This window comes from Xiphophorus maculatus, chromosome 18 (assembly GCF_002775205.1).
Source record: "Xiphophorus maculatus strain JP 163 A chromosome 18, X_maculatus-5.0-male, whole genome shotgun sequence".
Classification (NCBI taxonomy): Eukaryota; Metazoa; Chordata; class Actinopteri; order Cyprinodontiformes; family Poeciliidae; genus Xiphophorus; species Xiphophorus maculatus.
Window position 1 is genome coordinate 23,958,048 of NC_036460.1, and position 72,089 is coordinate 24,030,136.

The 72,089-nt window shown below is 38.8% G+C and overlaps 3 protein-coding genes across 8 annotated transcripts in view; 1 reads left to right on the forward strand and 2 right to left on the reverse strand.

Moving 5' to 3' along the window:
• The first annotated feature begins 416 nt into the window (after nt 1-416).
• Nucleotides 417-60,302, forward strand: LOC102237888 (syntaxin-1A-like). 6 transcript variants are annotated; one of them, XR_002754332.1, is made up of 11 exons: nt 424-814; nt 19,180-19,257; nt 28,214-28,313; nt 41,539-41,613; nt 43,799-43,872; nt 43,992-44,100; nt 52,043-52,116; nt 52,197-52,331; nt 54,389-54,426; nt 54,899-54,974; nt 55,074-55,166. XR_002754332.1 is itself a non-coding variant. In XM_023351256.1 (10 exons), the coding sequence occupies exons 1-10, from the start codon at nt 785-787 to the stop codon at nt 56,934-56,936; spliced, it is 864 nt and encodes a 287-aa protein (XP_023207024.1). In that variant the 5' UTR covers nt 418-784; the 3' UTR covers nt 56,937-60,302. The 6 variants fall into 6 exon arrangements, 5 of the variants coding, with proteins under 5 accessions (XP_023207022.1, XP_023207024.1, XP_023207025.1 ...); XM_023351256.1 differs by lacking the exons at nt 54,389-54,426; nt 54,899-54,974 and adding an exon at nt 56,859-60,302 and having other exon boundaries at nt 418-814; nt 55,074-55,184; XM_005807999.2 differs by lacking the exons at nt 54,389-54,426; nt 54,899-54,974; nt 55,074-55,166 and adding exons at nt 55,340-55,450; nt 59,333-60,302.
• A 3,944-nt stretch (nt 60,303-64,246) lies between these two features.
• Nucleotides 64,247-67,119, reverse strand: LOC102220624 (caspase-1-like). The gene is made up of 8 exons (XM_023351253.1): nt 66,934-67,119; nt 66,543-66,821; nt 66,361-66,449; nt 66,031-66,207; nt 65,110-65,344; nt 64,884-65,033; nt 64,644-64,753; nt 64,247-64,541 (listed from the first exon to the last, which is right to left on the reverse strand). The coding sequence occupies exons 1-8, from the start codon at nt 66,938-66,940 to the stop codon at nt 64,437-64,439; spliced, it is 1,152 nt and encodes a 383-aa protein (XP_023207021.1). The 5' UTR covers nt 66,941-67,119; the 3' UTR covers nt 64,247-64,436.
• A 4,330-nt stretch (nt 67,120-71,449) lies between these two features.
• Nucleotides 71,450-72,089, reverse strand: part of LOC102220363 (caspase-1-like) — a 3,173-nt gene continuing 2,533 nt past the window's right edge. The window contains exons 7-8 of the mRNA XM_023351675.1: nt 71,944-72,053; nt 71,450-71,841 (exon numbers count right to left, since the gene is read on the reverse strand). Of these exons, the coding sequence (XP_023207443.1) occupies nt 71,737-71,841; nt 71,944-72,053 (215 nt within the window). The 3' untranslated portion in view covers nt 71,450-71,736. The remainder of the gene's footprint in view (nt 71,842-71,943; nt 72,054-72,089) is intronic.

A 72,089-nucleotide genomic window follows, 5' to 3' on the forward strand; every position in this document is an offset into this window, starting at 1 on the left:
CAGCTAGCCTAAAACAAGAACTTTAGTCACATTTGGAATCGGTGAGGAAAAAAAATAATTTTATTAGATATTTATAAACGCGTGGCTTACTGTGGTGATGCAAGAGCTAAAACTGTTACACGATGTGAAGCATGTAGACCAGTAGTGTCCAAACGTTTTCTCACTCACGCAACCATCGAGTTAGATACAAGTGAGTGTCAAGATAAAAACGAAAACCCAAAAACTAATTTTATTGTATTTTCCTATCTTGCGAGTTCAACAAGAAACACAACGCAATATTTTTTTTATAGATTCATACTTTGAATTGCCCTCTATGTAAATGTTTTTCTCGCCTGTGGCCAAAAGATGTCGCTGTTACTCACTGGAAACCACCTGGGCGTTATCCTTTAACCTGCTCAATCGATAACCTAAACAAACAAACATTCCCGTCTCAGTTCACCAAGCATGTCGTGTTTGTTGTTTTGTGAACTGATCCCAATTCCTGTTGGAGCCAAATTCACTCTAAAAAGACAAATAGTTTATTTCTGCGGATGGATTAAAAGGGGAGTTTTATGTATGTGTCTGATTGGGAATCGGCGGAAGGCCGAGCCTCACCTTAACACATAAAAGTAGTCCCTGTCTGTAAGGAGAACCGGGTTTCGGAACCTCTCCCCGCGCGTCCGGCTCGCATCATCCAGTCGGTCTCCGCCCCGTCGCTCCATCATCAGCTCACATCCAGGGGAGGGGGGGAATAGAAAAGAAACGACGGGAGCAGGAGGAACCACGTCGGTGGAAATAAGGAACCATGAAGGACCGCATGCAGGAACTTAGACATGTAAGTTTCTGCTTTATTTTTGTGCTTTTCTGCTTGTTTTTGTTCACTATCGGTGCCTGTCTGCACCTGTTCAGCCGGAGCAGAGGCGGGTTGAGTCGGAGCGCTGCTAGAGCAACAGTTGTGACTCTGAATGATGGAGGCTCACATTTGCTGTTTTATCAGAAAACCAGCGCACGTTGGGTCCAAGGGTTGTTGTGAGCGCAGATTTGGATGGAACTCAACTAGTTGTTGCTTTAGTGTTCGAGCGAATCGAGTCATGTTCTTAATTATCTTCGAAATGTGTCCTCCTCACTTTGAGTCGGTCGGTTATTGATGCGGTTTAAAGGTGAGCTTCATCAAGACTGTACAGGAGGTTCATAGAAAAGCTCATCTTTAATGCACAAAATCTCACAGTTGATTTATGTTTAGTATTTGGAGATGAAGGAAAGAGATTTAAAGTCTTTGTGCAATTATCTTGTAAAAACTGACATTAAGACAGAATGCTATATCGAATTTTGTGAATTAGTCTGTGTCCAGCTGATTAATTGTGGTTATGAACCAAATACTGGTCCCAGTTCGTCCATTTCACCTGTTACATGTCCACTGACGTACACACAGGGCCGGTCTTACGTAATGGCTTACTAGGGCTACTGTATTGGGGCCCAAGTTTTGTTATTTTTTTTTTAGTCCTAAGAGTTTAAATATACGCTATCTGTACCTAAACATACATCTAGATATATTTCATGATATTCTGAAGTCTTACGAAGAAGCACAATCTCAAAATAAATATTTTTTTAACATTTATTAGAATGACAATAACACAAATGAATAAAACCAGAGTATCAAAACACTAGTTTAATTAAATGCTAAGGAATAAAAATGAGTTTTAAGAGGCGATTTAAAATGATCCAGGCTGTGGGCAGATCTAATTTGGAAAGGAAGATTGTTCCATACAAGAGGACCAACAACAGAAAAAGCCCGATCTCCTTTCCTCTATAAATTGTCTATAAATTGTTTTATGCAATAAAGTGGATTCGCACAAGTAATAATCACTGAACACATGAAGCTGTCACAGAAAGCCATTTTAAAAATAATTAAAATCTGTCAGTATGTAAAAAAACCACCCTAACTTACAAGATTATGGTTAGCACCCTTAAACTCCATAAAAAAATGAGCATAAAACACTTTTTGAACTTCTCATTCACTTTTATCATACTAACAGAAATGTTTAAGAAGGCTTTAAAATATACAGTTGGTATCTTTTAAATTAAGTAATTTAATAAGGTGAAACTATCTAAATGAAAAATTGAAACTGTGAAATGGTAAAGCCAATCAACCAGACGTTCTGATCGTGGATAAGCAGCAGAGGACAGCTGTTGTGATCGACATGGTTATCTCAAATGATGGAAACATCAGGGAAAAGGAATGTGAGAAACTGGAGACATACCAAGAGCTCAGTCAATGATGTTATACAAATGTAATAATAGTAAATGGTTAAATTGATAACTGGGGCTTACAGAGGTTTTTTTTTTTCTACAACAAGGCCATATTTGTTGTCACATCTGACACTCTTACGTACCAAATCTAAAATATCTGCTATCAAATCGTCATGATTTACACAACAAGGTTCTTATGTCATTCGGTGAGGCCTTACTTATTAAGCAGTGGAATGAGACCTAATTTTGTTCTGACTCTAAACACTATTTGCTGACGAGTGTCTTCCACAGGGACATTTCTTATTGAGGCACTGAATGTGTATTTGTACAGAGGCCATTGTTAAATAAGTGTAATTTTTAGTAGAGCTGATTGAAACTGTTTCAATAAATTGGCTTCAAGGGAAGCAACCTAGCCTTGCCAAATGCGCATGTGAGAGTGTTTCAAGGCAGGCGTGTCTTCTTCTTCTTCTACTTCATCATGCCACGCTGCCTTCTCCTCGTTCTCCTCCTTGATGCATGCTGCTGTCTAACCAAGAAAGACAGAGAATTAGTCAAAAACCTGCTTAGCGACTGAGAAGCTCAGTCAGTATTCAGGCGTGCGTCGTGGGGAGTCGACAGCGATGATATGCCAACTGCTGATCCCATTTTCTTTCATCTTTTCTGATTGTATCGCTCATGTCTGAGACATTGCAGCCGAAGCGGCCTGCAGACAGACCTATTTTAGGCGACTCAGACCAAATGGGATTGAAGCAAATTGCAAATCACACACTGTTATTTTCCCAGCAGCTCTACATTAATATTGTTTTCCATATAGAGCTTCAGAGTTGGAGCTCGGGTTGAGTGTCTGTGGGGACAGCACAGCATAATATTGGTGAATTTATGTTTATGTAACCATCCAAACCAGCACTTAAAAACGTTTTTTTTTTTTCTTAGATTGTCTCTCTGATTAATCTTTCGCTGTCAGGCTTTTAAAGAGATGCTGAACAATGCTCATCTTTATGCTTTGTTTTTCACAAGTTTCCCCATCTTGTCGTTGTCTTTGCATGATGAAAGAAAAACAGGTTTGGCACATTTGAGGTTGGGTATAAAATAATTTAAATGAAAACCAGATTTTTAATGTGGCCGTTAGTGACAGAGGATGTAGCTTTTGCTCTCTGTCATCACTTCTTTTCTTCCTTGTGAATGTTCTCTGTGCTTGATGTTGTTTAAAATGGTGCTGAATGAGATTTGGGAGTCTGCGGAGTCCCTTGTAGAATTACACATGTCCCCATCTTAATAAAGTGAACATACAAGTGATGCTTTTTTTAATGCTCCTTAATAAAGCATCACCACAAAGCTGCAAGGAGAAAGTGATGACAGACTGAGTTTCAAATCCTAAAGGAATCCCAGCCCAGGCCGCGCCGTCACAGCATCTCCCAATAACATCACGCAACTGAGGTCATGCGAAGTGTAGGACATTTCCAACGATGCAATTCTTTTCACATTTTCTACAATCCCTGCAAATCCAATGTTAACATCTGTTTACATTTACAGACAGGCTGAATCATGTTTCTTTCTGTGCTCCTTGAACAAGGGGCAGTGGTGAAAAAGTGTAGCTCAAATATTTGAAAGTTGCAGTTATGACCGTATGACCAATCGGTGTGTAACTTGCTTATGAGGATGAAGGCATTTCAAGGGTCGGTGGTGTTTTTATGAAACTTTTTAGAAACGACACACACAACTTCAGTTTTGGAAAAAAGAGGTGCTTGCTTTTCCTAAGCTCTATAAATGGTTGTAAGGTTATCTTCACTTTTCTGGCAAATATTTTAATTATAAAATGGTGCACATGTAGTCTCTAAATGTACTTGAGGGATGAGTTTTCATCGTCGTTGGTTTTTGTGTTGCTGCTGTAATGGGCTTGTGATCTTTCCATCATCCAGGCTGGTCTTCAACCCCTGAGACCCTCAACATGACAGACTGGGACTGGAAGGATGGATTCCCTATTTACAGTGAATATAACCACGATCCATGCCAGCAAACATGGCTAATAATGTCTCCAATTATCTTCCATGCAGCTCTGTTGACAGTTGACTAACAAATCCCTGCGAGCAAACTAGAAATAATTGGCTGATTTGGACATTTCCTCAGAGTCTGAACAAAATTAGAGTTTGCCAATTAAATTTACTTGCCAGTCCCAAGTAAGCTTCATCAAGACGAATGTTTAGCTGTTGTTTTTATTTCGACATAATTGATTTTGTTGTCTCAGTTCAGGTCCTCCTGAGTCAGTACTCTGTTGCCAAATTGAAAATTTGTACACATCAATAACTTCCAGTTATTGATGTGTTGTAGTTATTGTTTCTAGAAGAGAATTGTCTCCATGCTATGTAACATAGTATCACTATACAGACAAACTGAAATAAATTATCATCTGACAAAAGTGTTCACATCCCTAAAGGTTTTAGATTTTGTCACTTTATAACATAACTTCTTCTTGTAATTTGACCGTATTGAGATATTGTTTGATAGACCAACACAAAGCAGTATGTAGTTCTGTAGAGTAGGGAACATGACAAAGGGCTCTAACATTTTCTTTACAGAATAAAAATCTTAATTTGTATTCAACCTCCTTGAGTCTTTGAAGAACGACCTTTTGCTCTTGCAGCTGTGAATCTTTTAGGATATGTCTCTACTAGCGCTGCCCATCTGGAGACTGAAATTTTTGCCCATTGTTCTCCACAAACTACGTCAAGTTCAGACAGATTGTTCTGTGCAGCATCCGAGAAAAGCAGTTTTCAAGTCTTGCTACAAATTCTACGATGGATTCAGGTCTGGACTTCTAACACATACATATGTCATAATTCACAGGTCTTTGTGTTTTTTTTTTTTTTGCCTTTGTGTTGTATTTAGAATATTTTTGAAGTTATTTGGTTTTTGTTTGGGCGTTTTGTTCTCTTCTGTGTTCTGTTCTTTGTATCTTTGTTTAGATTCCTGTTTTAGTGTTACCCTTTAGTTTTTAATTCAGTGGATCCTTTTGCATCTTGTTTAGATCGCTGCATATTCCTTTTTATGTTAAGTCATTTTACCTTTAGCTCCTCTGGTACTAACTTAGATCTACTGTATTCTAGTGATTCTGCTCACCTGGTTATGAAGCCATTAATCACCTCCCCAGAAGTTACAGACCAGTCAGATTCTTTCACCTCTCATCAGATCTTTTCATTTCCTGCCCTGTCAGTTTGCCTGTCTTCTGTGCCTGGTTGGTTTCTCTTCATCTTTTATGCAAGTTGCTTTAATTAATTTTCCTTTCCAGTGTGACACTCACCATCTTTCCTGCGTTTTGGTCCATATCCGCCACAACCCATAGCAAATATGCCATGAACAAAACGTTTGCTGTCCTGGTGAAAAGTGAACCTTGGTGAACTGTAACCAGCTTCCCTGCCGCTGCCGATTTACACATGAGGATTTGATGGTCAGGGTAATGTGTTGATCTGGCAGATAAAGGCCACAACAAGATAAAGTTTGTGGTAAGAAGTATCAAAATAAGAAAAAGTACATGAGGCGTGAGTAATGCATTCACTAAAGCAAAAAGAAGTCTGAGTTTTCCAGATTATGTTACTCATGTGTGTTCTGTGTTTGTTGTCGCGTCACACAGCGCGTTTACTCATCCGCATGTGTGTCATGTTGGCAGATATTGGGTTTGCTCATATTTATTAGGATCCAGGTTGTGCTTCAGCACTGCCCATATGCATGTAAAGCATCTTTATGAGCTCAACGCCTGCTCTTCATCGCCTCTCCCAACAGCTCCTCTTTAGCTCCGTGCCTGAAGCTGTCAGCTTCAGTAACTAACATGGTCATACAACCTCTCCTTATCAACGTGTTTCCATTGCTCCCAGTCGGCCCAGCAGTGACAGATGGCATAGATATGATGTGTTTGTTAGATCGCCTGGGAATTAAATTGATGCGGTTATTATAGATATCACACACACTACTGAAGCAGTTATAAATTCCATTGTTTATTGTTTCTTAGCGGTGAGTTATTTGCTTAGGCTGGCGTTATTAACGCTGCATGTGTAACATCTGATTCACTCTGAGTTATCTTCATTTTTATCCTAATAACTTATTCATTTTGTGGTTTTTTTATTCACTTTTATAAAAAAGTAAATAAAACATTTTCATCTCCTTAAAGTTACAGTAGATAACTTTTATAAGAATTTATTTTTTGCAAATTTGTTAAAATTGTCTACATGTTGTGTGAACACATGAAGCTCCTCTGGATCCTCCCTGTCGTCATACTGCCATCTGTAGAAATATACGCTGCTTCCAGTCAGAAACAACCAATCAGAGCCAAGGAGGAGGATCTTAGCGCGGTCAATTGTGTTTGCATACGCGCTTCTCACAGTCTCCATCTTGAGGCTGTGAGAAGCACCCGGGGTTCACCATGAGCTCACCGCTGACATTGAGAAAGTAATAGTGAACTTCAAAACAGGAAACGCTCGGATCTGTGCTAGACACTAAAGCCAAACTGATAAGCACTCATGCCATATTTAACCCTTTACAAGCAGTGGCGATAACTTCATTTGTCTTGTGAAAGTCTCTGTAATGCCTTGGATGTGTTACGGAAAACACTGATCTCTCTCAGGTTGGAAACCTATCGATGTAATCAGGCGTTGCAGTGAAATGCCTCGTCATGGTTCAGCATTATCAGGACGGCACGCTCACCAGCATATTATTCATTAACACGTAGAGGCTGCATTAATGAGCCATGAAATGGTGTGACCAAGCTGGCATCTCACCAGGGACTTGTCTGTCTTTGCAAATGAGTTGACAGCTGCAATGATATCCAGTGTCTGTTGGCTGCGAATGATTATTTCTGAAATTTGGCCCGTTGAACTGTTGTTTACAGACGATTGATTCGGGCCAGCGAGGATCCCTGTAGATGTACGAGTTATGAAATTACAGTGATTGATTTTTTTAAGGATTTGGCTGTGTTGAAGCTTCTTCCAATAAATGAGCTAATTAAGCTCCTAATATTATAAATCCGACGACAATCCTGTAATCAAACATAACCCATCTGCTGTGGGAGATTGGCTTTGGGTAATCTTGGTTCTGGCTGTTAAGATTGAATTTTTAATGTGTTGACCTCCCGCTCTCACATCATCACATAATTGATAGCAGCTGAACGGTTCGCTAGCAGAGCAGATAGAAGCTTTTTATCATGCACACTTGTTGAAGATTAAGGCTTTAAATGGTAATTATCCTCATTAGGCTCTAAGTAGGTGTTCCTGTCAGAGTCTGCAGGTGAATTTGATGAATTAAAGTCTTGAATGTTGCCAGTTGGTTTTTTGGCAGAGGCTCCTTAGTGGGATAAACATCTGCAGTCAATGAACATGAACACATTGTCTCGTGGAAAAAGCTTCAGCTGGCAGGGAATCATGGTCCGAAACGATTTTCAGTGCGATATCCGTCACCAAAATTTAGATTCAATGTGTGTCAGAAATTGGGAGTGTGCTGAATTCAAGCACTTGTTCATCCATGCATGACAATAAAACAGATAATTATCCCTTTGATAAAACAAATTATACAAAATATATAACATGATCTCTGTTATTTAAGACAAAGAGCAACAATTGTTGGCATTGCAGCTAAATTAATTCATTCTATCCTTCCACAATTGGGATTTAGATCAGAATAGTCAAATGTGTTGCTCTTAGCTATTCCTGGGTGTTTTTATCTGGGTGTTTGTGGATGACCCATGACCTTTGACCGAGGCAGAGCATACTGAAACTAGGCAGCACATTTCTCTCCAGAATACCTCGATAGTCTTGATATTCCAACTTACCTTGCACAGATTTAGTTGAACGTGTCCCTGTAGTCAAATAATTTTCAATTATTTCAAGAGGTAGTATCATTTTTGTTCACGCCCGTTTCATTAGTCTGTTTTTTTTTTTGGGGGGGGTGTTTTTTTTGTTTTTTTAATGATTCTGTTGTATCACATTTCAAAAATTTCATTGGTTAATTTTCAGTAATTTTTTAAAAAATATATACTTTTATCAGTTTCAAAGTATTTCAGTGACCGTTGTGGACTTTGGAGTGTTACCAACTATTTTGTCCACATCCACAAATGGTAAAAAAACCTACAAATTATTGTCTGTGTTGGTCTATCACTAAGTAATCCACCAAAAATACATTGAGGTTTGTTCCAAAAGTTAAAAAGACCACAGAATGTGTAAATAAATGTGTAATTAACTTTCTATTAGATTGTTAAACAACTGCTTTGTTTGGAAATGACAAATTGTTGAAAACATTTAAATCTAGAAAACAAAGCCAAGCATGCTACCTAAATAGCTGATGTTTCTGCTTAATTTAAGCCATTCATAACAAAGTGAAAATTAAGTATGTAGTACATTGTTTAATGACTAAAAAAGTTGGCAAAGTTACTGTTAATGTTAATTTCTTTAAAATGTTCCTCAGCTTCACTTCCTCCAGCCCTGTTTCTTGCATTTTATTTTCTAAGCACTCCCTTTCATTACCTCTTGCTTTTTCCTCCCACACCTTTCTACACGTTCTCCTCCATTACCACAGCATTATTGTGTTAGTAGAACATGGATCGTGTCATAATCCTTTATGGTCAGGGACTTGTAGCACGCTCCAGCTTTCCCATACTTCAGAGGGAAGTTGGAGCAGCAGATATGGGTGGAGGGAGAAAGCGGTGACAGCACATCTCTTCTTCCCAGCCTGTGATCTGCCAATAAAGTTCAATTGAGACTTTATGACATTTTCTCTCCCACTCCTGCCAAACTGAACACTGGCCAGCCTTTGTCTACTGCCTGCAGACACACAAGTCATGTTTTCGTGACTTGTGGGGACTTTACATTGACTTCCATTCATTTTCTTCAGCCTAACGCTTACCCTACCCCTAACGCCAACTGTAACCCTTACCCTAACCATAACAATCACATACCTAAACCCTAACCCCAAAACAACATTTCCCTACTTGGGGACAAAGGAAATGTCCCCACAAGGAGCAGTGGTCCCCACAACTCCACATTGTAGATAGGTCCCCACGAGGATATAAAAACCTGGTTCACTCTCACACACACGCACACACACACATGATGGAAGAGTTGGTGTATCAAAATCTTCTATCATGTGTAATTCATATAGTCACACCCCGACCCGTCGGCTAATTATGAGCTATGAAGCTGAAACGTGGGTGGGGGAGGGATCAGGACTTGGGCTGAAAGGTCACTTCTCTCATGTGAGTCTCTGTGGCACAAATAGACGTCTCTCTGACAGATTTACACCTGAAACCGACTGATATCGATTCGTGCAAAGTCAAGGTACTATCGCATTATAAGTCATTATTTAACCTTTTGCTGTGCGTCCCTTTGTAAATTTGTGTTTATGGGCTTTTAAATGGCATCACTCTGATGATTGCATTGTTAAAGGTCAGAAAGATGTGAGGAAGGTGGTGGTCAGGGGGATGAGGATTAATAAAATATTTAATTTAGCGGAAACACAGCGAAATGTTGTGACAGATGCAATATAAAATTTAAAGTCTGGACAAGCAGAAGCGTGTGCAAAGGAAGGAAAGTGATGAAGTGTGGAGGGGAGAGAAAGGTAACCTAGTCCACGGTGTGTGGCTCTACCGCGATAATGATTCTGTAGTCAAGCTCCACTCTGTAGGAAGGAGGTGTCAAAACGACAGGTGAGGTGGATAAGAAAGAGAAGATAATTAAAGGAGAAGGACACAGAGAGAGCAACAGGAAATTGTTAGGCATTCTGTAACTATGCAGGAGTCTTAAAATGAGAAGTAATTCACAGTAACTGTCACAAAAACGGCAGGATGTTCAGTTCAGTTTTTTGACAGAGTGCCAGTTCACAGCAGATGTAAGGGACTTTAAGAAACAAACAGATCCTGTTCACACCTACAACTACAAAATCAGACTGATCTAGTCCAAGGCAGATTCTAATTTAATTGCATACATCCCACATGCAACCAAAACTCACACTGTCAATTAGTAGGAAGTTACGTGAGGAAGCCCAGACAGATAAATTTAGTCATTGACTTTGCAGCCATCCTGACTTCTGTAAAAGTTAAAGTTGAACAGATGATTTGCACCAATCCCTCCTGAGTAAGATAATTGCATCAAATCGTTGACTCTGCAGGAATCCCTCTTCCTCTTTCTGAGCAAGCAGTTGGCTACAGTGGCAATCCTTCCACCTGGCTAAGCATGTGGTAAAAATGGACAGTTAATTTCCTGGAGTCTCTGACTTTGCAGAAACTGTAAATCCTGGGAGAACATGTGACAACAGCGGACAGATGGAGGCGTTGAGTCATTGACTCTGCAGTAATCCCTGTTTCTGAGTAAGCATGTGGACACAGTGGACAGATGAAAGCATGAAATCTTCGATTTTTCAGCAGTTCTTCCACCTGATTAATCATGTGGTAGCATATAGGTGATTGCATTGGGTCATTGACTAATGAGCTTTGTGACCATTTTTTTTTTCTTGTAGCTCAGAACTGCTTTGCATTGTGTCTTTGAGAACTGTAATTAATTGCATTCAAATGATTTGTTTCCTATTTGTAATACTCTTACGGGTCTTTAGTTACTTACAGTAGAAGAGGCTTAAAAATGCAAGACAGCCTCTTCTGTTGTCGTCATTGCAACCAGCGCACTTCACTGGAAATAAATCTCAATTATCCCTTCAGTATCTCTGTGATCTCCGTTTACTTGAACGAAAACATCTCTGTTTAAAAACTTGGACATGTGCATGGCTAAAACAAGTTCGAGTTTAAAATTAGATGGAAAAAGTCAGAGGAAATTACAGTATGTCATAAATCAATTTTTAGAAAAAGAGGGAATTCAGTTAGTATTTTTCCAGACGAATGATTCATAGCTTCTTCTTCAACATGGCTGCTGTTTGTATTTAAAGAAAAGGATTAAATTGTTTTATTTTTTTTCATGTTTCTGTTTTGTTTTAAATAATAAACAATAAAAACTTAAGATGATATGGATGGATAAGAGAATCTGTTTAATAGGCAGTGAGCAATCAGTACAGCTGCTGTACATTCAGTTTGACTCAATCTAGTCATAACATTTTTAAATTTAACAATCATTTTTGCTTTTAATTAATATTTCTCAGACATCTTCTGTTTTATTTAGCACTAAGTATATTTAACTTTTTGCCTTTCATTATTTTACTTTATTGCTGTTCTTTATTCATAAATGTTTGGTTTAAAGTCAAAGTCTTCTGCTCCAAGATTTTACAATAATTTGACACACAGAGAAACAAAAACCTTCTTACTTTTAGATTCTACAGAAGATATTTCTCTGCATAGTTCTCAGTGATTCTGCATAAAGCAAAAATAGATAAATAAAAATAAATAAACCGCTTTAGCTCCTTTTCTCCTCTCAGATACAGAAACTAATCATTAGTGTACTCTCTGAACGACAGACACTTGTGGCTTTCCTCTGCTGACGATGTCGTAACAGGGAGAACAGTAATGAGACAGGAACTGAGCGAGTTTTACACTCGGCTGGTCTTCTCCTGGCTCACTCCATCACTGCCCGTGTCCGCTCATCAGCCGCGCTGCCTCTCCAGTTGTATAATTTCCAGGTTTCAATCAACCTACACTCTGTCCTCCTCCTCCGCCAGCCAGTCATTCACTCTGACAGGTCCTCTGTCAGTCGGCTGATGATTCGTGGTTTCTAAGTGTTAGCATCGTCTCTGGGCTGCCAGTGTGCCTTTTTGTCAGAATACTGAACGGAGAATTAAATCTTAGGTTACACTGAGTCACTTCTACAGTTAGTAATCGATTATTCTGCCGATTTATCGAGTCCTTGGGTAAGAATATTGACATTCTGCAGATTTTTCATCTAACTACTTAAACCTGTTTGGCGCAATATTAGAAATACACAAAAAAAGGCAAGTAGCATTTCTTTTTTAAATATGAAAATAAGCGTTTTATTGCCCAAAATGCAGTAGGAAAGTGAAACAGCAGTGAAAGGAATCAGGTATGTGAGCTGCTGCTGCTGTGCATGTCGTTCTGTGAAAAGATGTGCTTGATTATTAGCCAGTGATATTGGTGAAATATGGACTGTTAATGACTCATAACAATCTGTTCATGTTAGCTGCAGCTTTATAATAATGAGCACATGAATGTCTCTCCAGCTGAATGCTGCATTAAAGAGGCTGCATTATATTAAAGCAACCTTTTTGAGATTTTCATCATGTTATATTATTTCCTCATCAAAAAACATCTCGTGTTGTCTTGACTCATTTAAGCACATTTGTGAAATCCTTTAATCTCCCGTAGCAACCATTCAGCTGTTCAAAACGTGAACGTGAACCCAGCTCTGCCTTTGAGGCGCAGCTCATCCTCAGAGCTGCAGTTTCCAGGTCAAGTTTTCGCCTCACAGAGCAGCCCTACCCAGCAGCGCCCAGCTCCTTCAGACTAGCCAGCAGCAATCAGCAAACACCTGGTAGAATCTGCTGAGCTCATTATGCGAGCTACCTCTCAACTTTAAAGGGTTAATAGAGGAGTAATGTGACAATGTCCTGAAAACAGAGTTTCAGAAAGAACAGGTTTCTTAAAGCTACAGAGATCCCATTTCAAGGTGTGCAATTCATTTCATTTTTTTATTTTTCATATATAGAAAATTTTCTTAAACAACTTAAGCTAACATAGTTACTTGATTTGCTGTAAAATGGCACAATATGGCTGAAAAACACATAATACCTCCCCTTTACTTTAGCTTGTTTACGAATCAAAATAAACAAAACTGACCGTCAGGTTCTCTCGCTGTTAATGGTCAAATACCCAATTCCAGCAGCGTATATCAAAATAAAAACATTTTGTATTTAAGGCATTGTTCAACACTTTAAATTATTTACTACTCTTTGTCTCATTGGTTTAGATGCTGAGGATGTGATGACAAAATATTCAGTCGTTAGAGAAATTAGGCTTGATTGTGAATTGAGGTGAAACTCTTGAGACTTGAAACCACCGTGAAACTGCTATAGCATTTTTAAAAAATAAAAATAAATAATAATAATAATAATACCAACAGTTTAACATTGTGGTGGTATAGGAATAGAACCATGATCTCATGAGGTCATGCAGCCATCGGTCCCCGGCCTTAAGCTCATGCAGGGACAGTGATCTGAAGCGGTTTTAAGGAGCTGAAAAAACCCAAAACAAGATGATGTTTTCATTGTCCCAGTCAAAGTCCAGGCTTTACACGTTATGTTTCTTGATTGTCACGAAAGACGGCACAACCAGTTATTAACACCATCATGAGCAGTCAGAGCGTTTTCATATAAGGTCGAGTGTATTTGGATCACTGTTTCCTTTGCAAAAATTAACTCATAATTTTTTTTGAATATTCATAAACATTCATGACAAAACAAAAAACAGAAGAGATCTGTAAAGGGGCAAATGAGATTAGTTTTCTTAGCACCTGAGGCAGTTATGTGATGGTGATCATCTGCGGATACAAATGGTTCAGTTTAAACTGCATGTCACTGTTATCAAGAAGATTGAAATACTTGGACCTTAACGAGCGCCGCACAAAGACAACATAAAATTTCTGTATTTCCTGTCTTTCTAATAGCGACATGCGCATCTATAACCTGAGGATTCCTGTGTAAGCACAGAAGAAATCTCTCTCCCTGCCTTGTGATTTTAAACTTGGTTATTTTCACATCGCTTGCCTGTGCAGCTGACGGTTTATTTATGAGTCCGACTGCAGGATGCTGCTTCAACCGGCTCTCATACAGAGATGCCAGAAACAGGTCGGCTTTTAAAACTGGAAATACAAAAAGGACAGCGAAGAACTGCAGTTGTGTGTCTTTTCCCCTCTGCAGGAGCTGTGTCTCGTCTGTTATCACATGCAACTCTGAGATTACTGTTGGTAAGCACAGAGCTGCTTTATTCAGCAGCTCCCTGCGTCTCTCTGGGTTCTTGTTGCACCTTGTGTGACACTTTCACAGCTTTCAGTAATTGTTGTGTTGCAGTATTTTTCCCTCATTTGTGCCTTCTGATAGAAATTCGTACTTCTTATATATCTTGCTAAGCCTGGTCTGCTTTATCTTCCACTCTCCCAGTCTTGTTGTCCTTCCACTGGCTCCCAGTAGCTCAGACTTTAAAATATTTCTGTTAGTTTATAAATCACTGAACGACTCTGCACCAAAATACAGTAAAAATCTGCTGTTGTATCAACCGTCCAGACATCTCAGGTCTTCTGGTTCTGGGGATTCAGAACCAGAACCTAACATGGAGAAGCAGCATTCAGCTTTTATGCACCACATATCTGGAACAAAACCTCCAGAAAACTGCAAAACAGCTGAAACACTGAGTTCTTTTAAATCAAGACTAAAACCTCACCTGTGTAGAGTTGCTTGTGAACCTTAATAAATGGAGCATTGACCAACATATTGGATTTGTGTTGATGATTTTGATTACGGCACTCGACAAAATTGTTACTGGTTTCTCAGTTGGTGACTCTTATGTTGGTTTTATGACTTTTTGTCTTTGTGTTTTTATGACATAAAAACACTTTGAACCGGCTTTGTTGCTGCCCAACACAAATCAACTTGGTTGATTGAATGGAATAAACTTATTTTCAATCTTTCTGCATGCTCTGGATGTGTGGGCACCTCTGTCTTCATGGAAAGACTTCCCTGCTGCTGCAAAACTCTCCAATCTAACGAACGGCGCAATCGAGCGACAGCATCACCTGCCGCTGGGACGTCGCGCCCGAGCATGAGCCCAGAGGGGGAGTGCATTTTATGGGACCGGCTCGTTTATAAACCTTGTTTTCTTTTTGTGTGTGTGTGCGTGCCATCTGCTGCGTATTATAAGTGTGTCATCTGTGATGTGTAGATGTATGTTTTTGTGTCTGGCTCAGAGCATCTGTTGTGTGTGGACAGTAAAGTCTGTGGGCTGAGTGGAGAGTGTGGCGCGGAGGGCCTCCGCAGACTCTTTTTGGCTCAGCGGGAGCTCCAGATCTGGGTGGGAGGTGGAGACTCCGGGGGTGGCGACTTTGCTGCCGTTGGTTGACCGAAAATAAAAAAGAAAAAGAAAATGAAAACAGACCAGAACCCTTATCTCTCTGCAGGGGATACAGCATCCCTCTGTGGAGGCTGAACAGCACTCTCTCAGCCTATTCTGAGTGCCTGCTTGTTTTCCTCCTCTGCATCCTGCTGCTGCAGCCTTTACAGCGTTCGCCCCGCTTTGTGCAGAACCACCATTGGGACAGAACCGCAGCTGAAGTGAAAAAGCAGCAGGTCCTACTCCTCGATGTATGTCAGCGTTGAATATTAACTCCCTCGGATATTTGTATCCCGAGGTTATTTAAGGAGGGTTTCTGCCGTGAATATAAACTGTTTTCACAAGTTTTTAAAAAAAAAAAGTTTGTGTTGGGTTAAATATATCTTGAGTGGGCCCAAACAATAGAGTGATAACAGTGGCTCTGTGTTCATCTCACTAAGATTTGTGCCAACTATCTCAGCATCTCCCGCTAAACCTGGTTCACAACATTTTTTTTCTCCTCTTGTCTGTGTTTTTAACTCGTCTCCTCATTGTGCCTCATTTCTTTTTCCCTTCTGGTCATCTCCGTCAGCTATTCTCTTGTTAAAGCCCAACACAGAGGAAGATGCTAATTAAAAGCACAAAATGATTTTCATTCACTGTTTTTTCGCACAGCAAAGAACCTGACAAAGATACGTTTCCAGCATATTTTCTTGTACGTTACAACTGATTAACTTTTTTTTTATAAGGCACATTTTTCAATTTTGTCATGAATGTTGAGAAAATATTGATGGCAGTTTTAGACAGAAGAATTAAATAACCCCCAAGCTTTTATTTGAACAGAAGTTAAAGGTGAAGTATTATGTAAAGTTGACTTTTTTGAGCTTTACATTGAGTTATTCCTTCATTAAAAACACACCCAGAGTGTTGCATAGATTTTTTTTTTTTTTACATGTTTGATGAATCCTTTAATCTCCCATGGCAACCATTCGGGAATGCCTAAAAGCTTGGTCTCACCGAGTGCCGCCGATTCCCACCAAGTTTGGACCTGCAGCCTCACAGAGCGCCCCTCCCTCATCACTCAGCTCCTCCAGACTAGTGGCAGCATCATTTAGCAAACACCTGGTGGAGCAACACATCTGCTGAGCTTATAAGAATGGTCATAAATGGCATCATGGAGAAGCATTGGTGTGATGACATACTGAAGGAAGATCTGGAGCTTCTTAAAGAGACAAAGGCCAATTTCAAGGCTTTAATTGCATAGTGAGATTTCTTTTAAGGTCAAATTTTATATATATATATATATATATATATATATATGACACATGTGAAATTAATGTAGAAAGTTACAAGTTGTTGGGCAAAAAAATATTCTTCTGCTGCCTCATTATGTTATTTTATGTTTTTTATTTCTGTAATACCCCTAATGTTCCGTTATAATCTAAAGCGCTCAATGCTTGTTTTTTCACCATTATCAACATTAAAAGCACATTTAGTTTAATTCATTAAAATGAATTTGACAGAAGTGTTTAAAATGCTCCAATATTTAGAAAACAACCAAAATGTCATACAGTACATTCAGCAGGAAGACATTTACATCCGTATGCTTACAAACGAGTCTGCGTGTATTAAACAGCTGTAGATTAACGTTGCATAGACTGGATAACTCTTCCCATCAGATATTTGTTTATCTGCCTCATTTGATTGTAAGCTTTATGTCTCCCAGTGAATGTAATGCATTCACTTTCCTGCCTTTGTCTGGGTGAATGGAGCAGCCAGCATACGATCTAGAAGCTCATAATAATAATAATTTGATAATGACGTCTCTACATCTGTGTGTTTAAAATATTGATTGAACTTAATGCTTGAAAGAGACGAGAGAGTACTCTCAGGAAAAGGCCTCTGGATACATCCACAGCTACATCTGAAGCTCTTACTGAGTCGCTCCTCTAACTGGGGCTCACGTGAAAATCCTCTCACTTTAGCGGATCAGATTTCACTGATTCCCCTTTTTACTGAAGTGAAGATTTGGAAAGAAATCGCAGACGTAGGTGGGTTAGAGTTGGCTTCTGTTAAATTCCCGAATAAAATGAAGGAACACGAGGCAGAAAAAAAAAGATGAAAAGTGCAGCCTGACGTTACAATGTTGATAAACAAATGGATCTCATAATGGGCATGTGAATTAGTTTGACAGTGGCTAAATGAATGAGATGAAGCCACATGAGATCCCTGCTAATGCAGCATAATGGCTGATGTGTGATTAGGAATAAGCATTTATTTCATGATGAATCACTGGCTACATGATGGGAAATTAGAATGTTCTCCCTTATTTTCATGTTTTCTGTCTGAATTTACATGATCCATGAAAAAGACCTGTCTGATGTCGACCATGTGCTACTGTTGAGGAGGTCACATTGTGGCTGTCAGACAGGAGATTTCAGGCTTTACAGGTTTGGTAAATGACATCTAGGATATTCTGCAATAATTTGGACTCAATTTTCACTTATTTTAATTTTTGGGGGTCATAGTTTAGATGTGTTTCATCTTCAGCATGTCATTACATCCTAATGATCCTTTCCTTTATCCAGGTACTGGAGTTAGACTTGGTTGAGAGAAGGATTGTGAGACTTTTTTGTTATATGTCCCTTTTAGCTAATTCAACCAACCAGACACCACTCCTTTCTCCCACTTGCAGCTCCACAATATTTATCCTGTTGTGGCAGGTTAAGGTTGCAATATTTTAAAATCATCACGAAGGATCCTGAATGCCTCTTGGTTCCCTGAAACCAAGATTTAAAACCGCCCTAGTCAGCGCACAACGAGGCCGTAACTCAGGTTTTATGAAACATTAGAATATATCTGAGACATTTCTAGTTTTCCTCCAAATTTAGCTAAAGTCTCATTAGCATCTCCTTTACATGAGACCAGTATTGTTCAGCATATTTTTTTTTGATGTACTGACACCACACATTCTTACTACCAAACATTTATCATATTACTGAACTTTTAGACTTTTACACTAGAAGGTAGTTGCTTTAATCTCAGTCGACTGCAAGTTTCAGCAGAAATTAGCTGTGATTTTGACATACAGGCTGAACAATAAAATGTACTCAAAGCCTAACATCAAATCGTTAAATCAGTTTCTGCAGTTAGGAGAGAAAGTGCTTAGGTTGGTATGGGCTCAGTATCTGCAGTGAAGCAGGTCAACATGGGCTGAAAGGCCACTCAGAGAAGAAGAAGACAATACTCCAAAAAGCTTGGATTGCAGTTTGGAAATTAGAAACAAAAATCTTAATTTCTGCAGAAATACTCTTACAAACTATTGTGAGCCGCTTGAGGAAGGAAACAGAACTCAAGCACTGAGGAAATGTATGTTGATTTTTGAGTCTAATAAAAATATTTAAAAATCTCTATAAAAAAAACCTCTCATTATCCTGATGTGTGGAAAAAACTTTGGGCAATAATACTGACCTAAAACACTTTAGTCTAATTTAATGTCACAAAGAAGAGAAAAATTTTTGCATTTCTTCTTTTTTTAATTGTGTGTAAATATCAACTTTCTACAGTTATGTGTTAAGGGAGATGTAAAAAAAAAAGAACACCTTCCTCCCCCCACCAACATTCAGTTTGCCTCCAGGTCGTAATTAAATAATAAGTTGTTAATCACTCTATCTGTGGTTCTAATTGCTAAAGTGCTCCTTGACTCTAATCAGCTGATGGGTGGAGAAGGAGCGAGACGCTTGATGCCGTTTTATTTAACCTCAAATTATGCAAAAGAAGTGGTCTGATCTCAACTTTTCTGCTGTTATCAACATTAATGCAGTTTAGAAATGTGGTTGCAATCTTTTCCAATCAGAACATCATATTCAGTTTTAGTTAGTCTCTCTTTGATAATAGTATCTTTGTGTGTGTGTGTGTGTGTGTGTGTGTGTGTGCAGGGCAAGGAGACAACAGAAGAAGAGGATGAAGTCGCTGTGGGGATGGACAAAGGCTTCATGGAGGAATTCTTTGAACAGGTTTGTTTTCTGATCTTTCCCATCGTTTTCCCTCTGTCCTGCTGTCATAACTTCCCATCATGAATTAATGATCAGGTTATTTGTAACACCACATCTGCCAGGGCGCCATCCCTCTTCTGATATCGGTTCCACTCGTTTTGGTCTGTTATCCATGTAACGCAGGCTGTTTTCTCTCCTGCTGCTGAGGAATGACTTATGACTACGGCTAATGTTTTGGGTGTGGCACGGATCATTATTTACTTCAGTTTGCTTGTGTTCATCTAGGTCATCACTTTGTTTTGTTTTACCAGACATACTTTTGCGATGTCTGCTTCTACATGTAGGTTCTGTTTGCACAAATGCTTATCTCACAATAGAGTTTAGAATTATGGCCCAAGCCAGACCCAGAATTCACAAAACAACTCAGGATTTTGTGGCACATTTAAGAAGCCTGCAATACAAACAGCACAGAGGAAACCAAACAATAATGCACAATAAAACGTTATGTTAATCTGCTTGTCATGGGTTAAATACAGGAGTAGATAGTTTAACCTGTTGGGGAAATAAAGAAAGTAGGAAGGATGCAGAAGTTATCCAGACTGTAACAAGCGCAGGCGGCTCCGCTCCTATCAATCACACATCCCAATTGATTTTCATTTGACTCACCCTGCGGTTAAAACAAGCGACAAGATGGAGCTTAAGACAGGAGAGGTTACACTGCTCACTTACTTACATCGTGGTCTAAAAACGAAAGCAGTAAAATCTTAAATAATATGTTAGAATTACTACAGACTCTGGCCTATAATGTAATTAGTCGGATCAGGACTGGGTCAGGTTGGATTTTTTAATCTCTGTCTCAAAGTCTGAATGCCATCCTGGTTTTCTGAAGGATGGACCCATTTCTGGTACCTCTGGAGAGACGGTGCCCCTCTGTGAGTCATCAGTCACACAGAGCCGTGCCGACTTCACTTTGTGACATCTTTCAGTCTGAGTAGAGTGGGCTCTGTAATGCCTCCTTAATGGGCCTGATCTCCCGCAGAGACACAAATGTAAAAAGTGGGATTGTTGCGACTTACTAAGACCAGGGGCGCCGCCAGGAATCTTGGGCCCCCTGACAAAAAATTAAATTGGCCCCCCCACGCAGCTGCAGTTACAATTCTTTGAGTCTATCTGACCCACCAAAAGCGTCACAATTTTAAAAGCTTGCAACTGCTTTGCTTTCTTTGGTCCAATACTGATACTAGCACAATATTTACTGCTCATGATATTTACGTCTAACAGTCCACATGCAGTTTGCAAGCAGGTTGCTTGCATTTTTTCTATTAGTTTTAACTTACTGAAATATCTCTCCCCACAAGCAACAGTCATAGGCAGCATGCAAAATATACATGAAGAAATCCAGACTTCTCAAAAAAATGCAATGTTGTTGCATTTTGTTCACGCTGAAGTGTATAACTTTAATAAAAAATGTTTTCTCCATATTTGTTAAAGCTGTCACCATGTCGTGAGAGTTTGTTATGAGACAGATCATCTGTGAATACTATCAATCTCCTCCACCTCCTCCCTGAATTACTATTACTGGCTAAAATGATGCAACATTCTGACCAAAACAACCAATCAGAACCAGGAGGAGGATCTTAGCGCTGTCAATCAACCTCATTCACTCACTACTAAATTATGGAGAAACAACTCGTCATTACAGGAAAATTGTTTATCTGCTGTCACTGGTAGCTATGCTAACTAGACTGAGCATTTACAACAGGCTATGCTAGCTGCAGCATAGCACAGAGCGAGGGGGAGGGAGGATGAGTAGCACCACATGAGGTTGTGATTGACAGCGATAAAACTCTCCTGCCACTGATTAGTTGTTTCTAGATATCACTGGATGAAAGCAGAGGAAATAGATTTTTCACAGATTATCTCTCATACCATACTGTCACAGCATAATGACAATTTTAACAAATATGTAAAAAAAGATTTTTATAAAAGTGACATACTGCTGCTTTAATTTCACTCAGGAGAGGACGGGTCAGGAGGGTTAGAGCTGCTGCTGATTGACTCACCTGTTGTTAAGTGGTAAAAGGTACAGGGACAAGTTAAATATATGAATATCTTGGTAATTTATTTCCTTAATTCATTAAATGCTAGTGAAATGGAGGCAAACAGTAGTCAGTAGCTAAGCTAACTTTGCTGAATGGTTGATAATCTCTTAGTCTACCCACCTCTCTTGGAGAAAAACTGGGTTATAAATTGACACACTTGCATTTTTCTCTCTCTCCCTCCCTCTCCATTTTTTTATTTATTTATTTTTTTGAAAACCTGACTTTATAATTTTTCTTAGCAGCATAGTAACAGCCACAGTCGTTTTCCACTGACTGCTGCTGAACACGTCACCGTCAAGCTCTCCAAGCAGGAACAAACCATTTCATGCAGATTCAGGGGGGTGCATGGCAAATATGGGCTTTTTGGTCTGGGAGGGATAACAATTAATTTTCACTGCTAAAAACAATCTTTGAAAATACAATATGATTAATTTTGTAATTGACAGGGCCCCAATTTTTATTTTATTTTATTTCTATGAGCAAAAAATAAATGAATAAATTGTGGAGGGCCCCCAGTTGGTCAGGGGCCCCTAGAATTGTCATAACTTTCCCCCCCACACAGCGCCCCTGACTAAGACATTCGGCTTGTTGTTCTTTCATGGCCAGTTTTTGTTTTTCCGATATTTCGTCCGTCAGGTCCTTTCAGTTTCAAAACAGCCGGTGTATATCAATTTGTGGACGTGGCTGCTTTCTCTTTGATGTGCCAAAATCGTCATTGCAAACGCTGCGGCAGAAGAGGGTCAGCGGAGGTTGAACGCCGTTTCGCCGCATTTGTGATTTATGAAAGAGACCCAACCAGCAGGGCTTTGATGTTTGAGTTTTCAAAGGAAAACGGGACAACAAACAGATTACAAAAGGAATTCGAGGTGCATCAATTAAAACCTCTGCAGATATGTAAAGGAGATATATTAGTAGAAAACATCACTTTGATTGAGGTTTTTTGGGTAGATCTTCTGGTATCGTCTCTAAAAATGAGCTTCCAGATTTTCATTATAGATATTAAAAGATGCTTTGATCAGTTTGAGAAGCAACCCACTTACATTAGCTCTAACAAATGAGATTTTTTACATTTTCAGAATAAGCTAATTATTGAAAACACTCCTTGTCCAGTGATATGAAAGTGAAATGTTGCCCACGCCACCGCTGCGCATAAAAGTTCTTGTCTTCAATCTTTCTCTATATGGCAATTAATGTAAAAAAAACTATATATGTTTTCTTTTATTTTGTTACATTTCTTGCAACAAAAACACACTAAAACAAAACCCCAAAATGCAGGAACAGCCATAAGTTTACATACATGATTTTTGAAGAAATCTAAAAGCAAGTTTTTGCTGAATTTCTTTCATTTTATCTAAAACCAAGACGGGTTTCATCTAGCTGAACCGGATCATAGTCCAAAACCAGACAGGATTGTATTTAAATGTTCCAGATGTTTTATGATAAACTCAAATGAGACTGAGGGAAATATCTGAGCTGCGAAGGCCTGAGTCGTTTTTTGAAGAGCGTGCTTTGTTGCTGTGGCTCCGTCCAGACTGTTGATGCCGACATTAATTGCCTCATCTCCCATGTGAAGTCCCGAAAAACCAAAATGATGGGATGATCTGTAAATGAAAGATACACCACATGATAAATAACCGGCGACCATTTGGATGTCTGTGGTTGATGTGCTTCATTTCATGCAGAAGGGGGGAAAAAATAGGATTTAACTTTCTGATTATCCTCACTTAAACCATAAATATATTTCCATTTTGTTGTTTCTCTCCTTTTTGCCTGCAGCCTTAAACAACCTCACATCACGATATAGACATTCCAATGTTTTCATCTGGTCATAGTTTTACTGTGTTGCTTCTGAGGAGGAAGTATAAAATCATAACTTGACTGAAGGTGCAGGAAGAGAGCAGTTTGAGATGAGCTACAGGTTCGCTGAGAAAGCGTTATTCTTATTGAGTGAGCGCTCGTATGAACCAAAGATGAAGAATTGGTAATAAGAGCAGATGGGAGAAAAGTGAAATCAGTAGTAAGGAGTCCCTCACCCTGACAGGATGTATTAACTCAGGTTCAGATCAGGAGGGACAGCAGACAGTGGAGGAACAGCTGCAGCCCTTTGTCCTCCATTCACACAACAAACTGTCCCTCAGAGAGCCATTATTGATTTCTCCCCTGTGTTTGTGCCATTTGTGTAAAAGTAAAAGTGTGTGGGGTCTGGTTTTCAACAGCATGACGTCTGCATACACACATCTGCACACCCCCCCACACGCACACGCATCGATGCAATTTGCTTTTTATTATTGAAAATAACGCTGCATTCGATCCCTTTCGGAAGATTTTGTGGAAGATTCAATGAGGATTTTATCTTTTCAAGGAGACATGACTGTTATCAGCTTGATTTCTCAGCAGGCTAACAGAATAAAAAGTGGCAATGTTTCTCACACTCCCAAAATTATCCTATGAAGATGTTACTGGAACAGAAATCAATCCTGAATGAATGACTTGTGCAGCTTTGCTCTCTCTGACATTAGGAAGCAGAATGGACAGTTTGAGTTTGTTTTTTATTTTACATCCCACTGCTACTATTGGCGCCACTTGTCAAGCTTTATTTACAGTATATATATTATATAAAAAAAAGAATATCTGAATACCAATCTATCCTCACATCTACACAAATTTTATGATTAGAAATCGTTGGATTTTGTTTAGATAAAAGTTATCACTTGGTTGCTGTAAAACTTTTAGCATTAAATTATAAACAAAATGATATCTACAATCCCTTATTAAGTGTTTACTGGAGTAGGTTGCAGTCTATATTTAAAGGTGTTGAATTAAATTCAGCTTTTTAGGATTTTACAGGCTGTCAAGAATGAGTACTAGTTAACGTAGGTTGCATGATTGGAATAAATTCGTGTCAAACAGCAAAGCAAAGTTTCACAGCAGCACCTGAGACGAATAGCATCCCTTCGAGGCGCATGTTGCCACACGAAGGCGCATGTAAGCGTCATTAGTGTCAGTTCTTCTTTCTCTTTGTGTTTAAAGGCTCCTTTCATCTGATGATGCAACGATGAAGAGAGTAAAAGCAAGGAGCTGTGACCTCAGGCTCGCAAATCATTAATTTGTTTCATTGTGCAAGATTAAAAAAAAAGATTTTTATAAAGAAAGAAACTTAGATCAAATCAGAGATGTTATTATAGAAAGCTTTTGGAAAAGAGACAACTAATTTTCATTTTAAAATCAGCATTTCTACTCAGATAATATCCATTTCCTTTCATTGTTGTTCAAATACAACAAGGCGTCATGATTTACTGATTAGGTGATGAACCCAGCAACAATGTGAAAGATTAAAAAGCATGAAAGCGGTGATGGAAATTAAATTTTTTTTAAGATATTGACTTGTTTTCTTTAACTTATTTAAGTTTTAAAGAATAGTTTCTTTGATCGTTTGCTACCTTTTCTGTAAATTTATGTTTGAAAGATGTGGAGATAATTTTACTTGGTGATTTGAGATAAATGTTCAAAGAATAACTAAAACAAATTATGTTTTACTGAAACACATGTCTATAAACAGCAAACTCAATGGAAAAAAAATATTTCTTATTCCTCTATCTGGAGTTGTATATTCACTTGCAACCAGATATTTACTAACACAGTACATAAAAAGACACATTATATGTTCACGTCCTGGTTTTAGGCCAGGATGATCAAATGCACAGCTGAAACCACAAGTTTACATACATAAAATAAGAAGATATACAGTAAATAATGTTATACAAATGCACAGTGGGACAATAATCATAACACCAGATTAGCTGTTAAGTGATTCAAGGAAAACAATGTTAGTGTTTTGGAGTGGCCGTCACAAAATCCTGATGTTAGCTGTTAAGAAAATTTGTTTTAAGAGCTGAAAAGTTAAAAAGGAGTGTGTGAGCCGACACCACTGACTCGGTTACACCGGTTCTGTCTGGAGGAATGGAGCAAAATCCCAGCAAACCTTTGGAGGAAGATGCGTAACGATACTAAACAGGTCATGTCAATCTTTAAAAATATTAGTAAAATGTATCCAAACTGAAGAAATGTGTAAAAATTCTAAATAAAAACTTGAAATATTTTGATTACCGTCACTGACCTAAAACAGGAACGGCTTACATGATTAAATGTCAAACTGTGGGGAAAAACAACAACTGATAAGTTAGAATCACTGACTGAAAGGACACAACATGTTTCCCTCTCAGGTTGTACATGAGTTGGGTTTCCCTAAGTTCTTTCTATTTGCTAAAAATCAGAATGATTAATAAGAACCTTTGTGGAAAATTCTTTTTTAATGCATTGGGAAAGCAAAAAAAAAAAAAAACGCTTAATTGATAAAATAATAACTTGCACAGTTTTCAAAAATTAACAATGCAATTTAGAAGTAGAAATTACCATGTCAGTAATTTACCAACAGCGTTGCAGCAGCTTCTTTTGGGTTATTGTGATTGCATTAATGAATTTGAGGCACAAACTGAACAACAAATCAGAACAGATTTTGGGTTTTTTTTAACCCTGAAGGATTTGCAAATGTTCTCTGCCTTTAATAACTTAGATGTAGTATTAGCAGTGCTAGCTTGTGTGCATTATGTGTGTGTGTGTGTGTGTGTGGGTGTGTGTGTGTGTGTGTGTGCGCTCATGCGTTATTGCATTTAAATGAGATTCTCAGGAGTCTCGGAAATTGTTTTTTTTTCTTCTCCCACATAAATAAAATTTGTCTTTTTCATGCTGGAAGGCGCACCATGACTCACTAGCAAACCTTTTCTAAATGGTTCCACATTCTACTTCCTTCTTCTCTTTATTCGTTTCCATATTTTTTTGATTTCTGCCTAACGCACATTCAAGTTTTAGAAACCGTCAGTGTGTGGTCTCTCTCTTGTGGCATTTTAAAGCCAATAATGCCGTTATTAAAAAAAATAGATTCAACCAGCAGTTAATTACAGAGATGATTTGAGAAGAACGACCCCGGCTCAGGTTGTCGGGCTCAGGAATGCGGCAGAGCGAAAGTGAAGGAGACATGCGACGGTTTTCAGGGAGAAATGACAACTGCATCATGGAGACGAATAAATTTGGAGCCTGGCCTGTCGGCGGAGCAGGTGTAAAGGAGGAGGAAGCGATGAGGAGCTTGACAGTCTGAGATGAAAGTTCAGATTTACGAAGTCGCCGGCAGATGTGACCTGCTGCTCCTCCAGCTGCAAGCGGCGGCCCGGAGCAGCGCAGCTGGTGATGAGGCGGCAGGTGGTAGGCGACCGGGTGAAATGTCAGACCTGGATCTGGTGCAGATGACGCAGAATTCAAAGTAAAAATGATTTGAAGCAATTCATAGTAAGGATTATACATTTTTTAGCTTTTATGTAAGATTCATTGATATATGTAATGCAAAGAGTATTTCTAATGTTCCGTAAAATAGGGAAATATGTTCTATGTGAGTATTGGATTTAAAATTTTAAACGCCAGAATGCCACAACGAGTTGAGTTACTGGATAGAACCACACATGGCCTGGTGTCCTTCTGACTTACCTGCCATTTTAATATTGTTGAAGGTTTTCATCCATCCATTCATCCATCCATCCATTCATCCATCCATCCATTTTCTTCCACTTTATCCGGGGTCAGGTTGCGGGGTAGCAGCTTCAGAAGGGAGGCTCAGACTTCCCTCTCCCCAGCCACTTCTTCCAGCTCCTTGGGAATCCCGAGGCGTTCCCTGGCCAACAGAGAGACATAGTCCCTCCAGCGTGTCCTGGGTCTTCCCCGGGGCCTCCTCCCGGTGGGACGTGCCCAGAGCACCTCACCAAGGAGGCGTCCAGGAGGCATCCTGACCAGATGCCTCAACTGGCTCCTCTCGAAGTGAAGATTCCAGGTTTTATTTCCATATTTATGGACTAAATTATACATTTTTTTACATTCTGCAGTTTTTTATATGCATCTGTCTGAGATCTTTGCTGGATAGTAAGTTGTGTCCATCACTCATCTGACCCAAACTTTCAAACAGCCTGAAGAACAGTCTATGCCCAGCAGCCATAAGGGCATTAAAAGCCGCCGAGTGCCATTTATCACCCAATTTTATTATTGTAATTTCATTACATTAATATACAGTATACATTAATATACATTACATACAGTAAAGATTATTAATATTATTAACTTCCCCTCTCAAAGAAAATCTCTTACAATGTTGAGGAATAACCAGGAGTGATACAGACTTGAGCTTATAACCTGAAAAAGTCCTGGCAAATCAATAAAAAGCTACTTATCTAAAAGAAAGTTTTGCACCTGCTCTCCTGAGGTCCTTTGGGGAGAAAGTTTACGGTGTGAGAAGATGAGGACTGAGCTATACTTGCCACAATGACAAACTTAAGAACACGGTATCGGTCACGCATGGTGGTGGTGGCATCAAGCTGAGGGTCTGTTTTGCTGCCTTTGGTATTGATGCATTGCAAAAACAACAACTTGATAGTTTAGCTTTTTACACCACTGGGTGTTCCAGCAGGACAGAGATCCCGAATATTCATCCCAACTGGTTTTTAAGTTGATAAAAAAAAAGGTCAACATTGATCTTTTAGAAAGGTCATGACAAGTGCATGCAAACTTCTGACTGGAAATGATCTCTTTTTTTGTATGATTGTTGTCTTCTGTGTGAAAAGTTTTACCAGGATTGCTGAGAACATTTTCAATCCAGGGAAATCATGTTGTAAGGTTACACCTTTTTTCCTGTGTTTATAAACCAGAGTCACTCTGGTTTGGACTCTAACATGAGATTTATGTCCACAGTGTCTGTCAACATCCGTCAGACCAATCACTGCGGCTTCCTGTCTCAACGTAATGCCTGAACTGCTTCTCCATCTCTCTGTTGTCAGGTAGAGGAGATCCGGGGTTTTATCGAGACTCTGGCAGAGAAAGTGGAAGAGGTGAAGAGAAAGCACAGCGCCATCCTTGCCTCGCCAAACCCCGATGAGAGTAAGGCTGCTTGTTTTTTCTATTTCAGTTTGTCGTGATTTGCTCCGGGAGCGAAAGTTCCCGATGCCAGAACCGTCGCAGTTCTGATAAATGCTTCATTGGGATTTAAGTACCTTGGTAGTTAGAGCAACACGGTGCAGAAAGCAAGGCACCATTTATTCTCCACGTCCTCATGGTTCTTTATTACCAGACTGCTAGAACTCAGACCATATATACACCAATCAATAAACATGAACTCTTACACTTATTTATTGTCTGACTCTCAGGCTTTGTTGTTTTAGTCATTAACTTGGAGAACAGAAATTTAAAAAAAAATCCCACTCTTAGAGTTTTATTTAGATGTATTTGCTTCCAGGTGGCTGAGGGCCTCACCTGCTCGACTCAGGATTTAAATGAGTGGCTCGTTTCCAGACCTCTGCAGAACGACTGAGCGCTAATGAGGGAATTCAACCATTTGAATCTGATTTGTTGGAGCTGTACGTTCACAATGCGACCCAAAAACACTTTTTTTTCTTTTGCTCAAATGCAACATATATCCGACTCTTTTTGCCGCAGTCTTTCCACTCCCCCCAAAAATTCGATTTGCACCACTTAAATATGTGGCATTAAGTCAGATATTTATCTGATTGTTTTCAAAGCATCTGGAGTCTGAACGGTCACATTTTATCCAGCTGTTTACCATTGATGTGAGACTTTATGTTTCTGCACTAGAAGGAACGAGATGTAGTAAATCCAGATGAAAATTATGATTCTGAACTTATGAAGAAGTCTGTGTCAGTGAAATGCATCCCATCACAATCAGACCACTCCTGGTTCTGACTAGATTTCTCTGCAGAAGTTGCAGTCAATACTGTTCCACCAAAGACCATTTCTATGAGTTGTCCTTTCTTTTTACTAGCTTCCTTTGTCTTGTTATGATCTTGTGACGATACTGTCGGCTCCTGTTGCTGAACAAACTTTAAAATCGATCCATGCACGCCTCCATCCAACATTACTTCCACAAACTGAGCACTGCTGTGTGACGTCGACGTTCTTCTTCTGTGGGTCGCTTTGGGGACGCAAACCGTCATATGAACGACCATGGGAAAAAATTAATTAAGCTAAAACTTGGACCTGCTGATGTGAATTTTTCACATCATGTAATCTGGCGTCTGACAGACATGTGGACGTTTTTGAAAGTGGATCCAAGCTGCATCTCTGCTGTGAAATGAGCATGAAAAGTAGAGTTGTTTCAAAGTTTTCTTCTAACGGAAATCTTTTAGGCTCTTAATCAACGTAGCTCTTGTTTATCAAACTTGGCTGATATCATTGTTCTTTATCTTGTGTCTGAAAAATAAGCAAAAAGCTGAAGGCAGAAAAATGACTCCATCTTTTAGAATGTGAGAAAGTGATTTGTCTGAAAAAGCAGGAATCCGAGCTTAAACTGAAGTCTGTAATAGACGCCAGGAGACCTTGAAGATGTTTGGTCCGCCTGTCAGCTGCCTCTGTGCTGTCCAGAAATTGAAGCTCCTCCAGATGAGTCTGACACTCTTGTTAGTAGACTTTTTTTTTTGTTTGTTTCCGCTCTCCAATTGTTTTTATGGCCAGTGTTCCCACCCTCTGCTCCAGGCCTCATTTTCTGTCTGCACTTTGCTCATTTTAAGGCATTTTCCACTTTGCCTTTGTTCAATCGGTGCAGGATACTTCAGCCCATCTGTCCTCGTGTCTCGTCTTCACCGTTTTTCTTCCTCACCCATTTATGCCAGGGCATTGATCTGGACACCCCTGGTATCCTAGGGGGGGATTTTTACTCCTACTAGCAAGGCCGCCAATGCCCTTTTCTCCCACTGATTCCCCACCTTCTTTCTACCTGAAAAGGCATTGATCTGCTTTCTGGAGATTGGCCCTTTAACTAGCCCTAACGTGACTCTGACAGGCGGTGCAGAGAGCTGGGAAGGCAATCAGGCGACGGTGCTTCGTTTTTCTTCGACAAGTCGTCGTCTGTATGACTGAATTTGAAGCTCTGTGTTTGCGTTTGTCTGGCTGAAAGCAGCAGATACAAACCAGACAACAGATTGTGTCACTCGTTACTCAAATGGAAATCCTTCTTCTGTCTTTCTGTGTCTGACGGAGGCCCCTCGGATAACACCTCCTTTATCTGAGGCGAACCTTCATCTCTGGATCCCCCTTTGTTTCGAGAGCTCATACCTAAACACCTTGGACTGATTAATGGATTTTGTTTGGGCGACACAAACATAAAGAGCATAATTTAATCAATATATTTCACCAAGCACAGCAGTGACAGCACTGCCGCTGAAGGTCATTTTCGGTGCTTTTCATTTATTTGCCTGACAATATTCGCTTCTGGGAGCAAAGGTGTGATGAATGTGTTTATGACAGCACACAGTGGCTTTGCTTATGCTCTTAAAATAGGAAAAAGGGGGGAAAGGCGAAAACTAATATTAAACATCACCACTAGTTTATGATAGAAGTAGCAGTGCTTTACCCTGATAATGCATGATGGGAAATGCAATGTCCTTATCCAAATCCCATCTCATTGTGTTTTCTTTTCTCCAGCCTAAATAATGAACCACATGACTGAAATGCATGGATGTAGCAGAAGTGCTAAAGAGCAACAAGCTCTTTTTTTTCCTGCACAAGCTGTTAGTCTTTCCTCCTCTGACACGCCGTCTACAGTCTGCAGAGGAACGTGTCATCAGACCCATTTGCACGCTGACATTTTAATGTGAAAACATACCATCCTGTAGGTTTCGCTCCTCCGGCACACTGAAAATGTTTAACAGATTTAGCAGAAACACAAATCATGTTTCTAATCTGCTCGTCTTGGTTTTTTGTTGCTGTTTTCTCATCATAAACTTTAATATCCCCCTTTATGAAAGCCTGAAAGCAGAGTTTGCTATATATTTTTATACACATAACCACTTATCCTTGAAGGATCATGGGGAGGCCAGTGATTATCTCCAGCCATTTAGTGAGAGGCCATTTATAGCTGCAGTATGTAACTCTTATTAAAAATATTTGGTTTTTGTTTTACATATTTGTTAAAACTGTAGCTTTTAACAAATGTTGACAGATAATCTGTGAAAAAAAAAATCAACCTCCTCCACCTCCCTTCTATTGAAGAATTATACCACTTCAGACCACAAACAACCAATCAGAGCCAGGAGGAGGGTCTTGGTGCTGTCAATCTAGCTTGTGTACTCGCTGTTCAAGGAGGAAGTGAGTAGCACTGCTTCAGACAGGAACAGCCGTGCCAACAATTTGTCAGTATTTCAGATATTTAAAACCCAGAACTGATCAATAATTATCAATATCGACTGATATGGTACCCTTAAATCGTGATACGTTTTTCAGCCGTACTGTCCAGCACTAGGTCCATGTAAACTCAATCAGGTTCTGTCCCAGTTCCCCCAGTTCACCGCAGCATTGTGCTGTTAATCCTGGGCCCCTTTCAGGTGCCTCTTAATAAGCACAGAGCTGTTGTCTCATGCAGCCTCTGTGTAATATTATCTTCTCTTCTGCATTACACATTATTCCATATCAGTTTATCCGCCTCCCCTTTAAATGAAGCAAAGCAAATTCCCTCCAGGGATTTTCAATTTATTATGTGTGTGTGGGTTCCTTTTTTTTTCTGTCAGCATCTCTGAAATGCACTCAGCAGTTCTGTACAGCAGGAGTGGCTTCAGCAGCGATGATGGAGCAGGTAATCATCAGAAACTGTATTTCCTTGGGTGCTGAACAGAGACGATGCAAAAATAAGTTTGGATGATTGCGGTATTTGTGTTGTTTGTTGGCTTTGAACGACACTGCATCTCGTTATTTTGTTATATGGAGCTGTGGTTTATAGATTTAAATAACACGGGGTCAAAGGTTTAGGGATGATTGCTCTTCCTGCTGCAGCATCATTACACCCAGGGGAGAACAAGGCTGGAGGAGACTGAGAAGGGCATTTTTAAGAACTTAAAGCCTTTAATCTTTTTATTAAAATGGTCTGCTATGGATTTCTGATACTAATCATAATTTTACTCTCTAATATCAGGTTCAGTTTTCAGTGCAGCATCTGTTGATTTATTTGTCCTCTCTACATATTGCAGCTGAAAACAATGAATAAAGTTTTATCAAACTTTATTCAGCCTGATTTCAAATCCAACAACGACACTGTTATTTAATCAGATCTCTAGAAACAGTTTGATGTATTTAGCCGCTAAATTTCACAATAACACTCAAATATTATTAACTTACTTTATCACTGTCATCACGGACTCTTCCTTTCACCTCTAATACATCAGACATTTGGAAAATCACAGAGACGCCAAGTTCAATGGTGATTTAAAAACATTTCTTCCCCCTGTATGTCCTCATAAACCAGCTTCACTCTGATTTTGCCTCTCCCTCTAACACGATAATTGCATCCTCACTCGACTCTCTGTCAACATCCGTCATTCCAATTATGGATGCTTCCTGTCCAAGTATCCCATCTAAAGTATTTCCTTGTTTCTACATTGACAAAAGAAATCGATGTGCAGTTTATGAGGTCACTATGTACACGTTACCATGCTAGCATGCAATGTTTGCTTAAGGAACTTTCAGACTAAAATTAAACCACATGCAGCACCACAGGAGCGTGGAGTCTGGATCCGTATCAGGAGGGTTTTCTATCCATGAATCAAGCAATATCAGGTGCACAACCGTTACTGGATCGGATCCTATCTTAGTTTTAATATCACCCTTCACGTCTTCTTTGCAGCTACAGTACATTGGAGCTGCACTCCCAGCTGATAGAAATGGATATGACAGAGTCTCTCATGTTTGCTCACACGATGCCTTCCCAAGTATCAGGATATTTCATCCCGTTTGTTTCTCCGATACTGCATGTATCTGTTGTATTAGTTCCTCTACAGAATCTCAACTCAGAATAATCTGGACTGTGTTGTCTGAGTACATTTGTCAGTGACGTTACAGAAACACGAGCAGACTTGCTTTACGTAAATCCACCAGGGACCGACTGAATGCATAAAAGTTATTTTAACCAGTGGAAGTAAATCTTGTTAATGAAACATTTTTATGCAGACATTTCTTAAAAATGTACAAAATGCATGGCACTTATTTTTTGCCAATGACATTATGACACATTGGGCATTTAAGAGGGGTTAATAAGCACAACTTATAAGTTGACAACTTATTTCACAAATTAGTTCATCACAATGTCGCTAATAATTACATCTTCAACAATTTAAACAAAAAACTTGGTGCAGAGGTGGCATGCTGGCCTGTTTGTTCAGTTTTCCAGCTGCCTCACCACGCCAGTGTTGCTCCAGACACACAGAAGAAACAGGAAGTTGCTTTCAAATGTGCTTTGACTCATGAAGTGTTTTTTAATCCAGATGGAAACCTGAGCTGTGAGTGTGAGCCCAGATAAAAAAGAAAAGATTGATCTGGGTGCTCTTAATGCATCTACATCCTGCATGCTTTAAAACCATTTGAGTAAAGCAGTTCAACTTAAGACCTTGTTGATGTACTTGCCTCATTTCGGACTTTGCCACAACAAACACTTCAAGTCTTAAAGTGAAATAGTTTTAAAGTTGTTGCAAATCTAAACGGAGAACCTTAGATTTAACCCTCGCTTTTGTCAGCCTGTAAATTGATAAACTGTGGTGTTTACTGGAGGATTTCTTTTTTGCTTCATAAATGTCACAGGACAACAAGTAGATGATATAGATGTTGTAAGTTTTTATCCACATTTTATCCACATACTTTTGAGCCAGTTAAACCACACATCTATGAATCCGCTCTTTACCACTTAGACATAAGAGTTTATTTATCAAAAAATTTTTCCAAGCACTTAGAACTCGATCTGTCTGACATCTCCATTTGCGGAGAGCATCTTCCCTCCATTAAAAGTGCTCAGCTGGCAGCACTGGAGACGGCTGTTTTAATTGCAGCCTGTGAGTGTTACTATTTCTGGTTTTAGTTTTTCGCCAAGTGGAGATCTGTTTGCCAACGCGCCTCCACCCTCAACCAAAAGTACCCTCAGCTGCCTTCCTTTCTTTCCTTTCCTTTCTTCTCGTTCAGCTGCAGATTCCTTTGTGCCTTATCTCTTTTCATTTCTCCCTCTCTTGCCCTTCTCTCATAGCATCTGAGCTGATATGTAGCCATGACTTAAAGCTGCAGAGAAATAACATCTGTGAAAGAAAGGTTAATCGAATGTGGACGATGATGTCCAAGGCTAAGCACAGACACAAAGACAATGGAGGTCAAAGCTAGTAAGATAACGCGTTTGCTGGGAGACAAATCGTGTCGTTCACTCCACGTCCCCTTGACCTCGGAGGCAGCGATGGTGTGCGGAGGTTCGTGCTCTGATCCTGATTACAATGTTAGTTGTTTGGAGGCAGAGGGAGGTTTCAAAGTGACAGCAGCATTACCATGTTAACTCAAAGCAACCCTGATGTTCCGCGTAGGAAGACGTTGGTGAAGAAACTGAGATTTTCAGGGAAGAAAATGAGGTTGCAACAACACAATAATTAGATACAAAGACTACTTTGCGTTGAGAAACTTTAGTCTAAATTTAACTTCTGAGATGGAAAGTTTCTCACGTCTTGCTCCAGACTCATCCTAAAATAAAAAGTTGATGACAGAAAACCAGGCAATTTAAATGAGATATACAATTTTAATAAAAAAAGTTACCAACCTGAATAATACCAGCTACAAAAAGGATGTGTTTTCTCTTTGTCTTATTAGGGGATATTCATCTAGATCTCAATATGTATAACAATGAAACCTTCAAGTTAAATTCAGTTTTTTTTAGATTACAGAAAATACAGAAATTCCACAATGTGAACCAAATTCCTATTACAGTTTTTTTGTTCTACGACTATTCAGCTATTAAAAAACGATGGAGCATCTCATCAATAATTAAAACCCCAAAACGTAACCTGTTTACAGAAAGAAACGCAGTTAGCAGTCTTGCTACTTGAAAATCGCTACAAATTGAAAGCTTTTGTTGTTATGATTGTTTTAATTAATGACTACAGATAAAAATAGGACCGATTCCAATACATATGCTATGTTTTATAAATACAGTATGGGCTCTCTTTTCAGCCAAATGGTGGGTTTGTTAAAAAAGTTAGAAACTAAATTAGCCAAATCGTCACAAATTGGTATTATTCAGTTTTCGTAATGCCTGACTTGGTCGTGAAACAAACTAATCATGCTAAGATAAATATTTTGAGCTGAAAAAGTCTTATTTGTTTTTAGTAGGTATAGTTTTTAGTGCAAAATGAATGAGGTTTTTGAGGGAGCACATCTTCGTCCGAAGTGTAATGCAGTCAGGTTTTTGGGAAATGCTCACATGTCGTCGTCTACGGGGGTCAGACGGAGACATGAAGGTTTTTAAAACCCCCAGCGATACTTTAGGGGTTGAACTTTATCTGTGCTTTCGGTTTGCCGTTTGCTGTGCTCACACTGTATTCCAGCAGAAAAGCAAATGTTGGTAATGTTTGAGGGATGAGCTCAGATTCTGCCTCTCTGACATCTGGACTCTAGACAATCAATAAGCAGAGCAAACACACAATGGGCTGGTAATACATTTACAGAGAGAGCAGAGGGAGAAAAAAGAGAAACTGATAAAAGTTGGAAAGCAGATTTAGAGCGGAGAGAGAAGCAGCTTGTTTAGTGTCGGACAGTCACACTATAAATATGAAAAATATTCAAACTTTAGCTTATAGTATACAGTATGTTTCTCCAGTTTGACCACAAATTAATCTGAAATCAAATCCTTGAGTAGCAGATTTTGATGCTGTCTCCTTGTTTCTAATGAAAGAATTGCTCCAATATTGTGCAATAGCACCGAGCCAAGTCACATCCGGGAAGTTGAAATTTTCTGAAACAAAATGCTTAAAAGAAAGTCTGATATATTCTAATCGCAAGTTGGTGCATGTTTGCTTTGTAACGCTCCAACCTAAGGCCACTGGTACAGAATTAGTTCAACACAGCCAAAATAGCCTAAACATTTTCACTTTCCTGATGAAAGAAACATAAAAGTGTTGATTTTCGCAAGAAAAATTCAAAGCTGCAATTTGATATGTATTTGTGGCCTGTGTTCACCTACATGGATCACTCACTAGAGAATTGAAAATAATGGTCTAGGAGGGGTTACGACCTCATCATGCCTATATCAGGCAGTTCTCCAAATAATCTTTTGTAAAAAAAAAACTAAAAAAAATTATCTCAGCTGGTGCGATGTACAGGAGGGTGTGGACCCCTGGGCTTGAGCCAAGGTGTGGGCCCTACTTAATCATCGTTATACAGTTGCATATATCTATAGATATAGATAGGTATCTACTGTATATATATATATAATATAATATATCCCTGATTTCTTTCCCTTTGGGTGGTCGGCGCTTGGCCGTGACTTACTTGTGGAACCGATCCTATCCACAAACCTTATCTACCTACAACGTCACAAAAATCAGCAAATCGACATGCTATCCTCAGGTCAGTATGAGCTGGGCTCCCAGGTTAGCAGGCACAGCTCCAAATTGCACATAGATTGATGTCTGGAAGACCAAAGACAGTTACGCATTTTCTGAGTTGTGCTTCTACTGCAATAAAGACTTATTGCACTGAGAAATCCTGAAGTCTTAAAATCAGATTTGGCAGTTAGCTGAGAAACGACTCGATTGGATTGAAGCATGATTGTACTGTACAATACCTGCAGTATGACGAAGACAACTAGGATTTTTTTGTGCACAGTTCTTTCTGGCAGCACAGGGAAAGATGTGTCTCTCAGTGCAGACGGTTCTGTTTCCTACACAGCACAGCTAAAACTGGCGGTGGAGGTGCCGAAAGTTGTGCAGATTTCCACAGCAGTAACGTTACAGCTTAGTCTTCACGCAGAAAGATTTTCCAAATTTACCAGGATCCAGATACGTTGTTGTGGAAATCATGGAGACCACAAGTGGACCTTAATCTTTAATGAAGGTAGCTTTATGTATGGGTCAGTGCAACTTGAAATCCATACAGATGCCCTTTATTTGTCCTATTTACTTGTTTATGACTCCAGGATGACAAAACCCCTTATTCCTGTGAGTTTCTGTTGTCTTTATGGAATCCGTCACAAAGGAGAGCAACAAGAAAAATGGCAGATATAGCCAGGTGGAACCCATTTTCTCCTCCTTTTATCTCTTCCAGACCTCGAAAATGAAAAACAAAAACGTAAAACCAATCTGAATTTGTTTCCCGTGCTCACAGATAGCTCCCACATATCTCAGTGCCTCGTAGCATCTCTCCGGCTCTCCTTCCTTCTGTCACTTCGAAACCATCTGAAGCTGCCGAGAAGACCAACGGCACACATCTCCATAGCAACGCAGTCTTAATGATGGCAACAAGCGTGACCTGAAGATTTCGTCTGAAAACGTCTGGGAGAGGGACGGCGTGTGAAGCCACAGCTCAATTGAGTCCTCAGTTCTGGCCTCTAATTTGCCTCTGTCTCACTTCTCCTTCCACTCGTTCCTCTCTGGCAGCACTCTTCCTCTTTTCACACGGCAAATAATGAGGCTGAATGGATACTTGATCTGACAGGTTGGCTTCCTCTGTTCGGTTGCCACGAGAAGCAAATCAAATCTAAACCACTTAAAAGACACGCCGCACACACTCAGAAGCACACTTACACCGCTTGTAACAACCTGAGACCAACCTCAATTTTGATGTTATTATCTCTGTGCTGCCCTGTAGCCGCCCTCGTGGAACAGAACAGGTATGGAGAAATAAGAGAGAGCGCTTTTTCTAAATTTTACACCACTTTGAGTCTCCGGTTAGGCTGTCCTCTTGTTCTCGCACTCTAATGTTTGTTTTACACCTTTATTTCAGCTTTTAATATGATCTTTTTTGTCTTTTCTGACAAAGACGGCGAATGCTTGCAAGTGCGTTGCTTTCGAAAGCAACGCACCAACTTCATTAAGTTGGAGCCTGTACTCTTTGGGGGCGTTGCGAGAAAACAAACACGAGGTCTCGAGAGAGTATTTCACGATACAACTTTAACTGTAGGAAAGAGTTTTATACATAAAGCAATTTATTTTAAATGTTTTTATCATTTCCTTTTTTTAAAACTCTAAATATAAACAAATGTTACTACTTCAATGTAAAAACATTTATTTTTTTAGGACTTGCTACGTAAGAGAATAATATCCTATTTGAGAAACCTCGTGACCTTTGCTCATATCGACAGACAGGCCCACTCCACTCCACTCCACTGCTGAACTCATTTGTCATCACGTCTGTTTCTGACCCTGACAAAATCTTTACTGCACATGTAGCAACTTCCAGGTTAAGAAACAAAATAGCTTCACACAGATGTATTCCAAACAGAAGGAAATATTGTGTATGTTTTGTGTAGTCTTATTTCTATCTTTCTACTTGTCATGTTCCGTGTTTTTCTGTGTGTTTATTTAGAGTTTTCTGTGTCTCTGTGTTGTCCTGTTCTCCCCTCAATTACTCCCAGGTGTTTCTCGTTCCCTAATTACCCCCTGTGTATTTAGTGTCACTTGTGTGTCTGTGTCTTTGTCGGGTCCTCGTCTAATGTGCGCTCAGTCCTTCGTGTGTCCAGCCGTAAACCAGTTGCTACCGGCGTTGAGCCCTGGCTTCCGCTCAGTCGTGCTGCCTGTGTTATTGGACTTGTTTTGGACTGTTTTTCACGTTTCTTTATCATTAAAACAACCATCAATCATCCAACCTGGGTCTACAGCGTTTGCCTCACCACCCTCAACACACCGTTTCATGACACTACTCCTTTAACCTTTGGAGATAGTTCCCTCTCATCTTTAGTAGGAAGAAACGATTGACAAAAGATACAAATAGCTAAACATCATAGATTCTGTTGTCATTAAATACCAGTAGGTTAATTCAGTTTTGTTAAAAAGACGTAACCTGAGGGGTTGTTTTGCACTGAATGTAATTTAAGAATCTTTTTTGTTTCTAAAATGTAGTTTAAGAATCTTTTTTGTGAAAACCCTCCACAGACAAAAAAGCCAACAATTTTTCTGGCAGCTAAACAATCGACAGAAATTATCTTCAAAGCTTTATTGTACTGAAAAACGTGGTTCATAAGTTTAGAGTATAACATTGATTAAAACATAGCACTGATTGTTGCAATCTAAAAGCTGTTAGCTTATTTGCATGAACAAATGGAGTAATGAGAGGCTGAACCAGAGTGCCATTTCTTTATGAACCGCCACCAAACAGCGGTGGCGGTTCAGGAGTCTAAACGATTTAGACATCGTTTAGACTCCTGAACGATGTCTATAGTCAATACTGATGGATTGTTTGCGCCTCGACTTTCTCGAATATTGTTTTTGTAGCACTTACAGATGCAAAAGTATTTAGTACTGCTGGATTTTATATGTTAAAATATTCACATTTTCTGTATCTATTTGCATAAATTTACTTTTTGGAGCAATTTCTCTCCTTTGTTTTGAATCCCCTTGATTCTCCATTTGCCTTTTACCTAATTAGAAAACGAATCAGTTTCTCTGGGATCTGCTGTTTAAATTTAAGCTCTAATTCCTGAACACAACATGGGTGTGTAGATTATGGCGCTTTGTTTTTGGATGGTTTAATTATCAAACCCTGCCTGACATTAAGGCATTCGTATAGAGCAGATTTGCAGTGGACGTTTAGAGAAAAATATGATTATCTCACAATTTATTCCTTATTGGAAAATAGGTGCAAATATTGTGTTTTAATAATTGAACATGTGCCAGTGACTGAAGTCTCCTTCTGTGTAATCAAATCTTCCACTGAGGCTATCGGTAATTGGGTTCAGATGTCTGCAGTGAGTTTTGGTTCAACAGGTCTACCGCTGCCTCTAATTTATCTTTGTGATTTATGCAGCCTTAAAGAAGCAGGAAATATGCAGAAATAAACTAATTATAAAGAAGAACTGCAGGCACTTCACTTTGACTGAATAGGTCGACTGTGCTAACTTATAAGGCCTCGGTTTGTGTGTGTGTGTGTGTGTGGGTGTGTGTGTGTGTGTGTGTGTGTGTGTGCTGTCTCCCAGCAGCTTGTTAATAGGGATTTGGTTAGTGTGTGACATTTAGATGAAAAATTAGGTTTTCCCCGTGTGTGAAACAGTAATTAATGTTTCGGGGTTACTACTTTTTACACAACGGTGCAAACGTATTCACAATATTTGAACTTTTCAACAGTTTCAGCACATTACAGTCACACATCTGATGCATTTTATGTGATAGACCAACGTAAAGAAATTCCTTTTCAAATCTGAAATGTGTTACATTCTATTACGACCCATTTATTCAACACTCTGGTTTCATTAACTATCTTCAGCAGTGAACCAGTAAGTTAATGAAATCACCCTGTGTGTCATTACATCTCAGTACAGAAGCTGCTCTGTGAAGATCTCAGAGGTTTTTTTAGAGAGTATTAGTGAGCAAACACATGATAGGACAAAAAAGCTATGAACCAGCTTAAAGCAAGATTAGGCTAGAAAACAAAATCATAAGAATTTGAAAACTGTTTAATTTATTCTCTGACGGTGGAAAGAATTTGTCGCCAAAAGAGCACTTATTGGATTTCCTGCTAAGACGTTCACGATGAGAAGTTGACAAGATCTCCAGCTCAGATTGTTGACAATAAACTATGAGTTGTGACTCTACAACTTATTGGAGAAAGCAACAAGTAGCAAATATACATATGCTTAGAGCTCCAGCGGTGGTCTAGTTCAGTACTTGTTCATGCTTTAAAATGGCCCAGTTAATGTCCAGACCTAGATCCAGTTGAGATCAGGAAAAAATGTTGCGCACAGCAAATTTTGCAAAGAAGAATTTGACAGGGAATTCAATTGTAGCTGTAATTGCAGAAAAGGTGGAAAATATTTATTTATTGATTTAGTACCTTCTGTCATCTGTGATGTTTAATTTTCTGATACTAGAACAGCTGATTGCGGTTTTCTGCAGTTTGTGTGTTTTTATCGTGCTTTGTATCAAGTGATCATGTAAAGCTGTGGCCAACTGGGGAGCGATGCTGGTAGTCTATGAAAAACCAGCAGCAACCTGAGCTGAAGCTGATCAGTTGTCGCACCCAACTGGGAGAGAACATCTTCGTGCGTCGCTATCGATTCTGTCTCCATTAAACTGGTGGAGGTACAAAGGTGTTGGACGTCTCTTCTCACCTCTCCTCTTTCTTCTTCTTCTGTCTCCGTTTTCCTCAGAAACCAAAGCCGATCTTGAGGACCTCATGGCAGACATCAAGAAACTGGCCAACAAAATTCGCTCTAAATTAAAGAGTAAGTCATTGTTGTCTTCGTCTGTTAACGTTGTGTTGGTTAACAAAAACGTGAGCCTGGGACTGAGACACATGGGGTTTGGGTGTTTTCTTAAATAATATGGAGCAGTTCATTTAACAAACGAAAGACAAATAGTCAGGAATAAAATGAGATGTTCCTGTTTTTGTGTGGAGGAGGTTCCCAGCAGAGGAGACCTGCTGTTCAGACTGTGAGGTGCTCAGCCTGCAGCAGCTCCCAGACAGCTTCATTTATTCATGAAGGTTTCGTTCTCCAGAGGCAGAAACATGAGTGACTCTTATTACTGAGGTGCTGATGGCTGGAAGTCGTAATTATTTACATTTCTGTTAGTAACATTGCAGTCAGTGGTCTGCAAGTTCTAGCTCGGAGTTCAGATTAAAATAAATCAGATCACACCAAATAGACTTGGGTTCTACATCCATTTGACTCGCTAGCCACAAGTGATCAATGATTTTAATTATTAAAAATGTTCTGGATTTGTGTATTGTTTTTTATTCATGCAACAGAATCACTCTAATGGTGCGAGATTTTTTTCTAGTAGTGGGACTTGATACAAAATTTGACTCAAGTAAAGCATGTGTAATTATTTAAACACCATTAATCGCATTTTAACCACAAACTATAAGGTGGCAAAATAAATGTTGTCAACTCAAAAACACATTTTGATGCTAAATTCTTGAATAAATAGACATAAAAGCTCAATCACAAACCTATTTATAGTTTTTAATCTGTTATGTTGGTTTTTTTTCTACACATTCATCTCCAGCTGATCCACATCACTGCTGCTCGCATCCTGACTAAAACCAGGAAAATGTAGCTCAGAAAATAAACTATTAGATACTGATGTTAGTCTATAAATCGCTGAATGACTTAGCCTCAGAATACATGAAAGACTTGCTATTCTTGTATTAGCCTTAAAGCAGCATCAATTTCTATACTCCAGTCATCTGGAACAAACGTCCAGAAAACGTCAAAAGTGCCGAAACCCTGAGTTGTTTAAAATCAGGGCTAAAAAGGACATTTGTTCAGAGTTGCCTTTGACTGTTCTAGTCATAATATAAACTGAAACATCATAAATTTTAGTCTGTAACCCGACTTTTCTTCACTTTCATTCCTTAGACTGTAGATCATTATTATGTTTTCATTATGTAAATCACTTTGAACTGTTTTTTGATAAAATGTGCTAAATCGTTGCTATGTGACAACTCTGCCTGTCTTTATTTCATTCATATGTCAAACTTCGCACTGCGACAAATCTTATGAGAAAACACAATTTCTCTGTTGATTTTATACCGATTTATTATTCTAATGGATGCAGTCAGAAAAAAACTGTCAAAAGCAGACAGATGGCTGAGATTTGGGGAGGATGCACTGCTGCAAATCAGCTGTCGATATTTCTTATGGAAGACATTTGTTCAATAAAAAAAACATTTGAGAAGCACTTTGTTATATTTTATGGAGCATTTAAGTCCAAAATTATTCATAACTCTGGTAGATTTAAAAGAACAAATTAATAATCATTTCAAAATACATTCAAGAAAGATTCTTATGAACGACGAATACATACTAAAACAAGGACTTTAGGGAAAAAAGAAACAACTGGGGAATTAATTAAATTAATAATTGATTCTAGAAAGATTGTAAAATTAATGAAACTTCATGGAAGATTTAAAGGAGGAATGAATCATCAAGAAAGGATTCAAGAAAGAGTTTTATCATAATTAAATAAAAAAAATGATTGATGTGAGATTAAATAAAATAACTATATAAAGCACTAATTAAAAAGAATATTTAAACAATAAAAATGAAAGAAAATGGAATAATAACTTAGAAAATTATATAAAAAATGGTACATGCAGTGCAATAAAACTTGAATCAAATAGATTTTTTTTTCTTTGAGTTTGTTTGAGTTAATTGAGTCAATTGCTGATCAAGTGTCTTTATTGTTATTTTCTGCTGTTCAGAAACAGAACGGCCCTAAACGGCCGGTTAAACCTGTATATCATTCATTATTGTTACCTGTAAATATACGTACATAACTGTTTTATTTTTGTTCTTTGAGGTTTTTAAGTCATTTTATTTTCACTCTGGATTTTAGTATGTACTTTTTTTTTTTTTGATCGGTTGCTTTTATAAAAGCCCTTTATTGTTATTTTCTGTTGTTCAGGTATTCAGCAAACCATTGAGCAGGAGGAAGGGCAGAACAGATCGTCAGCTGACCTGAGGATACGCAAAACACAGGTAGAGTTCAAGCAAACACCAAAGGCTTTAGGAACATTTTCTTTGTAATCTAACTGCAGCTATTTTTCCTACTTGGATGAAGTATTTCTTCTTCTTCTTCTTCTTTCTCGCTTCCCCAGCACTCCACGCTGTCGAGGAAGTTCGTCGAGGTGATGTCGGAGTACAACACCACGCAGTCGGACTACAGAGAGCGCTGCAAGGGCCGCATTCAGAGACAGCTGGAGATCAGTGAGTAGATCAACTAATGCACACCGAGGACAGGTGATAAATTGTTTTATGGTAGTTAATGGTTTACTATCAACTCCAACCCAAAGCTTTTTTTGAGGGGAGAGGGGTGTGGGAGGTTTTGGCACTAAAACTCTCTAGAGCAGCTCAAATGTGAATTGTCTTTTTCACTTGTTACAATCATTCATGCTCTGAAATGTAAAAGTAGGATTTAACTGTGCTCTAATTTAAAATTAAATCTGGACAGCAAAAGTATCAGTGACTTGCATTTTGTTGAACCCGAATGCTAGAAGACCAGAGAAAGAGGGGTGAAGTGAAAAGTTTTAATGATGAAATAAAAGGATAAATTACTTTAAAAAGAAAAACAACTAAAATTGGGCTTTTTAAAAACAGTGGGATGAGTGATACAGGAACCAGGTGAGTAAAATTAAGAGAATGCTGAACAGCTAAAGGAGAAAATTGATCAGAGAAGGAGACTGATCAGAGGAATCTGAATCAAAACACTACAGGAACTTGAACGTATAACCTGAAATGTAACAGAAACAAGAACTAAGAAAGAAGCCAAACACTAAGGAATGAACCATGACAAGACCTAAATGATAAAGAATACAGAAAAAAGAAATGAAAAGAATATGGAAAGACATTAACAATGATAAACAACTCAGAAATGTTAAGAAAAACTTCCTAAAAACAAAAGATAACCAAACACAAACAGCCTGTTGTTGTTACAGAATGATATATTCATCTATTTTATATTATATATTTTGAGTTATATTAAGTTTTCTCCATATTGTTTGAAAGTTTTTTTTTTGTCGAGACTCTGAGCTGATGTCAAAAACTTTAATCAGTTACTTTCTTCATGTGAGAAAATATGCCTCAGTCATAAATTTTCTTTCACAACCACATATTCAAGGTTCAGTTCACACGAAATAAAAATGAAATTTTTTGTCTTTTTCGTTCAAGAACTTAATTACGGTACCAGAGGGCTCTTTGTTCTCATTTATGTCCTAAAATGATTACATAAAATAAAAAATAAATAAAGCTGCTTTCGTTCCCACTTCGTTTGAAGTGACTTTCAAAAGTATCCACTTGTTTTATGGTTTGCATCATTTCACTTAGCATGTCTACAGCTTTGAACATTTCATTTTCTTTATATTGCGAAGCAAACAACAAGTAGGAAAAATAGAAAACTTCAGCTTGCATAACTATTCTCTCCTCTAAATTCACTGCTTTCCATAATCATCTGTTGCAGCAGTTACAGCTGCATGCAAGTCGCTTTGGATGATTTTCTCTGAGCTCACTTCATCTTGACGCTGGGATTGTTGCCCATTCCTTGAGGCAAAACAGTTCCAGCTCCTTCAAGTCTAACAGTTTCCACTGGTGAACAATATTCAGCAAACTGCAGAATCAAATTTTTCTCTCATTTTGGAGATTTTTGCTAATTTCCTCTGCAATAGGAGCCTAAACTAGAAGAAAATGGCGTGTTCTAAATTCACTGCAGAAGAAAAAGTGCTCATTGAAAATGGACAATTTATACAGAAATTGACAGGACAACGCATCATTTCTCCCGCCAACCATCACAAGAGCGATGGGCTTATTTTGGCAGGATTAGACGTAATAAAAGTTTCCAATTTATAACGTCATTTTAGGAGAAACCAGAGGCATATTGAAGAGACCGTTCCTCAAAATCCTGAGTCAAGGACAACAAAAATACATGAAGATTTTCTGATTCTCTGATCAAGCTGTAAGCAGGCTAATGGTTGCATCATTGACACAACAAAAAGCAACAGAGAAAAATAGTTTTCCTATTCATTTTGGTTAGTGAGATCTTGATTTTTTTTTTTTTAAGAATTCTATGAATTTGTTGATTTTCTGTAAAACTGTTGAAACATTTTTCTTTCATTTTGCAACATGAGTTATTTTGAATATAATTGTAAAATGATGAGGGGCTTGAGGAACTTTTGACTCATTTTAAAGTTAATTTTATTTAACATTTGAATTAGATCAGCTCTGGCTGAGATCTTAAGTGCATCCAGATGATGGTCAGATGAAGTTCCTTGTTCATTTCCTGAAGGTTTTAGCAGATCATTGTGCGAGTTTGGTTTTATATCACTTTAATCTACTGCAGCGCAGAAACTTTATTTTGAAAATATCACACTGCAAAAACACAAACTCTTACCAACAACTTTTTTCTAGTTTCTAATGCAAATGTTTTAGGTTATTTCACATCTTTTCCATGTTAGAAATGAAATAATCTTCAAGTGGAACTAGTACTTTTATTGTCATTATTCAAGAGCTATTGATGTAAAACAAGCTCCTATATCTTGCTGAAAAGTTACTTGTAAATTAGTTTTGTCTTATTTCAAGTGTACTAAAATGTTTGCACTGAAAACTCAACCAAAAATACTTGGCAACATTAAGATTTTTTCATTTCGACTTTACTATTAATATTCTTTTTTGCCCTTTCTTTTATTCATTTCAACTTCTATTTCATCATTTTGACTTTTTTCTTTGACTCTTCTTAAGCGATGTGTTTTTTGGACACTTGTGACCAGTTTCCAACAATTTTCTAACAAACAAAATCCTAGAGTAGAAGTGGAATCTGTTTTTCCTTCTTCGGCAGCTCGGGTTTCACTTTCGCTTTTCTGTCGTTTATTTGTGTCTCCCTGGCGGAGTGCGCCACAACAACCGCTTTCAAAATCAAATCGCTTTTCATCGACACCCACACACACTTGGACGCTCTCAGCAGGTTACCGCAGCTCAGATCTATGCTCTCCTCTTTCCCGTCACGCTGAATGTGTCAGATGAACTGACAGGTATTAAATACAAGCTCTTCAATCCTGGACCGGATGGACGATTCCTCATTTAATACATGATGCAGTCGCCTAAATGTAGACAAGGCATAAGTGCGTCCATACAGAGATGAACACCATGACTTATCTAGTGGTGATAGCTGAGGGAAGACCGGACACATGCAGCAAGTTTATCTCCACTCTATGCACCACTTTCTAGACAACAATGGAGCTCACAGCAATCTGTGGGTCTAGTCAAAGGACAAAAACACACCTTATGAAGTCAAACACCTGAGTCACTTTTTCCTTCAGCTCTTCCAGATGCGCTCGGGTTTGAGTAGCCAGCTGCTGGAATCACAGGAGGCTTTCACTGTCGCCAAGGAAGGGATCACACACAAGCATCAATGGAAAAAAGCACACACAGAAAGACAGGCAGCACCTTGAGTACGCAAGAAAAACTAATTATTTACGTGTCCGAGGGAGGATTTTCCCCATTCTTTAAATTCTGTTCGTCTAAAGATTTCATTCCTTGCGTCGCTCCAGCTCCAACACCTTTCACTGGTTTGTGTGTGAGAATCGATAAAATGTCACACACTGAGGGAAACATTCAGTCTCGGTATCGATTCTGCCGCAGCTTCTCTCTTTTCCCCGCTTACCTTACCGCTCTGGCCTGATGGGTGCAGACATGAAAAGGACAAGAAAGAAATGCCGGAGCGCCCTGTAAACATCATGTTGGAGGATTTCAGCTCCAACATAACGATGGCGCTATTTAGGGTTGTAAAGTCATCCATCCGTCCGTCCAAATAAATCTGTTTGTCCACTAAAACGTATGTAGAAATGTATATGTTGGTATTTTAGACCTTAGTTGTTAGTTTCTGTGTGCTGTAAGCAGCCAGGCCGACCAAGCCGAGGAGAGGTTGACCGCAGGCGTTGCAGGGTGTCTCTCTGACATTTGATTATTGTTTTCCATTTCCCATCGGACCGCTCCACTACCTGCTCGCTCCGGCACAGGAAAATGACTTTGATGTGGTCAAACAAAGTCTTCCTCACCTGCTCAGCAAATCTGACGTGACCTGTAACCTTTTGTGTAAGATTAACAAGAAATAGTTAATAGAAGCATTCTAATTATTGACGGGGAAAATACAACCATCGGAACCTTGAGGACCTTTTTCGTCTTTTGTTTCTGCTGCACAAACGTTTGTGCTCTCTGCTCCTCGAGGACGACGCTTCTGCTTCACCAAACACAGGAAATGAAATAGTGCAATTACTGCCAGCAAGGTAGTATTAAAGATTTAATAGCCTATGAACACTACGGGTGTAGTTATACTTCTCAGCTTCATATTGGACTTTTCAGGGTTTGGGTCTCCATGGTAACGATAACGAGCCTCCCTTGGAGCTTGTAAGGGCTTTAAAGAAAACAACGACGTGTCTGCGTGTGTGTGTGTGCTAATGCTTTGCACGTAAAAAGTTTTTATAAATAAATTGGAAATGTGAACTCAAATAAATTCCTAAGCTGTTTAGTGAAAGTATATGACCACTTGATGCCGCCTAAATGGAAATTCACTGGTGTGAATAGAGTTGATTTGCTTCATAAATGTCTAGCCGAGTGGGCCTGAAGTCTTGTAAGGTTTGACTGACGCTTCATCTGTGTTCTTTCCAAAACAGAGGGTTCATTTTCAATCTCCATCGTCCTCAAAGTCTTGTTCAGACGCACGGCTACACACACACTCTGATGACATCATGGAAGGAGGCTTTTGTAGTTGCGCTCCTGCTGTTTCGAGTCTCACATTAGAGCAGTGTTTGAGCAACCTGCCTGGACAACTGCATAATCTGAGCTTTCCAGAAACCCTACTTTCCACTTTTGTGCTTGTGGGGTGAACAGGAAGAAATTTGGGGAAGGCTATAGTACTCGCTATCAATACCATAATTAGCCCACCCCGCCTTTTGCTCCTCTTTATTGCTGTAAGCTCAGCTTGGCTCACTGTGAGGTTTTTATCACACACTGAGTTGCGATAACTCATCTAAATGCTGATCGTATTGAAAGATTTTCTACCAATGCAAAAGACAACTTTAGAGAAACTTAATCTGTTGCTCTTTGGCAGAATAACTAACAAATATTTAGGTTTTAATGCAGTTTTGAACTTTTATTAGATGTAATAGGGAGCCTTTCTTTTAGGAGATTATTTAAAGGGGCAGTATCATGTAAAATCGACTTTTTTGAGTTTTACATCATGTTACAATGTTATTCCCTCATCAGAAATATGCTTGGTCTTGCCTTGATTCTTGCATGCATGTTTGAGAAATCCTGTAATCTCCTCCTGTAAAAGAATCTCTTTAGCCTCCCTCCAGTTTTTATAGCGGGAATCACACAAATAGAGTTTCATTCTGGTGGTTTCACTAGTTGTCTTGGTTTCACCAGGACAATGAGCCAGCATGTGTTGAGTGGAATGCAGCCATCATTATTTATAAATACACACAGTTTTCCCTACTGTGGGACTGTGGAAAACAAATGGGCAAAAATATAATTGTTCTGTGTTTTTTAGATTTGCGGTAGACTAGATTTTGACATTTATTTACATACAATACATCCATTTAATACTGTTAAGCTTCACTTAAAATTGCAGTTCGTTAGGGTACTGCACATTGTCCTACTCCACAGATAACAATCTTTATGTCGACACAACCCTTAAAGATGGTTTTATCCCTCTGAATATAAGCGAGCACTAGGGAGGTTTCCATCTGCAGACCAGCATCCTGAGATGTATGGCAAGAGAAAGGAGGTAGGCTGAGGACCAGTGAGTTTCTAGATCCTTGAATACATTAGGAAGATGCCTCACTGTAATGAATTGCTAAGTGAATGTCTAGAAACCTAGAGTGCAAGAAAAGGAGCAGGTGAGACCATCATCAAGCACCAACCGATTGAGGAAGAGTTGAAGAAAGTTTTATGAACGGACTGGAGGAGGATGCAGAGTCACTAATGTGAGGCAGGACAGGAACAGTAGAGGTCAAGACCTGCGACACCACACTGGAGTCAAGATGCAGGCTGTATAAAAATGACTAATCTAGCATATAACATCAGGGTGTAAAACACTGGTAGGCAAGCCTCTGTAACCAATATTATACAGGACTTTATCTGTCGAGTGCAGCCTGGAGGCTCAGAGAGGAACTACAGAAGTTGTGAAATTAGAGGCCTCAACGGTGTGAGTGTTTGTTGGTGCATTTGGCCTTTTGACCCCAAGGCTGGAGGAGTTGGTGCAGCTGGTTCCAGTACTACCCTCTGAGACCTCCAGCAGAGAACAGTCCTAGGAGCAGCGGCTTCCACAAGGCTGAAGTGGAACCGCCATGTTGGATGTGGCAAATTCGGAGTTATTATAAATATATATTAAGAAGATTGACGCATTACACCAGAATATTGTTCATTACTATTAGGTCAAAAGAAAGCTGACATAGTTATTCATGCTTCTTTGTTGTTGCTGTGTTATAGCATATTTTTGTGACTTATACAAAAACTAAACTTCCCTCCACAGCTAGAAACTATCTGATGGAAACTAGGTTTTCAAAAAAAAAAAAAAAATGAAGCAAAAACCTCTTTTGTGAGCTGCACGTGGACCAAGTAGAGATTTAATATGTGCATGGAAACGATTTCGAAATGATGCTGACAACATCTGACAGAGACGTGCTGTAACAGTGGGAGTAATGGACCTCCAGAGTAGCAACTCTGCAGGCGGTTTCCGCATTCACACTGTAGGATATTACAAGAGATGTAGAAAAACTGTTCATGAAGTAGGGCAACTCTGCTGGGGCAAATAAAAGTGGATGAGGAGCAAATGCAGCAGGAAGAGACGGTGACATACACAAGGATTAGTAGACGAAGGGAGACTAGTTACAGGGAGGAGCTCAAAAACAAGAAGCTAAACTATTATGATGTACCTTAAAGTCATTTAAACACACTGACAGACTGATTTTAAGAGAAAAATATCTTTATTCAACAGAAGTTTGCATACATTTAACATCGGCATGAATGTCACATTATGGTTTTTATCAATTTATTTGAACCAACACAACTTATTGTGGATTCCTACATCAACGTAGTCAAAATTACGCAATAATTAAAAATATGCCTCACTGAGTTGCAGAAGTTTCCCACATAATTCTGGCTGCTTTTTTTTTTTTTTTTATCTCCCTAGAATCGGAAAAGTTCATTTTAATTTACTCTCTCTAAATAACAACATGTCTTCTAAAGGATTGAGCTCAGAGCCGTTCCAAAAGCTTAAAGTTGGTGAGCTTCCCTCCCGCTCCAAACCCGTCTGGATTTGTGCGAAGCATGAAGTTATCAGCGTCAGACCCAAACTGCCATCCTCACCCTCACACTGGAAGAAATTGGATGTGATTTTTCAGGACAACCATGAAACTACCAAGGTTTCAACTTACTATGAATTGGAAATGACCAGTGTCAAAACCCAGAGTAAAATTAGTTTTACATCATCCTAGACTGAAAGGGATTCTGGCCATGAAAGGAAACTTCTCTTGTAGCTTTACTGGTATTTCCAAAGGCCTTCTGGATCAAATAAGTTAAATTATTTGACCTTGAAGACGAGGAATGATCTTTGGAGGAGTCCAGTTGAAGCTTTCACAGAAGAAGCACTTTCCCACATGTTGAGCGGGAAAGTGCTATGCATATATATAACTATATGTAGTTATACTTACATTACATCATAACAAAAAAAATAAATAAATTCAGACATTTCACGGTTGAAGTCGATTTGTTGGGGAGTTCTCTGCTTGACTCGTCTTTATTACAGACAAGATGTATAAAATTATTGTTTCGCTCATGTAAGAAGTCATATGAGAGAAATGGGTGTTAGGAAAATCATTTGTGGAGATTTTTTTGTTTTTGCAGTTAAACATTTGTCTTTAACATGTAAATGATAGAATAAAACCTCTTATTGTACCAAATTCTTGCTCTGGCACATCGATTTATTTCACAGTGAATGTTGGCTGCTTTGAAATTTTTGGTTTCTGCACGAGTGATGAAATAATTTGAAGATTTATGTTAAGCAAACTATAAATTTCCCTTTGCATCTGATGTCAAAGAAGTTATACCACTTTAACATGACTTTAGCTTATTAGTCTGTTTGTTTTTTCCTATTTAGCTGGAAGAAACACTACAAATGAGGAGCTAGAGAGCATGTTAGAGAGTGACAACCCTGCCATCTTTACCTCTGGGGTAAGTGACTCTATTGGCATTTTGAAAAAAAGTATTTTATTCTGTCTTGCTATTATTTTCTTGTCTCTATTAATCCTCAGATAATAATGGATAACATCACCCAACAAGCAATGAATGAGATCGAGACGCGGCACAACGAGATTATCAAGCTGGAGAACAGCATCAGGGAACTTCATGACATGTTCATGGATATGGCCATGTTGGTGGAGAGCCAGGTGAAAACCACACTCCTCCTCTCTGTCTCGCTGTCCAGCTCTCCAGAGATAAGCTTTTAAAAGGTTTTTCCTAATTTAGATTCTTTATTAATCTTCAGGAAGCTGCAAGTTTTAATTTGCAGACAATAAGTTCAGCCGTAGCATGATTTCCATTTCCATCAGGTTCTCCATGCTGTGTGTCTTTGTACTATTTTGGGTCAGACCGGTTTTGGTTCGAGGACAGTAGGCCTTTATTTATTCATTTTTAAAGTTGCTTGGATTTCAGGAGACAGGCTTTATCTGTGTAACTGCTGCATAAAAACAACTCCACTGTCTTGTTATGGTTCTCAACTGTTGAAGAAATATACAGCTTTTCAGACTTTTACTTTTTATATTATCAAGCTAGAAGCATTTATGACTTCACTCAATTACAAACGCTGTCTTGTACAAACTGAGTGATTTAGGGGATCATTCAGATGCTAATCCAGAGACCTAATTCCTTAGATCCTTACACACCCATCCGTAATCCTTCGGTGCAGAGTTGTGTCTGCTGTCCTCAGTGAACTTCAGTCCTGCTGTTTCTGCTGCCATGTCTGACTGCAGGAGTGTGGGCTGAACTCCCCACAGAGAATTCCCACATCAGCAAATACTGCGCACAACATGGAGGATTAAAGAAAAATGAAACGCATCAACATTTATTTTGATTTCTTGATTTCTTGATGCCATTATTAGAACAAATATATCCATCCATCCATCCATCCATTTTCTTACACCCTTGTCCCTAGTGGGGTCTGGAGGTGCTGGTGTCTTTCTCCAGCTGACGTTCCGGGCGAGAGGCGGGGTTCACCCTGGACAGGTCGCCAGTCTGTCGCATAGAACAAATATAGACAAGTGAAATTAAACATAATGGCAAAAACGCATTTACACCTACGTGTTTCACAAGCATTCTTATCTGAATGGTTATGAAACAAACAAAAAAAAAAAAACAAGGAGATGATGTTAAACATTTACATGAATTAGAACAAAACATGCTTCCCAGACAATAGCTGAAGTTTTTATTACAATTGTGTACAAAATTGTAACGCTGTTTCCATTTAAAAAAAAAAAAAAAATCTGTACACATAATAAGTAACTAAAACTTGTGGCATGACGGATATAAATTCTTGTGTGAGATGTGCTTGTATTTTATCCATGGCAGTAGCGCTCATCATCAACCAGGAGAGGAGACCTCAGAGTGACATTCCCCTTATACTTCGGAGTGTTTTCAATGTTTTAGACATTTCATTGCATTGTTTACCACTGAATTTCTGTCACCCCCAGAAGTCTGGTTTTATGCACTTTTAGTAAGAACCTCACTAAGTTTTCTGCTGTTTTACTGGAATATATCTGTGTTACACCATTTGTTTTAAAACATTATTTCCCTATAAACTGCTGTACATTTTACCAGAATAAATAATGAAGTCACTTGATTGGTTTTGCCACTTAAACATAATAAGTTTTGTTCCTAACACAGGACCAACAGAACAACCTTTAGTGAATCTGAGTCAGAATGCATTATATCTACGCACCAATATCTACTTAGTGTGGTTGTTTTTCTAACCATACGCCTTCCATCTAAAATCATATCTCTACAAAATGTTCTTCTACATCAAGAGGTTTTATTTAAATACATGCTGCTTACAATTTAATTCCCTATTATTTTTGTAATGTCTTTGTCTTCTGTGCGCTCCAATGCTTCCGTCGATGTAGTTATTAACTCTAAACAAACACTAAAAGTTAGTTATTAAGCTGCATTTGAAATATGAACGGAGGTAATGTTGTCTCATGAAAGTCCCATCACCTCTTGTGTCAGTAAATTGCCATAACGAAATAAGGACAACTGTTTTAATTCAAGGACATTGCATGTGTGTGTATTAATATCCAAATTTTAATTTATTTTCCTCATAGTTTGAGATCATTCTCAGATGAAAATGTAATTTTACTGTTTCAGCATTGCTCTCTTCCTGTCTCTCTGTCCACAACTCTGCTTTCTCCTCTTTGTGTTCGCACAACCCTGTCACCACTGCAATGACTCTAAGCTCTAGACAACACAGAAACCTCCTTCCAATAAAACAAGGTAATATAAGTCTGTTTATAATTTTATTATGTTGTGAATGAAATCTTTTTTTTTTAAATTCACATGCATGCTGTGCAGACTGGCTTTAAACTGGACTTTGTAATTGTTTTATGATCACAAATAATTATATTTTGTTGTTAAAACCTACTTATGTCTGAATCACAGCGAAGAGTAGTCGAATCGTGGACATAAATCTAAATTATTTGTGTGTATTTCTTTAAAGTTGAAATCAGGTTTGTTGCTAAGCTGGGAACAGAGATGGAAATATTTCAAAGAGCAACAACAATGTACCATGAAGATGACGTTGTGCTCCGGTGGCATGTAATGTCACCTGAACTTATCAAAGGCATTATTAGTTTTGATTTTCCCTCCAGTCTTGTGGATAATAAGTGTCTTGCCTGCAAACACAAGCCTGAAAATTAGACAGACTTCAATAAACCAGATATTTTCTTATTGGTCCATTCTCACACAGAAGATGTTGATTAGTGATAAATACAGAATAATGTGGCCGTGGTGGAAGAGGAGTGAAGCGCTTTGGAAAATACAAGGTGTGTGTGGTACAGGAAAGCAGCGCTTGGAATCACTGATCTATGTGATGCGTTTGTGCTTTCACCAACACGTCCTCTGCCTTCTTGTTTTGTGTGCAGGGCGAGCTGGTGAACAACGTCCAGCGGAGTGTTCTGGGCGCTCAGGAATATGTGGAGGAAGCAAAGGAGCGCATCCCAAAATGCAAAAAGTTCAAAAAGACCAGCAGACGGGTGACATACTTATCTCCTTTTCTTTCTCCTTCTCCCTCCCTTCACCTCCTCTCTCTCCGTACATCCACTCCTCCTGCTCCTGCCCACACACCTGGCCCCTTCTGTCTACTTCCTGTCTGTCTCCCACACCTCCTCTCTCTAACTAACCTTCCTAGGGGGAAATGATAGACCGCATAGAGTACAATGTGGACCACTCGGTAGACTATGTGGAGAGGGCGGTATCAGACACTAAGAAGGCGGTTAAGTACCAGAGTAAAGCCCGGAGGGTGAGTGTCTGCGATGAGCACGCATGCGCAGCAAAACGCTACTTCAGAAGCATTGCATGCCCCCAGAGGAGTGGAGTGTTGGCTGTTGTCTGTGTGCATGGATGTTTACCTGTTGTACAGTTTGCATGCAAAGTGTCCGTGTGTTGGGAATGGATTGAACGCAACTTGTGGCGCCGACTGGAAGACGAGGCTGTGTTGACCTCTGGTGGTACCAACTCACTCACGACAGTCTGTCTCTACAGGCATCTTTGGGTTTTTGTTTTAAGTATCAGATCCAGGGAATTACGGATGTCTAACTTAGAGATAACCACAAATTTAGACTCTGCCTCTAAATCAATCAATGACCTCAGAGAGCATAATTACAAGTAAACAAAAGTGCAAGAAGTGTCTCATCTCTCATTCTCCTCGTGATTCTTTTGATTTTTTTTTTGTACTTCTTCACTGTGATTGACTTCTAAATCCAGCTGCATCTTATATTTACACATAAGTCCTTGCTGTGATACCCAATCTGCTGTAGCAACTGATAAAGCAACAAAGTTATTCTTGCGTGTAAAAATCTCTCATCAGTCTCGTTAAAAATTCATTACTCAAACTTTCAGTTTCCAACAGTAATTCATCTGAAAAAGTTATTCTTCATCAAGCAGCTCTAATTGGACACTTTTCCAGGAAGGAGTGTAATTTGTATATTACAAAAATATAATTATTACACTGGCAGTAGGCCCTTATTTAATCAATTATTAACTTATTAGTGATCACAATAATATATTTTAAGGGTCAATGAAGTAAATAAACTTTTACATTTCTAAGGTAAAAAAAATCTAAAAGTTCTGCTAATTTTTCTCTTTTTTTTCTTCTTTTTTTTTTTTTAACCAAACTAGATTTTTTTAAAAATGCCCTTGAGAAAAAGAAAGGATTGATTTTTGACCCTTAACCAAGCTTTATTGGAAAATCAAATGCACGTCCTTTGGCCTGAGTCGTGTTTTGCCGCTTTCTCATTGAACTGGACCAGATCTGTCGACCCATTTGTTCTCAGCGCCCCGTCCTCTCAGCTTCACTCCCAGGCAATCTCTGCTTAACCCAACCTGCAGGTCCCGTTTTGTGGAAGAGAGTTTAAGCTGGAATTATGTAGCCATGGTTGTTGGATGGTTTCCCATCTTTCATTGAACAAAGTCAAATTGAGCTTCTTTAACCAGCTTAACTGAGGAAGGTGAACTTCTGAAAGATAATGGAACGATTCTGCCCCCTGCTGGTTAAAAATAGCACCAATCCGCTCCTTCTTTCTCTCCTTTTTTCCCTTTGAATTTCCTTTATTTTTTGTTGCTCCTTTTTCTCTATTTGTTTCTTTCTTTCTTACTTTTCCTGATGACCCTTATTTGACACTTATTTGCTCTCTCTGTTCCCCATCCAGAAAATGATCCTGATAGGTGGTTGTGTCGCCGTGTGCCTCATCATCCTCATTGTTTCTCTTGCTGTCGGCCTCAGTTAGGACCCTGACACACACCGCTTGCTACTCTAGAAGTGGCTCAATAATTTAGTGTCACCATTGTAAATGAGCACTCAAACTGTGTGGGACTAATTAATATTGTCTAACTGTGTTATTTTATATTGCTCTTGCACATGTTGTGTTTCTTATTTTGCACGTTTTCTGAAAATAACAAAATGTTGCATACTTTCCCAAATTGAGCATTTGCTCTAATTATCTAATTATCACATGCATCTCTGAACAGTTCATGGACAACCAATCTTTTTCAAAACTTGTGGATGCAAAGTTTTGAATAAGCGCCATAAAAAAAATACTTTTTCAAGGGTGATTAAATCTAGTAAAGCATTTCAGCAAGCTCACACCAATGCAACATTTTTTCACTTCAGGTAGAGAAACTATTACCAGCAACAACGTCACCAGATCTCACTTTCGAAAAAGCCAACCTAGTCCTTTAACTGCACTAGCTTAGCGTTGCTGTATGTCTTACCACAAAAAACTCAGTTAGTTTTCCAATAATATATGTTCTTTTCTTCCTAAAATGCCATTTCAAGCTATCACAACAAGCAGTGGTTTAAAAAAACATCTGCATTCATTTGGCTCAGACACTGAAGAAAATCGCATATTGTTTGGAGAAAGCTCATTTAAATTTAATTTAATGAAGTAATCCCCAGACATTTTCTACTTACCATATATAATTAGTAAAAAACCCAGTGAAATAACAACTTTTCATATCTGAGAAAATTCCCCAAAAACGAACATCCGTCAACAGTCTGGCTGCTGGCTTCTCTGGAGTCGTCCGTTTCTGCTGTGGTAGCGAATGTTTCCTGTCCTTATCCCTCTGCCCCGAGTTGAATCCAAGATTCAAGTTGTTACAATCACACAACAAGTGCAGAGAGACAAAGAGCGTTGTGCTCACTCCATCATTTTCTGTGTTGCCATTAGCAGCCATACATCTGTTTCACATTTGAAGTGTCTTCCTTTTTGTCACAAAAGAAATCCAGTTAGTTTTGAAAATAACATAAAGCCACACTCTGTGTCATTGTCCATATATGGTAATGGTATTTCCCTTTGGAGAGGCTCAACTCCAGAAAGTCTCTCCTGATACACAATCAGGAGAGACAAAGCAAATCATTATTTGCTTTGAAAAAGATAGAAAGGTCCCCTTAAATCCATTTTTATTTTATATATTTAATTGTTTTGGCTTGAAAATATAATGCCTTTTACCTTTTCAGTTCAGGACAGATTTGGAAAATAATTTAATAGAAATGCACATAAATATGCTTGACATACATGTTAAAATACATCATGACCATTTTCCATGTGATTCATACAACAAACTTTTGCGTAAATGTTGCTTCGGCTGAGGCTATTCAACGGAGACCCATATCAACAATTTGATCAACATGCCATGAGAATTTGCATGGATCCACCAAAAGCATTTGGTCCATCACAGAAATTAGGAACTGCCTTTTTGATTTAAAGGTTGAACAAGTAGCAGTAGCCAATTCTGTCATGAGAAATGCGCCAACTGAGAATAACTGTGATATAAATCCACTATTTGGTCTTTAGTTCCTATCATTTAGCTCTTTTGCTGAATGAGAGACATGGATAATTCAACTAAAGCTCAGATTAAAACAAATCTGAGACATCTTGTTATTGTTTTGTCGGACACTGGTTGCTTATGAATTATATTTATTGATAGTGTTAAAAACCTGTGTTGAGCCTTTTTCTACCACCAGAGGGAGCTAAAGCTGATTCTCTGACCTTGCTTTTAACGCTGCAGTGATCGTGTTTGTTGGATGTGTAAAACGCCACTAAGGTAGAGAGAACTCAACATGCTGTAACATAAGAAGGCGGCTTGATCTGATCTAATGTATTTATCTGAAATACTCTATTAAATCAAGCAAAAGATTGCTAAAAATCTTTAGTTGAGATTGCTAAAATCTCAATCTTTATTGCCGTGACGACAGTAACTTTCATTTCAGCTGAATTTCCTCTCAGAGGACAAAAACGTTTATAGCTTGCTGTAAATATTGCAGCACTCTTTTATTTACCTGCATTTTCTGAAGAATTGATTACAATCTTAAATGATAATTTTACGTTTCACTGAGTTCTCTCTGCCTGTAAAGCTTAACGTTATCTTTAAGTTGTTGAACAAAATGCCGGAAGCAAATATTCAAACGTGAGCTTTTACAAATCCTTGTCATAGTTGCACTCCAAGAATTTCCTGAGATTATTTTATGCTGTTAAATCCCACTTTTGTTTTCTGAGTTCCACTTTGTTCAAATGTATTAAAGCTCTGTTCATACTGCTAACATGCTTTCTTCTCTTTCCTGTCTGCTGCGTGGGATTTTTCTTTTTTTATGTCATTATTCTTTTCTTTTTTTTACTCTCTGTAGAAGAAAATCATGATCATTATATGCTGTGTGGTTTTGGGAATTGTCATTGCTTCCATAGTTGGAGGAACTCTGTCTTAAACCTCTGCTGCTGTCACACCCACAAATGAAAACAGGCAAAACCAGTTCATTCAGTGTCCTGTATAAAAAACTTCAATCCAGAACGGTGTTTCCCAGCCCCGGTCCTCAGATCAAACTGCCCTGTGTCTTGTAGATGTTTTTCTTACGATAACACAATCGATTCTGATAATTGAAGTTCAACCGGCGCCTGGCAGTTGGCCAATTGGTCGAAATCGGGTTTTCCGAAGCAGAGAGACATCTAACGCATCCCTGGCGGTTCATCCTGAGGGTCGGTGTTGGAAACGACCAATCTGGAACATGCCACATTACTGTATGATGCATTCTGCAAATAGTGTACAGGGCCAGAGGTGATCTCGCATGAGTTGCTATTTTGTAAAAATGTGGTGCTGCAAGTTGTTCATCTGGATGTTGTTAAAGGCTATGATGTTTCTGGAAAAGGGACGTTACTCAATAGTATGTATTCTTAGGCATTCCAATTCGCAAATAAGACACTACTTTGTACTCTCTGTTTTGTGTTGTACAAGCGAAGTGACGGGTCACTCACCTGCAGTGTTTTCACAGACAATATTTTACCTATTGATTTGTAGTTTTTTATATATATATGTTCATATTTTATTCTAGTTTCCTTCAAAGCCCTTCATGGTGAAGTGTTGTTCTGTGTTCAGATGCAAGGGGGGGGAGGGGACCAGAAAAAGAAAACTAACCATGTACAGACGTAAATGTTTTTGCTTGTTGAATCCTCACACTGCCAAACTTCTTTTGTTTTACTATTTTTTATATACACAGCTGAAGCAGTTAAACTGTTTCTTTTACACTGCCTGGCAAAAAAAAAATGTCGCCACCAAAAATGGTCACACTCTCTAATATTTTGTTGGACCGCCTTTAGCTTTGATTGCAGCCCGCATTCGCTGTGGCATTGTTTCAATAAGCTTCTGCAGTGTCACAAGATTTATTTCCATCCAGTGTTGCATTAATCTTTCACCAAGATCTTGTATTGATGATGGGAGAGTCTGACCACTGCGCAAAGCCTTCTCCAGCACATCCCAAAGATTCTCAATGGGGTTAAGGTCTGGACTCTGTGGTGGCCAATCCATGTGTGAAAAAGATGTCTCCTGCTCCCTGAACCTCTCTTTCACAATGTGAGCCCGATGAATCCTGGCATTGTCATCTTGGAATATGCCCGTTCCATTTGGGAAGACAAAATCCATTGATGGAATAACCTGGTCATTCAGTATATTCAGGTAGTCAGCTGACCTCATTCTTTGGGCACACAATGTTGCTGAACCTAGACCTGACCAACTGCAGCAACCCCAGATCATAGCACTGCCCCCACAGGCTTGTACAGTAGGCACTGGGCATGATGGGTACATCACTTCACCTGCCTCTCTTCTTACCCTGATGCGCCCATCACTCTGGAACAGGGTAAATCTGGACTCATCAGGCCACATGACCCTCTTTCATTCCTCCAGAGTCCAATCTTTATGCTCCCTAGCAAACTGAAGCCTATTTTTCTGGTTAGCCTTACTGATTAGAGGTTTTCTTACGGCTACACAGCTGTTCAATCCCAACCCCTTGAGTTCCCTTCGCATTCTGCGTGTGGAAATGCTTTTGCGTTCACAATTAAACATACTCCTGAGTTCTGCTGTTGTTTTTCTTCGATTTGATTTGACCAAACGTTTAAGTAATCGCCGATCACGATCATTCAGGATTTTTTTCCGACCACATTTCTTCCTGGAAGACGATGGTTCCCCACCATCCTTCCAGTTTTAAATGATGCGTTGGACAGTTCTTAACCCAATTCTAGTAGTTTCTGCAATCTCCTTAGATGTTTTCTCTGCTTGATGCATGCCAATGATTTGACCCTTCTTAAACAGACTAACGTCTTTTCCACGACCACAGGATGTGTCTTTTGCCATGGTTGTTTAAGAAATGAGGAGTTACTCATTGCATCAGCTGGGGTTAAATAACTTGTTGCCAGCTGAAAGATAATCGCCTATGCAGCACTTATCCAACAGGAGGCTTGTACCTATTTGCTTAGTTAAATCCAGGTGGCAACTTTTTTTTGGCCAGGCAGAGTATTTTTAGTTTAGTTTATTCCTGATCTTGCTGGTGTGGCTCTCTGTATGTATGCATGTATGTTTAAGAACGCACGTTCTGTAGCTTCTTGGACTGTCGAGTCAAGCTGGAGTGTTGCTACGTAGCCACCGGTGTCTTTTCTTTTTATACAAAGCTCTCTAACACTGCCAGTCAGTTCAGCTAAGCTAAGCCGAGTCTCGCCTACTTAAATAAAAATTTACTTCTGCTCAATTTACGTGAATTTTAAACAGCGCATTTTATTTTCTCTGGCTACTTGGTTTATTCCTCGATTAGTCGATGACAGTATGAACAGACAGTCGGAGAGGCCCTCATTCGTTTTCATGGACACATTCCCAAACTGCAACCGTGTTGCCTACTCAATGTGTTGCCTTTCTGTTGTATTGTGTTAAACTGGTTTTCTTTGTTTTGTACTTGTTTTTTTTTTGTTTGTTTGTTTTCAAGTAAAGTCTATTTGGAAAATGATCTGGAGATGTTGTGTTTTGATTAGCAGAAGAACTTTCGGGTCGGTGGGGAACAACACATCTTCCCTCCACATTCATCTGATACTCTGGTCTATGCAAGTAATATATTACATTAGAATAGTGTTAAAAGGTTCATTTCAGTAACTCAGTCCACTAAGTTAAACACGCTATGTAGACTAATTACACAGATGGATGTTTTCAAGTCTTTTTTTTTATCTAGTGATGAAGATTTTTCACTTAAAGCGAATGAAAATGTGACATTCGTGGTTAGAATGTTTGATCAGACCAAAAATATATGCACAGTTGCTGCCATATTAAAAGGTATGTTTAATGTGAGCTTAAAAGATTATTTTCAAAAGGCACTTTTAATCTGATAAACGAACCTCATCAAAACGCTTATTTTAATTCACTGAAGGTGGCTGCATTTTAACCAAAAATGAGTGAGAGAGACACACACCTTTGTTGTCCTATTTTATTTTCTATCTGCTGAGCCTCTTGTTGCATTTGAAGATCAATAAGATACAGCAAGCATGTTGTCTTTGGAAGGACACCACCATGTTCTAACACACACACATTACTGTACTGTACGTATTCATTTTATGTAACGTTTAACATGGAAAAATACTGATTTGAAAAAGTGTTCTTCCTGAATGTATTGTGTATTTATTTGTAGTATATATTTTCCTTCATTTTTTTTTTTTTTGCTTTTTCAGTACTTTGTTAAACACTGTAAAAATTAAAAATGTATGATGTGCAGAGTTGATAAACATAAAGAGGCTCCAGATGACGGAGCGGTTGGTCCCGCAGCTTCTTCTGGACTCGTCCCCCTGGGAGTGACTTGCATGTGGGTCAGAGATTTGAGGCGTGACACAGCTGATCGGGTTTGAATGATGGAATAAGCAGTTTTGCTCAGGACAGAGTTTGACTGGAAGGTAAAAATTGCCATGAATAGGTGTTGAGGGCCCAAAGAAACAGGAGACAGGTGGGTAAAATAAACAACCTTTACTCAGTAAGAAATTGGATTACCGTACTTTCAGTGGTAGAGAAAGTACTCAAACAACTAGTAAAAGTAAAAGCATCATATTAACATTTTTACTTGAGTAAAAGTAAAAAAAACTGCTGGCTTTTAAAAACACTTCAGTATTAAAAGTAGAAGTACTTGCTGAATGCATTATCTAATAGCGAATAAAATGTCATTAAATGAACCTATCGTATTTAATTTTAATACATCGATAATGTGCCATTTTAATGAACAATGCCGCAGGTAAAGCATGTTTTTATTATGTTTACTCTCTGTGACATAATTTACATTTAGATTTACATGCAACCAAGGAAGGGGAGTCGAACTTGGGACACATAGCAGTGTTGTACCACCTAACCCGAGACCAAGGCCAGCGCCCCGCGCAACATGACAATCAAATGTGAAATATGATCAAAATTGCTTCTCAAATTGATCTGAAAGATCCAAATTCCCATAAAAACGCCAAGATATTAAATACTTAGAGCGGAAATAACTTTAACCAATATCATTATCAATTCAAATTCTTCTTCATTCTGCTTTGCTTCCATCTCTGTGCCACAATCCACAGAGGTCTCCTGCCATCCCTTAAATGATAACGCCCTGGGCGGTTGCCCATATCGCCCATGTCAGAAACCAGCACTGTCTGCACCATTAAACAGCAATTAAGACAATGCCCTAATGGTAAACAACGCTCAACTATGAACACTTTCCAAGGCGCAACAAGCAAGAAATAACCAAGCACAAGGTTATTTCATCAGAACAGTCACGGTCCGCGAGAAACAATGAAAAATGATGTTTGAAAATGCACAATTTTCATGTTGAAAATGCTTTGACAATAGCAATTTTAGCTTCTTAAAGCTGTTTTTAAGTGTAGAAGTAGAAAGTACAGATACTTACTGTAAAATGTAGTGAAGTAAAAGTCGAAAGTATCCACGATTAAATCTACTCAAGTAAAAGTACAGATACATGAAAATTGTACTTGCGTACTTCCTACCACTGATTACATTTATATCTTAATGAAGCTGTTTTGATATTCAGATTTTACTCATAGGGAATAAATGTGATCTATATTACATCTTGGCAAAATGAGCTGGAGGTTGTCCTTTTGAAACCATGTTTTCTCATGGTTTTTTTTTAATGTTCTTTTTGACTATTTGTTATCCAGAGTTACTTAACATATATATATATATATATATATATATATATATATATATATATATATATATATATATATATATATATATATATATAGGCTATATATATCCAGGACAGTGAAGTCAAGCTCATAATTTCCTCTGTAAAATAAAAATGGGGCTAATTTCCAGTTTAAGTACAAACTACTAGGTAGATATCAGCCTTACGGCACCACTATTACATTCACAGACAAAACATTAAAAAAAGAAAAGTAAGTAAGTAACAACAGATGGATTTATCAAACACTGTTGTCTCAGTAGCCAGGGAAAAGGTAGAAGCGCCTGGTTAGAGTGCATCTGTCTTTTGTTGGCATTTGTCTCATTTTTTCATCAGGAAAGTCTTCGAAGCGCTGCATGACCTGCAGGATAGAAACAGACATAAAAATGACTCTTTCCACTGTTTGTTTGTTTGTTTTTAGGATTCAACGTTGTGCCATCTGAGAAACAAAAAAAATATATACTTTTCTGAAAAGTTCGTCGATGTCGTCCTCATGGGAGCAGGTGTTGAAGACTTCAACAATGTACTGAATCAGGAAGGAGCCCGAATCCTCTCTTCTGTATGAGACGGTATCTGTACAAACAAAAACAAACAAAAAGAAAACGCAGTTTCCTTACATGCAGTTACTAATTTCTGATTGTGATCTAAAAAAAAAAAAAAAACCCAAACACGTGCATCTAGTTGATTTCAGACACAAACTGACCAGGCGTGCTTGACAGGAGGGAGATGAAGTCCTTCTCCTTGTGAACGTAGCGAATGGAGTCTGCAACAAGGCCGCCTGTAGGAGAGGCTGGTCGGTGCGACGCCTCGTCGGACATCACGCTGTCGCTGACGATGGTATGTCCTCCCGAATCTGCAGCAAACGAGCGATAATTACACCTGGATCTGAGTCAAGCCGCAGTCTCAAACTCAGGGTGAATGATGGCCACCTCCTCTGCAGGCCTGGATGATGATGACCTTGGGTTTGTCCATCAGTTCGGAGCATTTGTTTGGGCCGAGGTATTTGTAGATTGTGTCAATGGGGAATTCGTCTGGTTTGTCTATCTTGTGATCGACTCCGAGTACAAATCCCCGTTTTCCGTGAGACATGATCACCACGAACACGCTGTCGGTTTCTTTCAGTTTGGGGTGTCTTGTGAATTCAAGCAGAGCCTTGCCAATCTCCTGTTGGAAAACGAACGTCAGCCACTGTTTAATGAACTGGTAGGCCTACACTAGATGAGGTATCTTAGGTAGAACAGTCCTTATTTTCTGGTATGCACAATAAAAATGATTTGTTTTTCATCCTCGTAACTTTCTGTTCAATCGTGAGAAAGTGAGAGTCGTACCTGAAAGTGAACACCGTGATTTTAAACCGCAGCTGAATCAACCATCAAGTTGAGACAAGTGCAATAAGAGTTTCACCTGAAAGCACGGTACCGTTCAAAGAACCTGGGTTTTGACTGTGCAGCCATGCACATCAACAAAAGTTTAGCATTTCACATGAAATGTCTTTTAAAACAGGCCTAGAAAAAGGTTTTGACTGAATAAGAGTTACAATTTAGGGCTTAAGTTACAATGCATCACATTTTTCATAACATTTTAGCTGCTGAAATGTCACCGCTGCTTGATGCAAGGTTCACAATTTTGCTGCTTTGTATTTAGAAAGAATACCTATTGTAATATTTTTGGTGCATTTTGAGATTTTCCGAATTAAGGAACAAACCAAAGATAACGTATCCTTGTAAGAAAGGTTTGCTTTACCCAGAGTTTTTTTTAACCTTTATGTTTTGTAGCTTTCGCATTTGAAGCTTTTTATCAACGCAGCAGTTTAAATGCAAAGAAGGTTTGAAAACAGGAGCGTAAAATACCTTTGCTGTGAGGTCGTTGTGCTTCACCACCTCGTACTGCAGGGATCTGAGCAGATTCAACATGTTCTCCTCGTCTTTCTCGGCTCCCTTTCTGGTTAAGTTGTCGTCAGTAAAGTTTCTATTGGTGATCAAAAGGGCCACACGGCTTTTCAGAGACTTATCAGACACTTTGTAAATCTGTATAAACAAGAACCAATGCAAGAATGCGGGATTAAATACATTTTCTGCAAACAACGATTTGACTTTTAATTGTACAATCGAGAGCTTGTCATTGAAAAATACTCCATTTATTATTTATGTAATATTTAGATGTTGATTGTAAAACTTTACATCTGGATCATTCATTTTTTTCGTCCTCTCAGAGTCAGACACGGGGATGAGTCTGTTTGACCAGGTTTTGTTTGTCGGAGAAGCTACATCTGAGGAAAACAAACACAACATTTGTCTTACTATGATGTCAAATGATTGTTTTTATCCTTCATAACAATACAAGGCTCTCCTTGCAGTCGCACCCGGTTGATCCTGTGAATCAGGGAACAGCTCGGCGTGCAGCGCTTCATCTCTGGTTTTAATGTGGTCGATCAGCATCTTGCTGCCTCTGGTGCCCTTCTTCCTCACAATGTCGATGAGGCAGCGCGCCATGTCTGCTTTGTTGGTGTTGTCCTCAAGCACAGACTCCACCTCGCCATCGTTCAACAAACGATCCTCGAGAAGGTCGTCCAGGAGCTGCTTGAGTATCGGCTTTGACACCTTCTCCACAAATTTGCCGCGGACTTTGGAAAGTTCCTTATCTGCAATAAAATATACAATAAAAAAAAAAAAGAACAGCTCTGAAAATCCTGACAAGGACATAGAAAAAAAACAAAACAAGCAGTGAATAAATCCTAAATCCTGAAGCCTTACCTGCCATTGCTCAGAATGGAGGAGACGAATGCCCGGTCCTCTGAAAGCTACGGAGAGGTGTGTGTGTGTGCGTGCGTGTGTGTGTGTGTTGAGGAACTGCTTATAAAAGCAGGGTGAGACAGATGTTTGAGCTGCGCACAGTTTCTTGGAAGCTCACTATTATACCAACAACATGCTCTGACTCGCTGAACATGTTCTGAAGATATGAACCCTGAGCGCTATAATGAACCCAGTTATGTAATCTGGTTAAATGATATTCCCAGAAAGTAAAGAAAAAACCTGTAATAATCTTTGACGTGGTTAAAGATCTTTATAGAGCTACATGCATTCTAGGTTTTCACTTTCCTCTGATCACATGCACATCCCGCTAAAAGTCCTTTTTCACCATGAACACACAGATCAAATGTCATCATTGCCTGACAAACCAGTTTGCATTTCTCCCAGGCTTCATGTGCATCGCTTACACTTCCTGCAAAAGACATTTTGCTTTTTTCTTACACTTTGCCACATTGCAGCTGTAAACTTTCATGTATCTTATTGGGATTTTATGATGCAGGCCAACACAAAGCAGTGCATAATTGTCATTTTGAAGGAAAGGGATAGGTTTTTCAAATATATCAATATATATTTTATTAACACTTCAAAACTTTGATCTTGAGTTTTACTTTACTCCAGGATTCGTCAGTTGTTGCTTTTAATATTCCTGTCATTTTCTTTTAGGTTTACAACTTGCTGCAGTTTTGTTTTGTTAGTGTACGTAAAAGATATTGAACGCTAATGTGTACCTGCTTTTTCTGATTTTCATATGTTTTTTTAAAAAAGTTGTTATTCCTTGCACTTTTCGATTCCTCGCTGTACTTTAAATCACATTAAGATACTTTGAGTTGTAACGTGTCAAAATGTGAAACGTTTACAAAAATATGCTTTTATTTTTGTGTATAAACTTCCCGTGAAAAAAACCCCCCAAAAAACAAAAAATAAATGCGACATATCAATATGCAAGGTCAAAAAAACAACTAAAATGCTACAAGGTATTTGTGTGTGTGTGTGTATTGAAAGCCGCTCCTGCAGCAGATCCTACAGAGGTGTAGGCCCCCTTTCTTATCAAAAATATCTCATGTTGCTGAGTTTTCTGGGCAGAAGCTGACTTTTAAAACATTATTGACATATCCTCACCAGGAATGAGGTCAGAGTCATTCCTGAACGTTAGCTAATTCAGTTTTTTAAAACTGTCACCATGTCGTGACAGTACGGTGTGACACAGGTGGTCTGTGAAAAGATGGAGCTGCTCCACCTCCTCCCAGTGCCACGGCTGAGGTCTGCAGAAATGCAGGGTCAAAAACAACCAGTCAGAGACAGCAGAAAGGTCTTAATGCAGGAATGAGTTTTATGTATTCAGTATAAAACGATTACAACCAGTCAGACCAAAAAGATTTGCCGATAACTAAGAGGTATTCACAGATGTTGAGTGTTTGCATGTTGTTGCAGGTTCAGTCTGTAGACTGCAGAAAGAGATATCAGAAGTATTTGGTTTTGGAAAACTTCTGGATAATGTGCTCAGTGCTTGTTTTTCAGTTTCATTCCTCCTTTTGCGAGGTTTTCAGTGCTGCTGGGTGAATATTTAGCCTGTCCTAACACGTGCAATTATACGCTTTCATATTTCCCCTGCAGCCAGCAGGATCTCAGCCTCTCGCTTCCCACATCTCACATGTTTACACTGGCAAATGACAGATGTGCTTTGTGGCTATCCGGGAACGCTGCAGCACACGAACTTCATTAGAAGAAGAGAAGAAGACACTTTTTTTTTTTTTTGTCTACATTTGCAAAATTATAGTGAATAAATTACGTTTCACTAAAGCTTCCAGATTGCTTTGGGAGCTGTCAAAATGAATCGAGAATATTTTTTTCTGACCTTCACTTCTTGCACAAGTGATTTTAATATGTAATTACACAACTGAGTTCAGTGATTGTTATCAGTAATACAGAGATTACAAGAACAGCATTTAGTATGAGCACTGATTGGGAGTTTCTCCAAATGTAGAAATGTTTACCAATATTTTGCGATCTGAAAAGCATTTCAGAAATCGTAAGAGTATTTTGTTTTGGGTTAGTTTTTGATGTGGAAAAATTACACCTGCTAGTTGTATTGCTATATGTTTATTCTAAGTTAATGTATATTCCCACCAAGATAAAGCTATTTGAGTTACATGTACAAGGATGGATGTTGTTTTTCCCAGCTGCATGGGAACCAGTCTGTTTCCCATGCTTTGGATCCCTTATCCCTTTTGTATAAAACTCATGTGTTGTCTCTGCCTGGCAGAGCTTTTCGTTCAGATTTTGCTTCATTATTAATTGTCCTACAAGCTCTCTGAGTTGTGCACAATTCATGAACAAACCTGATGGAGTGATTTCACCTGAACAGTGCTTGGAAATAGTTTATTTTCCACAAAAGAAATGTTTCCATGTTTTTGTGCAGAATGCAGGCGGAGGAGTACCAACATCAAGACGTTAGGGTAGCTAAAACGAGCGACGACTCTGCAGTCATGCTGCTAAAGATTTATGTTTCTTTTTCATGCAACTGGGAGCCGCTCTTGGCAGAGCGCCTTTCATTGTGTTGGTTCTTCCTGTTACGAGGAAACCTCACCGCTGCTGAATCAAATCTGCTCCTTTTCTTTAGAGGTCACCGATAAGCATGGTCCACTAAGTCTGACGAAATTTAATTAAACTAGCTTGTAAACAATATGAATTAGACGTGTTTGCCTCGTACAGAACCCTCCAATTATATATTTTGTGGATTTAAAAAACAGAATGTGGGAATTTTTTTTTTTTTAACATTTTACTCCTGTCTTCATTTCAAGGATGCTGTAGTTTTAAAAGGGGTCATCACTTGTAATGTCACGTTATGCTGTCCAGTTTTCAGATACGGCACCAATTTGTTTGCAGCATCTATTTTGTATTTTGGTCACTATTTTAAATATTACACACGGGATCTTTTGTAGTCTTTCACAGGGTTTTTAACTTACCCAGCTCCTTCAAGTCGGGGAGCAGTAAGGGAAAGGAAGCGGCGTTGTTTTTGATGTTTTGTTTGTTCAATCAAAACATGGGCAGCTGGTTTCTTTTTCACATTTTTTCTTAATGACTGAAGCATAAGCCAGCAGAGCATATTCTGCTGGTACAACCAGTTTGGAAGCGTCTCTAACTCTGCATGTGTGACCGGTGGACTTCTGCGTTGTGTGTTGATAGGATAAACCATAAAACAGCGAGTCTGGGTTTGGAGGCGGACTCCGTTTATTCAGCCTCTTCCCAGTGGAACGAGTAACAAAAGGGCCGCGCTAACATACCTGTCAATCAGGAGATATTAGCATTAGCACGTAGCATGTGCTCCAGTTCTCCAACCCGATCTATACAAAATAATAATGTTAGCATGCATCAAATCTTATAAAGGCATAATAGCAACTCGAATGAAAATATTAAAACACGTAACATTAATACAGAAGAAAAACAAATAAACATTTGAACAATATAAATGAAAGGATTACAGTAGATTATAAAACTTGCCTCTTCCCAGTGGAACGAGTAACAAAAGGGAAGAAGAAATGAACAACTTAACATTTATAATGATGCTGGAGGACCCCGAACAAAAGAAGAAGAAAGTAGGGCGGAGCTGGAGGACCAAACCCCTCATAGCAGACACAGAGGAACACAAAGACAGACAAGTATAAGAGGACAAATAAATTAAAGAAAACATTTTGTGAAAATATTCAACAATATAGACCCAGTTACACATGTGTCTGCATGGATACATGTATACCTATGTTGACCTACAGTACAGACCAAAGGTTTGGACACACCTTTTAATTCAAAGAGTTGACATTGTAGATTCACACTGAAGGCATCAAAACTATGAATAACACATGTGGAAATATGCACTAAACAAAAAAGTGTAAAACAACTGAAAATACCCCTTATATTCTAGTTTCTTCAAAGTAGCAACCTTTTGCTGTGATTACTGCTTTGCACGCACTCTGCATTTTCTTGATGAGCTTCAAGAGGTCGTCACCTGAAATGGTTTTCACTTCATAGGTCAACCTGCCCTGTCAGGTTAATAAGTGGGATTTCTTGCCTTATAAATAGTCATGAAAATAAAGAAAACCCATTTTAATTAGAAGGTGTGTCCAAACTTTTGGTCTGTACTGTATATCCATTTGACTGAATGTCCAACCCATTTAGATCATCTGTTTTTTTTAATGTACCTTATTAAAGCAACTTGTTTTATTTTTCTTATGCTGGTTTCAAATTCAATTACCAAAACTTGAACAAAACTCTTCTTTAATAAGTGGACAGAGTTTCATACAATACAACTACTTAATGCGGGTTAACTCTGCTATATTATTGTACTTGGAGACGTACGGCAGGACAAGGAAATTATTTGAGGGGATGTATGTTGTAGAAATATGGATAACACCGGAATATAGAGACAGACCATGTTTTTCTTCGAATGTTTATTTTTTATTTTAAGCACAGTATAAAGAAATAGTCCAAAGTTAATGAAACTGAATCCAATTAAAGTAAATATGCACTCCTTAGTAAAATAATCCAATCACTCACAGTCTAAAAAAATAATTAAAAGAATAAACAAGATTAAAAGCCCGACATCTTGGTATGCGTATATGTAGAATTTTATATAAAGATACACATAAGGAGCATTTTAATGGCACAATTCAATGTCACAGTGGTTTATCAAACAGTAAATGTTAATGCTAATTAATGTTAGCTTCACAGATTTACCAAACGTTGGCTGTCTCAGTGGCCTGGAAAAAGGTAGAAGCGCTTCGTTAGAGTGCATCTGTCTTTTGTTGGCATTTGTCTTTTGGTGTTATCAGGAAACTCCTCAAAGCGCTGCATGACCTGCAGAGTTCAGTGAAAAATAGAGACAGTGACTCATGTCTGAACGTGTTCACTCTTTTCCCATCTTTAAATTCTCTATTTCCTGATCACTAAGACTCGTACCTTCCTGAAAAGCTCGTCGATGTCGTCCTCGTGGGAGCAGGTGTTGAAGACCTCAGCGATGTACTGAATCAGGAAGGAGCCCAGATCCTCTCTTCTGTAGGAGACGGTGTCTGTAAGGAGCAACAGTTTTCTTGCACAAGTTGAGA

Coding starts and splice junctions, on each gene's coding strand:
- LOC102237888 (XM_023351254.1), top strand. CDS start 785: ATGAAGGACCGCATGCAGGAACTTAGACAT. Junction 815..19,179: donor GCATGCAGGAACTTAGACAT/GTAAGTTTCTGC, acceptor GTGTGTGTGCAG/GGCAAGGAGACAACAGAAGA. Junction 28,314..41,538: donor CTCGCCAAACCCCGATGAGA/GTAAGGCTGCTT, acceptor CGTTTTCCTCAG/AAACCAAAGCCGATCTTGAG.
- LOC102220624 (XM_023351253.1), bottom strand. Junction 66,450..66,542: donor TGATTCACAGGATCAACCGG/GTGCGACTGCAA, acceptor TGTTTTCCTCAG/ATGTAGCTTCTCCGACAAAC. Junction 65,345..66,030: donor ACAACGACCTCACAGCAAAG/GTATTTTACGCT, acceptor GTTTTCCAACAG/GAGATTGGCAAGGCTCTGCT.